Source organism: Rhinolophus sinicus, linkage group LG01 (assembly GCF_036562045.2).
Source record: "Rhinolophus sinicus isolate RSC01 linkage group LG01, ASM3656204v1, whole genome shotgun sequence".
Classification (NCBI taxonomy): domain Eukaryota; kingdom Metazoa; phylum Chordata; class Mammalia; order Chiroptera; family Rhinolophidae; genus Rhinolophus; species Rhinolophus sinicus.
In genome coordinates, this window is record NC_133751.1 from 193,988,524 (window position 1) to 194,060,612 (window position 72,089).

The window sequence follows — 72,089 nt, forward strand, 5'->3', positions numbered from 1 at the left end:
CCAGATCTCCAAAATGGAGCTATAATCTCAACATAGAAAGGCAAAAATTTGGGTTCCTGTGACGTTCACAAATGGATCCATGTTCATATTCCAAGCGTTTGTGCTTGTGTGAATATTGCCTTACCCTCCCTGGCTATTTGGATTGAAAGCATGTCACAGGGTGCCGCTTGGGCCTCTCTTTTTGGTGATTTCGCCCAAAGGACAGTTGCGTGTTCCACAAGTGAATGCCAGTAGAATTGAAGTAAACCTTTCCTAGCTGTGTCTTAGTGGAGATGCCTCTCAATCCATCCACTTCTCTCCCTCCGCATTGCTACAACTTGCCCAAACCCTGTTTTTTCTCTCCCGGATTATAGCTAGAGCCTCCTAAGGATCTCCCTACATTAATTTCTGCCCGTTTTAAACACAAATTGTTGAAAGTTTTCCAACAGCTTCCCATTGCACATTTAATAAAACCCAGGCATGTTATCGTGGCCTTAGAGGCCCTATAAAATCTGGCCCCTGCCTACTTCTCCAGGGTCATCTTGTATCTCTCTTCTCCCCAACTCTATGCTCCATCCACATTGGCCACCTTTCTTTTGTTTGTTTGTTTATTTATTTATTTATAAAAATTTATTGGGGTGACAATTGTTAGTAAAATTACATAGATTTCAGGTGTACAATTCTGTATTACATCATCTATAAATCCCATTGTGTGTTCACCACACAGAGTCAGTTCTCCTTCCATCACCATATATTTGATCCCCCTTACCCTCATCTCCCACCCCCTTACCCTCTGGTAACCACTAAACTATTGTCTGTGTCTATGAGTTTCTGTTTCTCATTTGTTTGTCTTGTTCTTTTGTTGTTTTTGGTTTATATACCACATATCAGTGAAATCACATGGTTCTCTGCTTTTTCTGTCTGACTTATTTCGCTCAGCATTACGCTCTCAAGATCCATCCATGTTGTCACAAATGTTCCTATATCATCTTTTCTTACCGCCAAATAGTATTCCATTGTGTACATATACTACAACTTCTTTATCCATTCATCTATCGAAGGACATTTTGATTGTTTCCATGTCTTGGCCACCGTAAACAAAGCTGCAATGAACATTGGAGCACACGTGTCTTTATGTATAAATGTTTTCAGATTTTTTGGGTAGATACCCAGGAGAGGGATTGCTGGGTCATATGGTAATTCTATTCGTAATTTTTTGAGGACCCTCCACACTGCCTTCCATAGCGGCTGCACCAGTCTACTGGCCACCTTTCAATGCCTTGGACACACTGGCTTTTTTCTCCCACCCTGAGCTTTTACATGTGGTTCCCTCTGCCTTGCTCTGCCTGGCTGGCCCCTTTCCATCTTTAGACCTTAAATATTACATATTACATCCATGGAGAGGCCCTCCCTTATCTCAGAGTTCCTATTATCGTTGTCCGACCCTGCACTATGTACTTTCTAGAACTGATCACAGCTTATAATGACATATTTGTTTATTTTCTGTCATCCCTTGCCTCCCTGATCTCCCCCATCTCCTCTTGCCTCCTTCTACCTCCTGATCCTCTATCAGGCTGTGTCTTCTCTGCTCTCCAGTGCACCCCCAGCCCAGACTCAGCTCCTAGTACCTAAGGCTGATTCAACATATACTTGTTGAATGAATGAATAACCGAATGGATGAATGACTGCAGTGGTGTAATTATCTCCACCTATCCATCAACCAGAATACATTACAAGATTCATTCTTGAGTTATAAACTTTAAGTTTTAGGAGAAACTTTAAAGATAGAGTAGTCTTGCTGAAGTAAGCATGCTTTTTGCTTTCTTTACTTTCCATGTCCCAAAAAGATGGAGTTTTTCCAGAATCTCATCACAATGTAAATGCAGGCCAGACTGTCCTGGTTGAATTATGGATCTTCCACTTAGATTTATGTTGCTTTTATTTTCAACAGGCCGAGAATATTTTTTAAAATAGTCTTCCCTTGAATGTTTTAGTGCCCATCTAGGTGAAAAAAGGAAAAAGAATTTGAAGTTTTGAGCACCATTCCTCACAACAAAGAATTCAGATGTCTTTTTTCTTTTTTTGTATATTTAATTTCCCTGCAACCCCACTGAAAATCACAGAATGGAGAGTGCTAACACTAATCAACTTGATGCTTTCAGGTATAATCTCTGAACTGGAAAATTTGTATTCATTTCCTAGGGCTGATGTAACCACGTACCACAAACTAGGTGGCTTAAAACAACAGAAATGTATTCTTTCACAGTTCTGGAGGCTAGAAGTCTGAAATCAAGGTGTCAGCAGTGTTGGTTCCTTCTGGAGACTGTGAGGGAGAGTCTGTTCCATGCCTCCCTCCTAACTTCTGGAGGCTGCTGGCAATCCTTGGTATTTCAGTCTCTGCCTGTCTTCATGTGGCCTTCTTTCCTCTGTGTCTCTGTGTCCATTTCTCCAATCTCTCTTTCCTTTCTCTTAGAAGGATGCTAGTCATTGGATTTAAGTCCCATCCTAATTCCAGGAGGATCTCATCCTGAGATCCTTAACTTAATTATATCTACAAAGACCCTATTTCCATCAGGTCACATTCATAGGTACCAGGGATCGGGATTTGAATATATCTTTTTGGGAGAAACAAGACTGGGGGCAGTGAGATTCATAGAGGCAAAGTGACTTGCCAAGTTCACACAGTGACTTCTTGATAAAATCAGAACTACAACTCAATCTTTAGGTCCTAGGCAAATGCTCTTTCACTTCATTATATTGTCTCTCAAAAGAATACACTCTTGGCTTCTAAGGCATTGGTTATATATGTCTTTAGTTTTTGCATTAGAGCCTCTTTATGAGCTGGAAATTGTGTAAGCTATTGCAGCCCAAACCACATTAACCAATCTAGTCCAAATAATAATCCCACTGATTTCTGCAGGTGATGTCCTAAGTTTGGAAAAGAAGGTAAAGGATCACAAAACATATTTTTTTGCTGAGTTGGTTATAACTTTCTGGTATAATTGTATTTGTTGATGGTTTCATGGGAGCCATTCAAACTTTGTAAGTTAAAATGATAATTTCCCAACTTTGTCTTTGACTGCTTGGGCTAGAAGCATTGGGATCTTCTAGCTAGAGCCCAATGAATAGCAGTCAAGTTCAGGATGGTCAATTGATCAATTGACCATAGGCCAGGGCAGTGGTCCTGTTACAGTCTATCCCGGCACACACCTTAGATGATGGTCATATACCAGATACATGCTAATGAGTCCACCTAACTTTTCACAGAATCCATTTTACAGGAAAATAAAGAAATAGCACCACAATCACTTCATTTTTCTCATTTTTCTTTCTTCTTTTTTTGGGGGGAGGGTGTGGGGTATGAGGGAACTTGATATTCACAAAAGCATTTTACAAGCATGTGAGTAATAAAATCTATCTTTTAAAGATGTAATACATTTTACAGGCTTTCTTAATCTGTCTTTGCCTTCCTTCTTATAAAAAATTTAGCAATGATTAAATTAAAAAGAAAATGGAGGTCATAATAAAATGAAACCTCAAAAGTACCACAGTAATTTATAATTGCCACAAGCATTAACAGTACACTCTTCCCCTTCCCCTTCTTCTGCCTCCCCCTCCCCACTCTGGTGCAAGCCGTTGTTTCTCAGTCTAGTTGTGTAGGGTACAGCTCCCTGGCCCATGCTGGTATTATGAGCTTTGCACTCCCCCAGCTTATGGCAGCTCTCACCGGCCGCTCATGGTGGCTCACAGCAGCCTACACCAACCTCCGGCTGCTCACAGCATGCTCCAACTGCTTGAGCCACTGGGCCAACCCCCTAATGGTACATTCCTAACTGGCATTTGCTACTTCTGTGGCTTATTAGGACAGGATATGAGTATCTGAAAATTCCTTTTATCTAGTGGTGATACCATTTCTTCCTCTCTACTCAAGAGAGCATGTAGAAGGCAAGTGACTAGATAGATACCTATAAATAATCCATTCTTCAACAGTAAAGCTAAACTCATCATTACATGGCCATATAATAGAAAATTAACTTGAAATTCCTTTAATTTCAAGAATTCACCAAACTTCGCATATTAACAGCCTCAGACCAGCATACCTCATGGTTATAAGACAGCTGCTGTAGCTCCAAGCATGGGATGGATATCTAAGTATGGGACATCCAAGCAGGAGGATATCCAGCAGGGGTATCTTTTTTTCCTTAAAGCAATACATTTTTTCTAGAAGCTGCCAGCAGACCTCGCCTCTCATTTAAGTGGTAGATTTGGGTCACATTTGTACTCTAGACCTCCCCCTGGTGAGGACAATGGGACTCTCGCCAATAGTTTAGCTAACCACATAGTCTATGTAAGGGTATAGATAACCCAAAGCAGATTGGGATTCTGTTTTAAAGGAACATGGGGTTATATTAGGACAATTTTGTGTACAAGTGTCAGGACATCTAAATAAAAATAGCCTAAACAATAATGAAAATGTTCTTATCTCACATAACGAGGTAGTTCCAGAGTGAGTGGATTCAGAAGCTCAGGGACGTCAGGCTGCTATTGGCGTCTCCACAATTCTCCTGGTTTTATCGATGTGATTGGTTTCACTGTGGCTCCCACAGCTCAAAACACTGTCCACATTCAAAAGCAGGAAGCGGGCAAAGTCCCTGGCTTGCGTCCTTTTGTTAGAATACTGGAAACTTTCCCAGTGACCCACAGCAGTCTTGTTTTTATATCTTATGGGCCAGGGTTGCACCCTGTGCCTGGGCCTAAATCTATCCCTGGAATGTGAATGGAATCAACAGGATTGGCTTAATCGAATCAACATTTCACATTTATTCCAGGATGCAAGAGGATTGTTCTTGGCTGAAGACACAGGAGAGGAAAGGAGGGTTGCTACAAACATCTGGAGAATATGCAGGCATCTGCCAGCGGAAAGAAGGGGTTAGAAAGACTCTTGGGTAGCCCACCACGTGAGAGTCTTTATCTCTCTAGTTGGAAGAGTTAAACTCTGTACCTAATATAAATGAGGAGTGTTCACGTTTGATTAGAAAGATCTAAGAAAGATAAGGAATATTTTAGTCATGTCTAACTCTTGGGGGCAGCAAACAGCAATGCTGTTTTCAGGAGTTTTTCTTTGGGCAAGTGGCAGGGAGGAGTGAGAATCCTTTAGGAAATCCGAGTTACTGAGATGGCTGCTCAGCAGAACTCCTCTGGTGGAACTCTGGGAGGGGCAGACTCCCACCTCTCGCCCAGCTCCCTGGTGTACAGCCAAGAAGAAAGGGAGATTCATCTCCGACACCCCAATGCCGCCATTACAAGGGACTTTCTCATTCACTCCGAGTTGTCCAGAATGCCTCTGGGACCTACAGGTCTTCTTCCTCCTTCACTCTTCGATAAGACACGGCTGAAAAGTAGCCAAAGCAAGCAGGAGGATTGTAGATGCTATCTTTTCATCGGGATACGAGAGACTGTGCACTTTCTCACTTCCTGGGGCCCAAATCTTGAAAGCATCCGCTTCTCTCAAGTCTCATCTCTCTCACCTCTCATTTCTTATCTAACTTAGCCTTCTAGCTTTGCTACTGGCTGAACTGCATACAGAAGGGGGGTGAAACCCTGCCACTGAGGAGTGGTAAGGCCCTGAAGAAGTCTTCTGATAGTTATGAGGCCTTGGTTCTTCATCTCTAAAATCAGGATAAATTATGCTCTCCTTGAAAGAGCAATGCACACTGTACAATGAGAGGCATTTGTGCTGTGCTACAGTCTCCTTTCCTTGTCCCTCCTCTGCTGCTCAGCTGTCTCTCATGAGTGTTTTTTAATCTGCTTGTTTGCTTGGTTGTTTACTTCTTTATTATGGCAGTGAAAGCTGGGCCCCTTTACCTGATTGGGGTATGGGGGCATTCAAAATCTCCTTCAGACTCATCCTTCATTAATATTCACCCAGTGCCTTGCAAAGGGCTCTGGAGGCTTCTTGCAGGATGCTTTAAAGTGGCAGTTGTGAGAGCAGCGCAGACTAAGCTCGATTAGCATAACAATGAAGCTTTGGCTGCAGTGTTCTCATCCTCAAAGGAAATAACTGGAGTGGTCACAGAGCCTTTAACAAGTACTGCGTTAGGATAAAAAAGGACAGGGTGAGAAACCGATAGATGGCAAATGTGTACCACGGGAGGGGGATCATAGGGGTGGGAACTAGCAGGGGAAGTGGGGAGGAGCTGGTCTGCAGTCCTCTGCCTTGCTCCCAGGAAGTGTCCTCTGTAACTACAGAACTTCCTTTGGTAGTGGCCCTTTAGAAATTCATCACTATCTGCGTTTCCAGAAAAATTTCTGTGGCTGAGCCACACTTACTCCCATTTTTTTCTCTCAGCAGAGAGATCGTAACATGAATATGGAGTCTGCCTCTACAGAGCCATTTAATTGGCCATTGGCCCAATGTGGGCCAGTGTAATAACTTTAATTTGCACCTATAAGCTATTGGCTCTTCTGCTGGATTTTTTTTAGAACCAGGGCTCAGCTGTTCCCTCATTACACAGACATGGAAAACAGCAGGAAAGCTGATGCACACCTAGGCTTTTCTCTAGCCATATAAAATCAAGCACTAAGTGGAAGTAACAATCTGGATAATTCAAGAAAATCCCAACCTTTGCCTCTTCCCCCCTTTCCAGCACATGCACATGGAGCAGGAAGCAAGAAAAACTCTACTGAAAACAATAACCAACTGTAGCTCCTTTGTTGTACTAGGCCAGTGGCATAGTTCACATTAGGGGAGATGTATCTTTGTTTAGAAGACTACCCGAATGGCCTCGTTGGGTGTGAAAAATGAAGCCTCTCCGTCTCCCCCAAAAGATGATTTGAAAAGGTGGTGAGACAAAGGGAGATCAGAATTACTTTGCCTACTAAAGGTTAGAGAACAAATAAAAGTGAATGAGAGGAGGGAAAGCGATGCACAGAGGCTGTTGGAGGGGATGGGGGCTGAGATGCTGAGGAAGACAGTTGTCCAGTTCGGGAAATTGGAGGCTGGGGGGCGGGGTGGGGGCGGTGGTGGAAATGGCCCAGGAGCTCGATTTTTAAGTTGTTTGTGATACTGTGATATGTAGACGAAAAAGGGACCACATACTAAATCTGACAAGGTCAGAGGAGGCCAGCATGGCAGGTCCTACAAACAGAGACTGAAATTAACCACATAGGAGGGTCTGAACATAAAAATCCCTAACTAAAAGCTGGTTGTGGTGGGAAGTCACATCCTTGGCGTGCAGCTTCCTTAACAAAGGTCAATCTTTACCTTAAGTGGGCTTGTCTGTTGTCTTTTTGCATCTAAGGTAACATACCCTTGGAATGTCAGCGTAATCCCTTTTTCCAGACCCCTCAGGGCACAACCCACCCCACCAGCGCAGGAGATCACAGAACCTCTCATTGTTATTTTGTTCCCTGCATACCATCTTTACGTGCTGTAAAATATTAATTGTTAACTATCCTGTGCTCATCAATGTAAAAGAAGTATGTGTGTCTCCATTTTACTTTTTATCCAATCCCAGAGACTTTAGGACTTACCTGCTTTGTTTTCTCCCAACCCCTTAATCTACCACCAATGGACTTCATGTAACCCTCCTTACATCTCCTCCTTTTATTCTAAAGTATAAAATAAGCTGCAAAACTGCCATTCTTTGGAGCATTTTCTTAATCCATTGATATTTTGCTTCCATGCAATGGTTGTCAGTTTGGCTCAAATAAACTCATTAAACTTCTCTATAGGTTTGGACATTTCTCACGTCGGCAGATATAATTCCCTCCGGAATCCCCAACCTTCAGTAAAAAGTCTGTTTGCTATATGCGACAGCTTTAGTATAGGGGATGATTTAGAGATTTCACATGAAAAGGGCTACCTCTCACACTGAGCTTGTTACAGAACAGAAAGAAGAGTGATCACTGATGGGACCATGTGACAATCTGAGAGATCACCAAGAACAGGAAATATCAGTGAGGGGTGATCGCATAGACCCCTGGGAATCAACTAAAAATCTTTCAATATGTAGGATGGGGCTTGACTCAGATTCCCTCCCAGATTTAAAAGAAAAGGGACCCCAGAGGTTTACCTAGACAGAATATTTGCTTCCATTCTCTTGAAATTTTAATGGAAGTCTGAACGATCGATTCAGCAATTGTGATTGTTGCTTTAGACCTCTACACTTTTTTTGCAGTTTTCTGTCCACAATCAACTTCCAGAGATATTACATTCATATAGCATTTTACAGTTTATAAGCACTTTGCATCATTTCACTTAATCTTCATAACCATTTAGGGAGGGAAGCTGAAAACCCAAATCACCCTGGGAGCATTAATCTATTGTCATTAGCTTATAGTTTGCTCTAATGAAATGACTCAACTCATTGTTTATGCAAAACAATACTCAACCCAATGTCTATATAAGGAAGAACATCCTAGCATTGCAAGGCTCTTGATTGATGGAGGTGAGGGGAAGAGGTAGAGTTTACAGTTATAGAGCAATTTCTCTTCCAGATGCTTTTAAAGTTTTAAGTACAAGCTAAGCAGGATTGCCACATGCAAATCCTATTGAAGCTGTGATCACATGTGGTCCAGTCTCAAAGCCATAGTCAAAGCAATAACCCAGGCACCAAAAGGCAACTTTATAATATCTATACTTCTAGTAATTTTTCAAACATCATGAGTTGGATACAAAGTTTACAGCACTACTTACAAAATTTTCTTTTCTACTTGATTAATTCTCTCTCATTTCCTTGATTTTCCAGAGTGGGTATCTTCTACATTGAAAAATCACTCCCTTTAGGTCTAGCCTCTACCCCTTGCTGTCCCCTCACACCCCACCCCCAGACTTCCCAGTTCTGTGAGACTGAGTTAGGGAAGTTAGAATATGCTTTTGTAGTTGTGGGAAAAGAAAGACTAAGAATACATTTACATAAACAGCGTTGTAATGAATGCTAAAATTTAATCTGGAAATATGCAGGATTATTGTTTTGTTGTGTATTAATTAGGCAATAAATGGTGATGGTTTATGCAAATGATAGTGCTTATTATTTATTTTTAAGGAAGAAACTGTTTTTGGAATTGTTCTCTTCTGGCTTTGCAAGTTCTTTAGTGTTTTAAAATAATGGCCGTCTTTTGACTCTGCCTGACACAACATAGTTTAATTCTCATTGGAGGGATGCAAAACCAGACATTACTCACTGATACAGACTTGTCAAAAGACAAATATTTAAATCTGATTTCTTAGAAATGTTGGGTCCAATAATTGTTCTACTAACCTTTTATGACTTAGGGCTGTAGATTCTTGAGAAAACATTTTTTCTTCTATAATAAAATATCTTAAAATCGTTAAAGCTGGCTTGCTTTCATGATCAGCCTTGTGGTGACTTGCAAGTGAGGTGATTTTGGGGGCAAAAGGAAGTTCATCCTGTCTCTTGAGTTGCCGTCTCCTACTTGCTGAAATTCACTATTTGCTAAAATTATTTCACTATTCTGAGCATTCCATTTTCTGAGCTCAAGGAACAATAACACTTTGATTGAAGTCAGTCTCCCATCTCCAAGGAAAACCTGAGTGGGGAGGCATTTTAGGTGCTAAAAGGGTTTAGAAGGACACTCGTGCCTGGCTTTCTAAGAACTGAGAATCCAGGCTTTGCTGGCTTCATAGGTATGAAAGGAACTGACTGCCACATTGGGTTGTGTAGGTGGTGAGATCAAGGTGGTGGGAGGTGAAGGGGAGCAGAATATGCCACCCCAAAATATGCTTCTTTGGCAAAAGGATTAGCTTGAGCTGGTTATTTTTAAGAAACAGCAGACTCAGTAGAAGCTCTGAAAACTGAGTAAAAGTTACCCTTCTGTAAGAGATATTTGCATTCATAAGGGAAATCTCCAATTGTAGGTGTGCCTCCCTGTCTGTATCAGGAAGAGGAAGATGACTAAATCTCTAGAAACTCTAGTTAACGCAAAAGGCATGAACTTAAACCTGCATAACAACCATCCCGTTGTTTACTGTGTTTTGCTTGATCACCTCCCATAACTGCCGAATCCCTGAACGTCTTCTTTTGTCTTTAGTTGGAGATGGTATTTAAAGTGGTGGCTTGGGCAATTTTGGGGAGTTACTCAATTTTCCTGGGTATCTCCCATGTGTACAGGAGGTATACACGTTAATAACCTTCTGTGTTTTTCTCCTGTTAATCTGTCTTTTTAGTACAGGGTCTCAGCCAAGAACCTAGAAGGGTAGAGGTAAAATTATTTTTCTTTCCTTACAGCAGGTAAGGGAGTGGAATTCGGGTGGTGTTTTCTATAGCTTGTAAGAGAGACTTCTGCCAAGGCATTCAGAAACTGACTATGGGTGTCTTGAGGCCTTGGTGACTGTACTTTTCCTGAGCGGTAGTCAGGGGAACTTGTAGTCCTCTTCCAGGTAAGAGTTGTTATCCATTTACCATGATATTTTGGGGGCTTTGAGTCCCATAATTTTCCATTACCTGAAAACCAAAGAGAAGGAAAAACAGTTGAATGTCTTACTCAAGGCCCAAGTCTGGTTGTGATTTTTCTTCTTTTCTCTTCTGTCTTTAGCTCTTCTTTCTTTTTTGTGGGTGATCCGAGGTTGACTTTTCTCCCCCAAAGTCTTCCTCTCCCAAGTGGCTATTTAAAGTCCCAGGGCTTCTGAATGCCTCCTCTCTGCTTCTGAGCTGCAGGGATCAGAGGGCAAGTGCTCACTGTCTTTCTTCTTGACAAGGTAGGGCAGGTTCTCTCCTCCAAAGCCTCAGAACCAGAGCTAATAAGCAGCTATGCCAACTGCTTTCTGCCAGAATGGCCCCTCATCCTCCCTGGAAGGAAACACCTGCACTTTGGTGGCAGCCAACAAAGGAGGCAAGGGAGGGGGTGACTGCTGGAATTTGTACTAGTCCATTAATTAACCAAGGGGAGAAGGCGTTCTTGAACTTGACATGCAAACTTATGCAAAATCATATGTAGATTATCCTGGGTTCAGAATGAAGAGTTCTGGAGGTCTTGAATTTTCACTAAATAGGAGTTCAGTACTGCTAAACCACATAGAGAACAGAAAGCAGAAATATTTTGAGATAAACAGTTACGTTTTTTTATAATTCGCATCCATAATAGTCCCTATTTTGATGAGGAACAACAAAGCCCAATGTTAGCCCACAGTTTTTAACAGTCACCGCTTACAATTTGGTGACTCTAGCTAAGGCTCACTCCACCTACCTGTTCAGCTGTATCACTCTGTTCTCCAGAAATTTTGGTCTTGAGGACTCCAACTGACCTCTCACTCACGTTGGACCAGTATATTCAGTGCACTCGGGCCACTATGCATTTCTGTCTCAGTTTTGCTTAAAACTTTATAAGGTATCCAACAGAAATGCAATGTGTTATAAGAGTGTGGCTTTCAGAGCTAGACTTGAGTTCGAATCCTAATCCTGAGAAAAGTTACTTAACCTTAAGAAAGTTTTGCCCCCCTTTCTGCAAAACAGGGACAATAGTATCAACCCTAGCATGGCTTTTGGAGACTACTAATGAGATATTTAAATCACATAGCATGTTGCACACAGTAAGGGCTGATTATTATCCAAATCTGATACAAACTTGAAGGCTCAGCTTGAGTCCTACCTCCTTCAGGAAAGTTTTCATTTCTGCCACAGCTGGAAGTCATCTCTGTGTACTCCTGAGGTGTTTCTTGGCTCTGTAGTTCATATGGAAATTAAAAATGCATTGCTTCATGACTGGTCCTTTGCTGTTGTCTTATTAATTACCCTGTGTTGTTATTTAATTAGCTCTTCACATCTTTGTTTCTTGTCTTCCCAACTTGACTTTAAGCTGTTTGAGGACAGAAACTATGTCTTATGTTTTATATCCTCCCAAGATATTAGAATAGTGCATTGCCACAAATGCTTGGTCAAGTTCCTCTCCATAGATTAAGATCCAGGACCAAAACATATCACTAAGCACTCCTAAGGAGTCACCTAGACCATGGAATAAGTTTCTTCCTACCAGGAGCTTATACTCTAACAAGGTAACTGCTCCCCCCCCCCCCCCCGCCTGTGCTTGTACAAATGTTTTTCATCTTGAATAGTCCCTATTTTGACGAGGAACAACAAAGCCCAATATTAGCCCACAGTTTTTAGCAGATGTTAATAGCAGTAGGCATAAGACACTTGGAAAAACAGATGAAGGGGTTCTAAAAAATTATATATCCTTTTTTGGAATATGGCTAGTGCGGTAGATTGCATTACTGACCCCAATTCTTCACTCTTTCTTCTATCCACACCTTTTGTCATGTGACTTTGGAGTTCTTCCCCTAGACTTTGGGTTCAGCCATGTGTCTTGCTTTGGCCAAATGATTGAGGCAGATATGATAGTGCCTAAGCGTTAAGGAGTTTTATCCATTTCAACATGCATTCTTGTGTTCGGTCATTGCTATTGGAAAAATATTCCTGGATAATCTGCTGGTCCAAGGTGAATGGGAAACACATATAACGAACCCAAAGAACGGGTGCACGAAACAGCCTCTCTAGCTATTGTAGCCTAGATAAGCTGACCCAGAGACGTGTACAAAAGCCCAACTGAGATCAGCAGAGACACACCAACCCCTATCTAGATAAGATCCCCTTGTTATTCTCCATGTGAGTGAACAAAACAAATTGTTGAATGTCAAAAAACAAAACAAAACAAACAAAAAAACAACCCAAAAAAACCCAAAACAACAAAAAACAATAACAAAAAACGAGACAGATGAAGGGGTGGACAATCTCCTTAATTCGATTGTGCTTGTTGAAGAGTGGCATCGGGAATGGACTTAGCACAATTTACACCTCTTCCCCTGATCTCAACTCTTCAGAGAACCAACAAGCTGTGACGTCACTCACTATAGCCACATTCTGAGCTCCAGGTCCCCAGGTCTCAGGGTTGGAGCACTGTCATTGCAGAATTTCTGCTTTCCCCTGGACTAAACCAGATCCGGAAGTAATTTACCTAGTGAAGTAACTCAATGTGTTGCTTAGAGCTCTGGAGAAATCTTAGGGAGCAGATGAGAAGGTTTATGCACAATTGTTCAGGGTTTTAAAACACACAATTACAGACACACAGATACACACAAATTTTCCCTCTAACTGCACTATGATAAACAGGGTTATCTTGTGGTTAAATTGATACACTCTCTATTTGGGGTCATGTTTATTGGACAAGGCCTCTTATTTTCCATGTAAGTTTCAGCATGAGATCAGAAAATGTAAACAATTAGAAGAGTTTCATTATTTCTCTCAGGGTCATTGTGGGGATGAATGAAATCTTCCAGAACCTTAGTTTTGTAAACTCGGTTAAAAAACAAAACAAAACAAAACAAAAACACTGAATGCAAAAACGGGTTCAGAAAACCCTGAATTTTTCTTTTGGATGGTATTGTTAGGTACTAAATACTCCATGTGCATTTGTGATATTTGCATATAAATATGGGTTTGTCCAAGGATGTGGGTGTGCACAAGAATTCAGGTCAAGTCCCAAAGTCATGTTGATAAACCTGGTGTCTTCTGTACCTTGCCCTTGGATGGGCTACATCCGTTCCTCTCCTTCTGGACAGGTGGTTGGCACCAGGTCTCAGACCCAGTGGATTCATTTTCTCTTTTTGCTCTCCTTCTCCTTTTATGGTTCTTCTCTTGCTTCTCTTTTTCTATTTCACCATTCACCTTCCACCTCTCCCTACCCCACCTATTTTTATGCCTTTTCCTCTCTTCACTTTGACCTTGACTTTTTTTTTTTTTTTAGTAAAACACCATTCAGTTATGTATTAAGTAAGTGGTAACTGCCAGGCTCCTTATTACTAAGAATTACTCTCTGGATATAAATAAACAGGCTTCAAACAGAACAGAGTTCTTTTAACAGAAAAAAGAAAGTGAGAGCAACCTTGACATCTAGAAACAAACTGTACACACATTTCTCCTTCAGTGCAATTAGGGAAAGGAGTATTTTTGGTGATTAGTGCAGTGGGCAGTGTCAGACTTTCATACAGAGCAGGTGGGGAAGGAACTGATGTAGTTTTTCACCCTTTTCTGATGGCTGAACTCAGAGGAGAGCTGGGGAAGAGGAGCCATTGGTCCTGGGTCCAAGAGGAGACCCCAAAGATCCACTGGTGTCTTTTTTGTTGTGTAAAAAGGAATTGTTCAGATTTTTTGATCTTAGTGGGAATGTTGGTCTGAAACAACCCAGTTTGTCATTGCCAGAAATGGAACCCTAATAGGCATACATTGTTATCTCAGTTATTTCCCACAACTCTATAAGGAAAGTATTATTATTATCTTCTTTTTATAGGTGAGGACAATGCTCAGAGCGGGGTAGGTAATTGCTAAGATCACCTGATTAGGAAGGGGTCAGGCTGGGAATGGAACCTGGCTGGTATGACTCGAGAGCCCCTTCTTTACCTGTTTAAAACATACTGCCTCTGGACCCGGTAATTAACAAAGTTTGCACTTATTTTAACTGCTTTATTTTACATTTTACTTTTTTGCTTCATCAGTATCAATATTATTTGTCTTATCCATGGTGTCTAATTTATGTATATCCTTCAGGACTAAACTGATGCCAGATACGATTTTTCAGTGATCAGAATTCTCTCTTTTTCTTTGACTTTTTAATCTTGTTCTTCCCTTCCTCCCTCCATCCCTCCTTCTCTCCCTTCCTCCCTCCTTTCCTCCCTCCTTCCCAAGTCCTGTAGAAATCTGGAGCTCTACTCAGCAGTTCTCTAAATTCCCAAAGGGCTATTAAAAACAAGACAACAGGCCAAAAATGGAGTCACTAATGCTAAGCCCCATGTCACCTAACTGAGACTTAATGACAGTTTCGGCTCTCCCAGAAATGGAATTTTAAACCAGTCAATCAGGCATCACTTGATCAGCACTAGTTACTAGGTAACCTGCCTGACAGACCCCTGCCATCCCTAAAGGAAAGTAACCTGGCAATAACCAATCTGTTTTTTGCCTGGTATCACTTCCTTGCCCCTGCTTCCTTCTGCCTATAAAGGTCTTTCATTTTGTATGGTTCCTCGGAGTTCCATTCTTTCTGCTAGATTGGATGCTGCCCAATTTGAATTGACTTTTGCTCAAATAAACTCTTAAAAATGTTAATATGCCTCAGTTTAGCTTATAACAGGGCTTATGTTCTTGTGGTTGCCTGTCACTCTGATTTCCTGTTCCTGTTGGAATTCTTGCTCTCGTTCATGTCTTGCCTCCTTTATCTCTTTTTTTCTGTCCTACGTCATCTTGAAAATAGCATGCAGCCCCCACTCCTTTTTACAAAGTTCCTCCAACCCAAGACTCTTGCATATAGCAGATATTACCAAAGGTTTGGAATACATTCCAGAATGACAGATATTTAGTTGACCGTTACATACCATTGTCCCAAAATTTCTTGATCCTTTCCACCATGGCACTTTCTCTCTAACCTGGTAAGTCCCCAGACTCTCTCATTTAATTGGCACCCCCTTCACTTTTTTCTCCTTTTCATGTCCCCCAAATCTCTTCCTTCAGTTACCAGTAAGCAGCCACCAAAAACTTCCCTAATTCCTATTCCTTATCTAACCAAAACAATTTATCTTCTCTTTGTCTAAACATTTTCTGGAGCTCTATCTTCCATAATCAAATATTTTGATATATAACCAAAAGAAAAATTTTCTAAGAGAAATTCTTTCTCCTAAGTTTCCTGGCTCAAAAGGCACTCCACCTATAAAAGCAGCAATTTTCTTCTTTCTTCTTACATCATCTACACCATATCCATGCTATATTTTTATTTTATTTTCTGTTGGCCTCTAAAAAAATCAGATGACTTGATAGTATAAACTTCTTATTTTTCTTCAATTGGTATTTAACCCCGATTTGTGCATTATTGTGTTTTTCTTTTAAAAATCAAATGACAGTTCTACCTTTAAAAGGTTAAGTACATACAATCACTTTTCTCTTAATACGAGGTTGAAATCCACACTGTTTGCCTTAAAGATAGCTCCAAGATGAAACTCTGAACTCAAAGAATCATGTTTCGTAGCCCCTTTTAGTCATTTGCAGCCCTAAATTATGTTTCCCCAAATGTGGAAGAGATTGCAGCGGAAACTAAAACAATGATATCTGATTATGACCCACATGGAGCCCAGAACATGGGGTACAACATCTCTTTGCTTTCCTCATCAGTTGGGTTTCAGTTCATATGGATTTATCTTGGGTGAGCATATGGAGTCTCTTCTCTCGTGTCTTCCTGCTTTTCTCTGTATTTCTCTCATGTCCACCCCCACTCCAGGATCTTGGTGCCGTCCTGGTTTACCAGGCAAGGTTAAGGCCCTTGGGATGATGCTCCTGGCTCCATGCTGGTAGCTATGGCTCCCTAGAGTCCACCAGGCTGAGGAAGGGAAAGAACAAAGTCAGTGAATGGGAGAGGAAACCTCCTCCAGGCCTGCATTCTTTCATGAATGATGTCAATTTATAGGTAGGTTGTGGTAGGCGCTGGGAAGAGGTGATAAGAAAGCCAACATCTGGCTTTCTAAGGGCTTTGTCCACAGCAGGAGCTCAGAGTCTGGAAAGTATTGAGAACATTTATTTTGGAACACTGTGGAGTAGTGCTCTTGTGCATTTATCGGAGTGTTTGTAGTCATCAAACTCTCCAATTTTTGCAACATCCTAACACATTTCCTCTCTCTGCTGGTAATTACTGTGTAGGATCCTAATTTTGCTTGGTGTCCAGACTCCCCTTGGGCAGTATCTATGTTTGCTGTAATTGGATGATGCCACACAACCCACTGCCGTTGCCAGATTTCATTATTACTTGGCGTCTTCTGTATTAATTTCCCCACTTTGGGGCTGTTTTGAAGCAAGTGAGGCCAATTTCCTTTTCAATAGCACAAATCTGGAGGCCCAATTTGAGCTGTGAGCTAAGTGGGTGCATTTGTGCAGCTCTGATTGACAGTGCACTCTTTGTTTGATTTGATTTTTCTTTTTTAAATGAGAGCTTGATCCTGAGAGGCAGCTGGCATTCACTGGAAGGCAGAGGACCCATCCTTGAAAGCCAAAGAATACATTTGGGCAGCTGGTTTTATTCAGAATTATTTCTTGTTGGGAAATGACAGCCCAGGCCTGCAGTGCTCAGAGTAAGAGCTGCTCCACTGTTGCCCTGACCCTAGCTGACCCAGGAGACCCTCACTGTCTGGTCACTGGAAGAATTTGGAGGGAAAATGATGTAGAGTGATAGGAATAGATTTGCCAGATAAAGGACAAGATGCCCAGTTAAATTTGAATTCCACATAAGCAAATAATTTCTAGTATAAGTATGTTCCTTGTAATTTCTGGAAAATATTGTATGGGACACACTTCTACTAAAATAGCATTCATTGTTTATCTGAAATTCAAATTTAACTGGGAGTCCTGTATTTTTATTTGCTAAATCTGGCAAATATATATATGTGTATATATATATTTGTAAGTGTGTTTTGATTCCTGTAAAAAGTCAAGAAGATGAAGGAATTAAATCCAAAGACAAGGGGGAGGGAGGGCAAAATGGATCATTTGAAAAAGAGGAATTCACCAATGGAAAACTTGTTTAATTGACACAAAAAGAAAATTAGAAAACATATCTTTTGAGAACGCTTTTTGCTATTTTAGGCTCCCTAGCAACAGGAAAATGGGGAACATTAGTTTCTAAGACTCATAGCCTCCATTTGACATTGGTGATAGTGTGATTAAAAGCAGATTAAGCATTTCTGATTTGGCAGCGTGTAGATCAATGGATTTCAAACTTGAGCTCGTGTCAGACTCACCTGGAAGGCTTGTTAAAACACAAAGTACTAGACTGCACCTTGAGTTTCTGACTCAGCAGGTCTGGGGTAGAGCCTGAAATTGTGCATTGATAACAAGTTCCAGTGATGCTTACACTCTGGTCTGGGGACCACACTTTGGGAATCAGTAGTTTAAATCTGAGCTATCTAATATGGTGGCTACTAGCACCTGAACTATGGGTAGTCTCAATTGAGATGTGTTTCAAGTATAAATACACATCAGATTTTGAAGACTTAGTATCAAAAAAGAATGTACGATATCTCATTAGTCATTTAAAAATATTGATTACATGTCAAAATCACAGTACTCTGGATATATTGGGTTAAATAAAATATATTATTAAAATTAATTGCACCTGTTTCTCCTTTTTTAAACTATGGCTACTAGAAAATATACAATTATATCTGTGACTCATATTTGTGGCTTGTATTATATTTCTGTTGCATAGCCTGTTTTAAGCCATCATTTGGGGTCTGAATTTGGGCATCCATGAATTGATGTGAGAGAGAGATAGGGAAAAATCCCTTAGATTTTTGTGATCTCTTCTTGAGTTTAGCAGCTCTTCCAAAATTTACTAAGTTCTCTTACTTGGTTGTGCCTTTTGGAATTTAAAAGGGTTCCAATGACCTGGTACTTGATGCAAGTAGGATCTGGAGTGTGTCCTACTAACAGTAGGGCAGTCTGTGAAAGCAAAGGCTTCTCCTGGGGAGGTGCAAGAGATAATAAGGCCGTCACACTTTTGTTCAGGAGGCCTTCTGCTCTATCTGTAAAAGGGAAATGCTCACAATCAGAATGGTGACCACTCTTCTTCCTACAGTTGTCTCCTTGCCTTACTGAATTGGAAAGAAAACCGGTGATAGTGGAAACTAAAAATAACCCTGGGATGTACAGGCCCTAAGGGAGCCCCCTTTCTTCCCTATTTTCTCTGTAGTCAAAGCTCAGCGAGAAGCCTGGGACCAGGCCTGGGTTCTGCAGCTAATAAGGCCATGTAGAATTTGGACAAGGTTAGATGGAAAGCCCCAGAGAAGGTTAAGGCTTCAGAAATTGAATTTCTGAAAGAAGGCCAACCTAACTTAGACTGTGTCCTCTGTAGAAGAAAATCCTTCAAGTATCTGAAAGGTTACTCTACAGGAGGCTGTGGATAATTGTTCTTTCTCCATGAAGAATAAAACTGGTGGAAAAACATTTAAACTGCTACATGGGGGATTTGATTTTCAGAGAAAGAAGAATTTCCTGACATTGAAAATAGTTTATCATTGGAGGAGTTTCTGTTAATGTCTGTCCAGCCTTTTCACTTACCTTTCTTGCCTACACGGCAATAGCATTCCTAGTGAGGGAATCAGGAACTGTGCCCTGAGATGTGGGGGAAAGGCTTAGCATCATTTTGGTCAGAGACAAGAGGCCGGAAGTCATACCTATGATGCCAAACTACCGGTTTTTGCCCAATTCCTGATTTCTAACCTGTGTAATCTTTCCTCTTGCCATTGACTTTAGTTGCTCAGGTGTTTACTTGAAACCATTAAATTAGCTTAAGCAGGAAAGGAATTTATTAAAAGGACTTAAGTAGTGGTGAGCTAGAGTCAGTTCATAACGATTCCTGAGAGCCAATTGTTAAATTTTCAGGAACTTTGTGAACTGGACAATGTAACATTGGATTCTTGAAATCAGACATGGTAGGAGTAGTTACACCATGGAAATTGGCAAACAGTCTGATTTAGGGCCCCCTGCTCCACCTTTCCCCTGAAGAGCCGGTTGTTAAACAGTTAGCAGTACCTGGCTGGATGCTAAGTAGCATCACAAATGCTTTCTGTGTTCGTGTTTCATCTCCTTGGACCACTTCAGATTTCAGCAATGGCTGTAGTGGTTGGTTTCACTGCATACAGATTACATCTCACCTCAAGTGTCTTCTGTCTCTATCATCTTTTCTTGTTCAGGGTTTCTCTTGAAGCTACGAAATTCACCCAAGTCTTACGGAGTGAAGTATGGGGGAGTCAATGCTTCCGGAGCAAATGTAAACAAATAGGGACCAGAAGACAGAGGATAGATGCTTCAGACTTTCATCCTGTTGGAGAGAGAGAGAGAGAGAATTTTACGTCACATTCTGCATGACTCGTCAGTCGGTCCCCAGTAGGAATGAGCCCAGTTACTCAAACTTATTGACTTTTCCTCCTTATCTGTTACCTCTCCTTCTGTCCTGATTTTGGGATCCTCTCCCAAATAAACAAATTCCATCCATATCCCTGCCTTAGGCTTTGCTTTTGAGGGAACTTGAACTAAGCCAAGTAGCTCAGAGAGTCCCTAGAAGAGCCACAAAACTGGGCTGGGAGGCCACGGAGACAGAAAGGGTGCTCCAGGTCATCCACAGAGCTGGTTCACTTGGTAATACCAGTGCTATCTCCACTGGGTCACAGACCTGTCACTGCTGATCCTGGGCACTGGACATTGCCACCGGAAGCTCTGCCACTGCCTCTTGGAAACCTGACGTAGTTGCCTCTACTCTCGACAGAATGTTTCTTCAAGCTGCTAACTTCTGACCAAAGCCTGGAGGGAGGGAGTGTGTGTGTGTGTGTGTGTGTGTGTGTGTGTGTGTGTGTGTGATTGGTGGACTCTAGAACCCATATTTTTTTTCTAGGTGTAGGACTGTTAATAAGTAAATGTTTCAGTTACTTATTGCTGTGTAACAAACTACCCCAAAATTTAGTGGCTTAAGAAAACTAGTTTATTTGCTCATGATTATAGCAGATTGTGCTGGACTGAGCCGAATAGTTGTTGTTGCTGTTGTTTTTTAACTTGTCTGTGGTCACTCATGTGGCTGGACCATCTAGACACTCAGTTCAGTCTGGATGGTCTGTGATGACCTCACATTACTGAGAGTTGGTCCTGCTGGCTAGGCATCTCTTAGTTTTCTGCATGGTTGTTCATCCACAGGGATGCTAGCCTAGGGTTCTTCACATGGCACCACATGTTCCAAGAGGATGCTAGTAGAAGTCACAGCATATCTTGAGATGCAGGCTCCAAAGTGCCAGACTATCACTTACGCCCAGACTCCAGGGATAGGGAAGTAGATTGCAATTCATGGTGGGAGGAACAGCAAAGTCACATTGCAAAGGGATGGGCAAGCTGGGATAAGAGGATTATTGTGGCCATTTTGCTAACAACCTGAGTCAGGAAGGGTGATTTCTACAGTGGGAGATGTATCATAAGATAGGGAATTCCTCACAGCTGAAGATCCGTTCAAAGGTGTTAGATGGCGCAAAAGAGTGACAAACACTCACTCTAACTGGCTTGTTCCTGAGTTGGGTGATTACATCTCCCTTTCTCATTCCACAGGCCCCTGCTGGGCTACTGACCTTCTAGGAGGACCCCTTCCTGGTTCTAGTCCCTTACGTGGATGTCCAGGAGGGGACTGGGCCTGGCTTTGTGACCAGTATAATCTGAATGGAGGCACCACAGATGCTGGACAGGACTGAAGTCTGAGGCTGGATTTAATTATTGAATAATTGAAGTGAAAGTTCTTAATAAGGCACTGTTTTGAAGACATGCACAGATTTGTATAAACATGCATTGTTTATCAAGGTTCACTAATTCAACAGAATTTTGAGTTCTATGTGATTTTAGAATGTGATGGAGGCCTGAACCAGGAATAAAGCTTGCCTTAATTATTAAGTTTCCTCACAGGATAGTATGAGGATTAGACAGGAAGAAGAAAGGAAATGAGGAAGAGGGAAGCTACTGTTTATTGAGGGCCAATGTTGTGGTGGGCACTAGACCACTTAGCACGTTTGCACTTGCTCTATCCTTGCCTCAGCCTTTGAGATGGGGAAGCTGGGGCTCAGGAAGTTGACATAACTGGATCGAGGTCACACAACTAACAAAGCTAAATGACAAAGTAGCTACAGATTCAAGTTTGACTCCAAAATCTATGATGTCTGCCCCTATTCACATATAAGATTTAAGGATCTGCTAAAATTTCCTCTAATACGGTGGTATATTCTGGTGTGCTTGCTATTCAAAGGCTCGGGCTTGAAGTCAGAACAGAACTGGACTTTCGAATCCTGATTCTGCTACTTGGAAACTCTGATCATAACAAAGTCATTTAACTTCTTAGATCCTCAGTTTTCTGATCTGTAAAATGGGGAAAATACTAGTAACTACACTGCTGTTCAGCATTTAGCATGGTGCCTATAGCTAGTAAATTAAGTAATACCAACTGTTATTGTTAATAACTATCTGTTATTGGTTTTTATTATAGAATATGTTTTATGTTCTGTCTATATTGTTCAGTCTAACTGAAAAAATGCCGTAGATTTACTTTTTGGGGTAATTATAAGTACTGCCTATGGTACAATGGATGGAATAGATAGTCTAATTTGGTTACTAGGTGCTTAGATTCTCATTGAAATAAATTGTGGAGAAAACCTGAAAGCTCTGTTTCAGCTGTTTAATGATATGTTTAGTAGAGATGTGATAATGACTGAATTGGATTAATTATGGGGTCCTTCAATGGATTGTTTAGTGGTAAATTTGCAGATATCTTGTCACATAAGCCCATGTGTTAGATGAATGGTTTGAATTCAAGTTTACCTGTAGCAGCATGAGCGATAGAACAGGTCATTTCTGAAAAAGGATTTGTAAAAACAAATGTCTTGGGTCTTCCAGGGCATGGAAGTTGGCATTATTAAAACTGCAAAGAAAGGAGGAGGGAGGGGTTGTGCATCAGTGATTTACATTTATTTCTGTGTTTGCAAAACTCACACAGGTTCTGTGTGAAACTGTTGGGTGTAATCATAAAAGCCAACATCTATTTAATGCTTACTGGTTTCTAGGCACCATGCTAAGTACGTTACATGCATTTTCTTATTTATTCCTATATTAAACCTCTACCAGTAGATACTGTTAGTTTACCCGTTTCTACACACAAGGAAATGAGGCTCAGAAAGGCTAAATAACTTGTGCAAAGACAAACAGCTAGAAAAGTGATAGGATTGATGTAAACCCAGCAGAGTGATTGCAGAGCCGGCACTCTTAGCCTAACCAAAATTTGTGAATGAAAGCCCTTGTTGGCAAGAAGATTCCTGTTGGCTCTAGAGTAGGGAAAAGTATTCAATGTGTATCAATCATAGTTTAATGTCTGCGCTTAAAAGTGGCCCCTTGCTTCCTTGCTCTTAAGAGGCCATACTCTCCTGCTGGATATGAACAAGGAGGCATGTAGCTTGATTGTTGGCAGCCATCCCACAAAGTGGAGGAGAGCTGGCCTGAGACTGAAGCCAATGCTATGAGTAGTGGAGTGGAGAGATGGGTATTCCTGGGTCTTTGACGACATCTCTGGATTGACCCACCAGCCTGCTCTGCTTCTGGACTTCGGCTAATGTAATGGATTTCCTGTTGATTGTGGCAGAAACAGCTAGCTGCTTCTCCAATATCATGCTTTCCTCTTTCCCTACTGACCAAACCTCAGTTTTGCTTAGGGTGGCCATTGCCAGTTAAAAAGCATACTTTTCCGTCTCCTTTGTATGGGGTGGTCAAATAGTGTAGTTCTAGCCAATGAGATACAAACAGACGTCTGCTGGGGAGTTCTAGGAAAGTTTTGCTTTCTGGGATAAAGGTATCATCCCATCTCCCTTTCTGATGCCTGGAGTGCTGGTGGCTGGAGCTGGAACAGATATCTTGGTTGCATGAGAGAAAGACCAAGAGATTTGCAGAGACCTGGCTCTGAGCTGCCAAAGTAATGCTGGGAAGCCTTACCTTCTTGTTATGTGAGAGAGAATAAGACCCTCATATGCTAAACCAGTGTTTCCCAGTCTTCGTTATTTGCATACAAATGGAATTTCTAACTCAGAAATTGAAATCTTTCATTTATACGGATCCTTTCTTGGTGTTCTGGTTATTTTTTGCTGCATTACAAACCATCCCCAAACTGAGTGACTTACAACTGTTTTATTATTTTTCATGTATCTGTGAATCAGAAATTCAGATAGGGCATTTAGAGCTTTCCTTGCAACCACTGAGCTGCAAGGGATAATCTGTGCTTCTAAGAGAGAGGTTCTGCTGCCAGGCCTCAAATCCTTTTGTTGATTGTGTATTTTGGTCATGTTGAGACATGAGGCTGACAGATAGCTTCAAAACAAAACAGAGGAGATGGCTGCTGCTGTTTGGGTCATGAGATGATTCTGAGGCAGTCTATGCCAGTTTCTGTCTTGGTACCAGGCTGCAGAGAGGTTCAGGGAAAGTCAGAAGATGATCTAGGGGAGGGCTCCTTGCTTTCTCTGCATGGAGTGGGGTAACTCATTGCTTACTTCCCTGAGCCTGAAAGAGGCAAATAGATTCAATTTCAGAAAGATAGTCTAGGACCAGCATTGGCCCAGGGGTCACATAACTGTGGGCGGTGGAGAGGAGGGGACAAGGGATATCTGCCCTCCAAAAGTATCAACCCAACTGCCTCTCTTTCCACCATCAGAGATGCATTTCTTCAGTGTTCTACTGAAAAGCAACAACCTTAGGCAAAGTTCATGTCTGAAATCTGTGCCTCTCCAGTTGCCACGTGCAGTTATATCACCAGGGATGGAGAAGCCCACAGGATAAACGATGCATAGAACCTGCCCCAGAAAAACTTGCCATTTACCGGGTAAGAAATACACAATATTCTTTTCATATTGAAATGAACACAGATGTTGTATGACAGGGCACACAAATTTGCATGAGTGCTTCAGATCCATCTTTGAAGAAATCAGAATGCCAGGAATCGGGTCAGCATCCTCAGTGGTGAAGGGTATGCATTGTTAGACTTATGTTATTAGGAGCTATTACATTTGCAATTAGTTCTCTACTGATAGCAGGCTTTGTGGAGCCTTCCACAGACCCTGCTGGCAGTGGGAGTGTTAGACGCAGTGTTGCCTGAGTGGGAGGAGGCGAGGGAATATGTCTTCCTTTCCTTTCTTTTGTCATCTGTGGTCAATTTCACTGGCTTTCTTAGGGCTGGTCCTAGGATCATGTGTTGGTTTTCAAAAACCCAATTACCTGGTATTAACTATTTGAATACATCTATGGACAATTTGCCTTTCGTTGGCTCATTCATTACCTTCCTTTCTGTCTTCCCTCTTTAGAATTTCAGAATCCATTGTCTGACCAGAAGCTTCCCTTTTGCGAGTTTCTTTTTGTGTATTTGGACTGTGTGGCCATTACCTGGGTGGCTGACCTGGGCTCATTAATTCTGCTATTTTGACACCTCATTGGTGCTGATTATGCTAATTGTTGGTACCGAGACAGGCTTGGCTCTGTTTGTTCCGTTTTGCTTTTTGAGCTGAAACCTCATGGGGACTGGTTTAGTCTTGTTGCTCATTTCCATTTTTCATTGCTTTTCATTATTTCCGTGGTAGACACAGTGGCAGGCTGAAAAAAACATGGATTGCTGTTTGTAACAGGATATGGGAAAATGCAGAAGAAGTAAGCATAATTTTCACCGAAACCTCTATTGTTCTTTACTTTTCCTCTGGTATTTGTTTATTTTTATTTCATGTTTTAAATAAGGCCTTTGGAGAAACATTTAAAAGCAAAACATCACAAAACTAAATAAAAATGCCGCACCTGCTCAAATATTCTCAAGCAAATGGTGTGAACAAAACAAAGTGAAGCAATCATTCACTCCAACAGATTTCCACACCTTCCTGGATACGGTAAGTACTTGGCTACAAATATGACGTAGGGGAAAGAGAGGCCTTGGGGTTCTTGGGTTAAAAAACAACAATAAACAATCTGAAACAACTTGACTGGTTGACAAGGTAGAAGATAGATGATTCTAGAACAGAAGTTGGAGGCTATGCTGTAATAGGGCAGAACCATAATGGGCAGTGGCTCCCAACTTTATGAGTTTTCAAGCTACTCTTTTGTCTTGTTAAGTAATGTGAATATGGTAATCTGCTGACATCCAGAGAGAGTAACCAGAGGTGTTGGTGTGAAGGTGCTAAGGCGTGGATAGCAGGGGGTGTGGCAGATGTACTGAGTATTTTGTGTGTGGGGGTCTCACCTGGCTTTTGGAATGAATGGACATGGTTGACCATGATATGGGAAAGGGAGGTTGGGGTCAGACGAGGAAAGGCCTCGAGTGCCATACCAACTTTGCAATGGCTCCCACGTTCTGGTGACACTCATGTCAGTTAGGGTCTCAGCACACTCATATTAGGATTAATTGTGGAGAGTTTAATAACAGGATTATTTATAGAGAGGTGAGCAGTACAGAGAAACCACTGGGGGTTAGCGCGGTCCCCTGGGCTTAGTAAGAGAGGGCTGGGTTATCACCTGCAGGCCTGACAGTGAGAGGGGAGTGTGTGGTTGCCCTACCCAGAGATGGCTAGGGCTGCGTTGTGACAGCACCTGTCAGGAGTGAAATAAAGACCCTTTCTCCCTCTAATTTCCTACCATTGCTGCCTACATTATTCAGGGCTCTCCAGAGAAAAACAACCAACAGGATATATAAATTCATACATACATACATACATACATACACATGTATACGGAGAGAGAAAGATTTTAAGGCATTGGCTCACATGATTTGTAGAGGCTTGACCAGTTCAAGATCTATAGGATAGGCCAAGATCTATAGGCTAGGTCTCTCTATAGGAGAGACCCAAGGAAGAGTTGCAGTTCAAATCCACAGGTAGTCTGCTGGCAGAATTCCTCCTTGCTTGGGGAGGTCAGTCTTTGTTCTATTCAGGTCTTCAACTGATTGGATCAGGTCCACCCACATTATTATTATTAGAGTAAACTACTTGACTCAAAGTCCACTGATTTAAATGTTAATCTTCCAAAAAAAACACCGTCATAGAACCATGTAGAATATGGTTTGACCAAATATCTGGGTACCATGGCCAGCGAAACTGACAGATAAAATTAACCACCACATTGCCCATTGATCGATCTTACTCAGAGGCCAGGGAGAGCAGGGCAGCACACAGCCTCTCGATGCTGTGTGCGTGGGGCAGCCTCCCAGGCACAGAGTCTGGTGGAGGCTGGACCTGGAGGGGGCAAACTTTTAACCTCAATGTGCTATGGAAGAAAATAAGGTCAGCATTTTGCTTTTACACCCTCACTACTCTGTCTGGAAGCTTGGATTGAGGTTGCAGGTCTTTCTGAACTTTAAGTGTTTCCAGAGAACCTGTATAATATACCTCCTCCTGCCTCCCAGCAAATGGATACAAGCATCAAGTAGAAATGAAATCTCTTAAAATGTTGCTGGTTTTCCTTTATGCTTTTATTTAATTTTTCCCCCTTAAACTACAAGAATAACAGTATAAGCCACGTGTGAGTTCAAAAAGCAAGCACCTGGACAGTCTGGAGAATCAGAAAGCTTTAATATTGAGATCTGTGTACGTATTTCATTATAATACTTGTCTCCCTGCACACCAGCTGTCTACATTTCCAGGGGATGGCACAGGAGGACTCAAGCTCTCTCAAGAGAGATTTAAGTTAGCTCCGATAAGGGGCTTCATGACTAAGGTTGTGAAATACCAGGCTTGTATCGAATTTTGGACTTTATCAAAAAGTAAATAGACCAGGGTCAAATTTACATCAAAACAACACATGTAAAATGGAGGCGATGAATTCTTTAGCTATTCAAGTCAGAAATGGATTATATACGACCCTCATATGAAATGAAGTTTTCCACTTCATTTTATATGAGGCAGTGTGTCTGTTAAGTCCTGAAATGGTGCTCTGCAGGAAGTGACAAAAATCAAAAGCTGTTATCACCGACAAACAGAAGACAAAGTGCTGTACTGGAGATACCAACAGGTCTGAATTCAGGTGACCTAAGGGATGGCTTCTAGAAGCAGAAAAGCCATGACCATGGGCGCAGCCTGGGGAGGGCGATGGAGACAAGTACAGTCCTGGTTGTGGGGAAAGTAACTGGCTACTTTGCTTGGGTGAGTCTCTTTCCCTTTCTGGGCTATTCCTCCCTGAAAATGAGAGATCAGCCATGTCTTAGCACTGGAGTGGCAGCTATGAGCACACATAACCTCTGTCAGATAACATAGCACAGACCACTTCTTTCCTGAATCGCATATGTAGCTCAGGTCATAGGTCTGCGAGAAAACAACTTTGATTCTAGCTACAGATGGGCAGATGTGCTGAGCCACAGGCAGCCATGTCTGGATTGGACCCCAGGTTTGTTGGAGCAGTCTGAGCTACCTGGTGGGGAGTCTGCCTCATCAAGGCTTTCAGTTCCCTGGTGGAAATCTGATGGAATCAAATTGTCTTCTCTTCAAAGTGAATGCTAAGAAATCTGGCAGGTCACTTGAACTTGGTACCATTCGAAGATGCTGAGTGATGGATCCGAGTCTCCATGAGGTTGCTGTATGTCTCAGAACTCATATGCAAAGTTGATCATGCAACTTCCTGTGACACCCCATTTTCCCATGTAGCCTTTTGATAAATCCCCATTACGCCAAATGATCTGAGTGTCTCTCCCTTGTCAGCTTAACTAGTTTGACTGACTTAACCAGTACAATCCCATCGAGCTCTAACAGTGTCAGATTCCACTTCTACTATGATGCCAAGTAGTACCAGGGAGGCAGGGTGGTTCAGGGGCTAAGCAGATGGGCTTGGGGGTCAGATGCCTGGATTCAATTTGAGCTCTGCCATTGTTAGGTAAGGTATGGCTTCGATTTCTGTAACAGACACAAACTAACAGCCTTCAACAAGCAAGATGAAAGTTTATTTCACATTCCCATAGTAGTGTGGGTGGAACTGGTTCAGGACTGGTAAGGCAACCCTTTTATTTCAGCGATCCAGACGCCTCTGATCTTGTTGCTTCCAGCCAGTATGAAGCAGCACAGCTCTGATTTCTATAGTGCGAAGACCGAAGAAGAATGAGAAAAAGGTGCTGGGGTTAACTAATGGTCTCTGCCACAGTCACTTGCTAAACATGCCATCTTGATGAGTTATTTAATTTCCTTGTGCTTCTCCTATAAAACAGGGGGAAAATAGTACCTTACTCCTGGGGTTGTTGCAAGGCTAAATTAGATTGCATGTAGAACAGCGCCCAACACATATTAAAATGCTCACTGATGGCTAACAGTTCTTTTTCTTCTTATTAATACTTCTTATTATTCAAAATCAGAGGAAAAACCTCAAGAGCTGTCAAAAAAATGTAGCCATATCTTTAATGACTAATGAGTGAAGGAGGACTCATGGAAGTCTTTCCAGTTTTGACCTTTTATAGACAACTGCTAGGACAAAGCGAAACCAGCAGAATATTCCCAGCACCTCAAGCTCACCACTGCAAAACAAATGACATCACGAGGTACAGATGCCCCTAGGTGACATAACCTTCTGCAAGAAGAGCTGTGATGGCAAAACCTTAAACCTGATGTATGTTTTTCCAGGGGAACCAGTTGTATGAGTTCTACGAACTCAAAAGTTAATTGTGGCCAGTACGGATATGAAGTATGTGCTTGCATGTGTGTGGTGCGCGCGCGTGTGTGTGTGACATGAGCCACATATTGATTAAACTTTCCTCTATGCCGAAGGGATGGGATGGTTTTGAGAGGCATTGGAGGAAACAAGACAATGGACTTACCATGTTGCTTGACTCAACGAGCTCTGGGATTTAGACACTACCTCTGAGCCATTAGTGCATGGCTTTACTTTTTTAATAGGAAAACATTCCACATCGGTGGAGCAGTGTTCGTGCTAGGGTGGTTTAACACTTTCATATGCTTCTGAGGTACCTAACACAGAGTGTTCCTTGAGTAACACACAATACAAACAATTATTTCAGACATTTCAAAAATGAAGTGCTACCAGCTTCATTGTGTTCCTCTGCTCTGGCGAGTAATGAAAGACATATTCTTAATGTGAAACAAAAGAGGATTGTGAATATTAAAAAAGCAGCCCAGCCAGCTAGAGTTAAACCGTTGGGGTAAGATATTAACTTAAACCACATGTGAAGTGCAGCTGTTTCTGTTGAAGCTTTCATCAGGCTCAAGTGGAAAGATTGGTGGGTTTTAATATGTGGTTTCCAGCCAAGCCAATAGGAATCTGGGGAAAATGTGTGTGAAATCAGGGCTCTGCCAGGGGGGTCCTGGGCTCTGGGTTGGCTTTTCTTTCTGTTAACGTAAACAAGGGTAACCCAACACTGAGGGCAAGCCTGCTCCATCCAAAGGTCCAGCTGGAAGGCTCTGGAGTGACCAGATGTCTGTGGAGTTTGGGAACTCTTCATGCTCCTTTTCAAGAGAAATGCATAAGTTCTGTGGTGTCACGGGTAGGGGTGAAGGAGTCATCTTGTGTCTGTTTGCTGCTAATTCCTCTCAGAAACATCTAGAATTTCTAATAACCTTCTAATAACCTATAGCATCGAGAGGAATAACTTCCTAATATGCCCATTGGGTTCAACCTCTGAGGATTAAAACTGGCTAAGAAAAGTGGTGATACATACGACGAGGGGCATATTGGTTACAGGAACATGAAAACATTAGAAATTAATAAAAGAATATCAAAGGCATGAGGTGAGTGCAAAAGTAAGGATTAATTGCACAGTATTTCTTTACAAGGACTGAATGAGTTAACTGGCTTCAAGGTTGGTTGGGGTGCTGCCTGATTTTGTCCAGCCTGCTCTTGAGGTCTTAGATTATTGCAGAGATCTTAGATGATTGCTCTGGACTGACGACCAGGTGACATCGGCCCTCTACCATGTAACCAGCATCACAATATTGGTTTCAGCTTCAGAGGTGTGTAACAGAAATAATCTGTATGGGCCCACAAATTCAGGAGCTGAGGGATGAAAATAAAAATATCCAAACTGAGTTCAGTGATCTTATTGGAAATACTACCATGCATTGATCCATGTGTTCAGCAAACATTTATTAGGCAGCTACAAGTTTCAAAGGACTTTGCAAGGTGCTCTGGGGGATACAAAGGAGGAAAGGAATTGACATTTATTGAGCATATACTATGTGCTAGGCATCACGTAGGCCCTATAATGACATTTTCTCATTTAATGCCCAAAACTTTGAAAGGGAGAAATTATAAGACATGATCCTTGCTCTCAAGAGCCTTCAAGTCTGGGGTTAAGTAGTGAATAAAATATATGTCTAAATACCCATGAAATAATGTAATTATAATCATATGCCAAAAGAGCGGTTTCAATGAGAGCTAAGAGACTGAAGTGATTACTTGGGGAATGAAAGAAAGTTAACTGGAGACCACATTTAAATTGAACATTGAAGGTTGGGTAGCATTTAGATTCTTAGAGAGGTGGGACAAGGGATGATCCAGGTAAAGACGAGGATGAACAGGGGAGGGAAGAGGGGATATAATACGTATGAGTCACCCACTACTCAGGGGTTAAGCAGAAATCACTTACAATCAAATTACCCTTATTGCCTCTTGGGTCCAGCATAAGGTACGGCAGGTGGTTTGACTTTAGGGCAAGGCTGCATGAAGAATGCACATCTTTAAACACTGTGTGTGCATCCAGCATGATGAAATGTTTGAACTGTCCGAGGCCTGTTCAAATTAAGACCTCATGAGGGAAGTGCAGGTTTTCCTTTCCAGTGGCATGCCCAAGTGCATAGAGCGGGATGGCTGCTGAAGTGGCTAGCACTTTTAACTTGTGGTTATCTCTCTGCCTAGTTATGCGGCGCTATGTCGTTGAATTTCAAACTCCACATAGCATTTGACTCTGAAGACTGAGAGGGACCACAACACAGAATCAAGTCCAATTTAATTTGCTGTAGATGAGTGTGTGTGTGTGTGTGTGTGTGTGTGTGTGTGTGTGGTGGTGATAGTGGTGGTGGTGGCGGTGGCGGTGGTGGTGGAAGGTAAGGGTAGGGCTAAGCCAGCCTGGCAGGGACAGAGAGCCACGGGCAGGTATTTGGACTGCATTTGCTATAGGTTAGGTGACAGTAGGGTGTAAGGGAAGGATTTAGGTAAGCAAGTTTCACTAAGTTGGAGCTATTGAATTAGAAGGTTGTATTCTCTGAAAAATAGTCACCCAAGTTCTACTTTGTTACATTGCTAGAACTTATTGAATTGAGGAGAAAGCAAGTGCCCTTTTAAAGCAGCCCCTGTTCCTGATGAAATGTCGAGAGTCACCATACGTGAGGTTAAATCAATCAAGACTCTTGGCAGGAGGTGCTAGAGTGAATACAAAGATGTTTGGGAGACACTTCCTATCATCAGGCAGTTCACAGGCCAGTGATATGCTCACGAGAAGGTGACCAATAGCCCATGGTGAGCCAGGTCTGTATAAACCAATGAATAGCCTGAGAAGTTACACTACTTTCCTAGGGCTGAGAACAAAGTACCACAAACTGGGTGACTTAAAACAACAGAAATAAATTTTCTCACAGTTCTGGAGTTAGAAGTCCAAAATCAAAGTGTCAGCAGGGTCATGCTCTGACTGAAGGCTCTAGGGAAGAATCCTTCCTTGCCTCTTCCAGCTTCTGGTGGTTCCTGGCAGTCTTCGGTTTGTGCCAGCGTAACTCCTGTCTCTGCCTCTGTTATTTCCCAAATAAGGTCACAGTCACAGGTACCAGGAGTTAGGACTTCAGCATATCTTTTGGGGGGACACAATTCAACCCACAGCAGATATCAGTGTATAGGCTGGTTGGAGGAAGGAGAGAAAGACTGGATTGGGGCAGTCAGAGAAGACATCTTGGCAATGGTGGGACTTGAGCACTTTCTCAAGGATGTACTTGGATGGAGAAGTGGAGGGTTGGGCTTCAAGTGGGTAGAGGGGAAATAGGAAAGAATGATGTGGCTGGAGTCACAGAGGTTGGCATGTATGAAGCATATCAGAGAATGGCAAGGAAACCAGCCTGGCAGGAGCAGAAGTGTCCTGTGGGGAGTGGTGCAGCTTGAAACTAGAGAGAGAAACTGGGGCCTGTCTGTGGAGCCACTCATGCATCACAGAAAAGTTGATGGCTGGGCTTGACCATCTTTCCTTATTCTAGAAAATTGCTCCACAGCTTCAAATACATTCAGAAGACAGAGAGAATCATGCAGAGAGGTATTATGCCCAAATCTTCTTCTGAGGTGTATCTTATTTCAAAAATGCTTATGGTGCATCCCATGATGTACGTGCTGTGGGTTTAGACTGAAGACCATATTCCTACTCTGGAAAGGGCACCATGAACTGAGCCGATACGTCATCAGCAGAGCAATAAGCAAAAGCCTGGGGTCTTGACCTTTCTTTTCTTTGGGCTGCAGTTTCTCACCTGTAAAGCAATGGCTTTGGCGTGATACACTGCAGTTCCCTGACTCTGCATAATACAGTGGTGTAACTTATATTTGAATAGATTTAAACTCTGAATATTGTTCAGAATATTGTTTATATTCATGTGTGTAGATGAATTTGTAAGTTCATCTACAAATATTGCTTCATGTGATATAGCATCTGTATAAGGTGGATATAATAGAGGTACTTTTATACCCCATTTTGATAAATGAGGATGTACTCAGAGAAAATTCCTTGATTTGGAGCAACACTCAGCTGGTTAATGTCAGAGCCAGAACTTGAACACAGGTCTTCAGATCCCTAGCCCAGTGTTTTCTATTGCACATCAATGTTTCCTATATAATCAGAATCTCTCCATTGGTTCACCTGTCCGTCTGTCCATCCATTCTCCCATCCATTTATCCATCCATCCATCCATTGATCCATCCAACAAGCAAGTATGTTTTGAGGATCCACCATGTGTCAGGTACTTGGCTGGGCCCTAGAGATATGTGGATAATTTAGGCAGGGTCCCTGCTCTCAAGAAGTTCATGGTCTGCTGGTTAAACTTGAGGTTTTTTTCATAATGGGGAGGCAGAGACTAGAATCCAGGTTGGGTGTTCTCCTTCTACCAAGCCAAGTTCACCATAAGAGCAAAGGTCTACTGGGCAACAATCTTGGAGCAGTTGGTTCTTTTTTTCGTTGCACTTTATAAACATGAAGCCGTTACTGAAGTCACATCTGGCTTCTTATTTAGTCCGTATCTATTATCAGCAACAGTATTAGATAGAGGATTGTCAAAAGAGAAGCTCTGATATTGAGTTAGCTATACTATTGAAATAGGGGCTATTAATAATAATAAAAAAAAACAAACAAAAAAAACAAAACAATCTTTCAGGCTATGACCCTTTGAATTGCATTGCATTGCTTTGCATTTCCAGTTGATAAAACCCTTTAATATGTGATTGGCACTTGGCCAAGTGTCACAATCTTAGGAAGCATCTATTTTACGTAGACCTTAGACCTCCGGGTGAGTGACCTTCGCAATTGCTCAGTACAGCTAAACCTCTGTTTCCTCATTTGCAAAACAGGGAGGAATGTGAATGGCACCAACTTCATGGGGTTCCTATGTAAGAAGCTATGTATAAGGTACCTGCAGCTCAGCAGGACCTCAGGAAATGGGAACTCTTCCCCATGCATCTCATTGAAGTAGCCTAGTGCCCTTGGCTGGCAAGCTTTGCTCTGCATGTGTTTTATACTCTGTGCTGGCCTAGGAGAAAAGAACATGTGGCTTTCATGACTCCCATCTCTGCTAAGATTTTCACATTGTCATCTATGTAGTAACCATAAGTGACCAAATGAGTGAGGTGTAACTTGGGAGACCACTGATGGATTCTGTGTTTTCAGTTGCTTTTAATTGAGTCAAATTAGTGTCTGAATGCATAAAATGGTATGCCCAAGGTCACAGTCACTGATCTTGTGACTTCTGACCCAGGGCTCTTCCCATTAAGCTGCCATTCCAAGATAAAGGCCTCAGAGGTGGGGACATCCTCAGCGTGTATGAGAAAGGAGATTGTTGGGTACCCAGACTCAGGTGCTACCCTTTCTCGAAGAACAGCCTGGGGGTGTGGAATGAAACACAGGGCTTTGTTTTACTGCTAATATTTTAACTTAATTTATTCCGTTTAGCTTGTCTGGATTTCAGGTTGCTGATGAGTAAGGATGATCACTTGTGGGCTGGTCCCATCTACCAGTGATCCAGAAATATGTGGGAACACTGGGAGAATTTAGATAGATTCCTTAAAATAGGAACTTCACCAAATTGCGTCATTAGGATTGGAGTGCCGTGAGCATAAAAATAAAACCTAGGCAAAGAACAGTTAAAGTCTAAGAAATTATAAGCAACAGAAGCAGAAATTATTCATTGTTACCAATCCTGGCGCTGTGTCCAGTGTTTGCTCTCCATCTCATACGTCTCTTCAGAAAAGAAACAACTAGAATTTGCCCTGGGACGCAGGCATTCTTGCCTGCATTGGAGCCAATGGAGCTGTTGGAAACTCTATAAATCTCGATTCCTGTACTGTGACCTTCAGCTCTTTAGGGACAGCACTCACTTTATGTTCATCCTGCAAAACACTGTAGATGAAACTTGCAGCAAGACCCCAGGGCTCTGTATCTGGCATCTTTGCCAGGTGAACAAAGGGAAAGGAGCTGCGGAGGGCTGAGCTGTTGTTAGGAGTTGGGCTTGGTATTCCCAGCCAGAAATCAAGCTCCCATTTCAGCCACCAGAGAACAGCAAAGCTCTAACTGAGGTCACCGTGCTCAGAAGGGGAAAGCAATTACGCGCCTTTCCTCCCGCACTTACCACTCTCAGTACTTCATAGGGATGCGTGTAGCATCCTTTCTGTCTGCCCTCTTACCAAGCTTTGTCCATGACAATAAAATTGGGCGCAGAAAGAAGCTGAATTTGGAAGAGGGAGTCTCACGTTTTATTGGCTAGAAGGTAAATACCTTTTGATTTTATTTTCAATTTAATACAAGGTGTGCCTTGAGAAATGCTTATGTTAATTTAAAACAGGAGTGCAAACAGTGTCAGGCCCTCGTGTGGCAAGGCCCAGTGTGTCTGATTCCCACAGGCACCTGGTCTATAAATCCAGGCCCTAGACCTGATACTGGCTCCCGGGGTGAGAGGAACCAGAGAGATGCTGGGAGATGTCTGGGTTCATGGGACCAGCCTCCATTGCTTTTCCACCAGGCGGTGTCTGAGAATCTGAGACAGGCGATACGGAGGGAGACATTGCAAAGCGATTTGTAGCAGAAACAACAGTCGTCTTGTCGTCAGATGAGGAACAGTGTTGAAGGAGCTCAGAGGGGGCTCTGTTTAAAATTCTGAACTGTGTTACACAGTTCTGGGCGCCGCTCAATCCCCACCTTGTTCATGATATCTTCCCAGCAGCCATTGGGGCTTCCTCTTCCCTCAGAGCCTCTGACACGCTCAGAGTCACTGTCGCGCACGTAACTATCTTTAACTATTGCCCGTTTGTTTTATTGTTTCCTCAGTGAGCAGATCCCTTGCGGGCCCCATGGAAGATTCTGGCTCATCTCTCTCTCTGACTTTAAGCAGACTCCGACAGGACACGTAGGTCCCCCACCTCACTCCTCCCCAGCTGCTTGTGCTGACTCTTCGCTAATGTCTCCACGTTCTGAGGCTAAGAGGACAGAAGCGTGGCACGAGGCATACAGGGGAAAGCTCATCCTTTCTGCTCATTCCGCCCTCCGGCAGGAGTGGAATGCCTGAAACAGAGAAGCTTTGTGCCTCTGACTTCACAAGGGCCTGGCTGGGCTCCTCGGAGAGAGTGTGAGCAGTGGCTGTCTACGTATCTCAGTGGGTATCTTTACATGGCTGCCCGCTCTATCCTTGCCTTCTGGGGGTTACCTTCCTGCCATGAGGCACCATTGTCAGTGGATACCCGGGCTAGCCATGGCAAACTGGCTCTCTGATCTGGAGCATGACTCAGTTGCTTACCTGTCCAAATGAAGTGATAGCTCCTACCTTCCAAGCCTCTCGTAGTTGATAAGGGGATTGGGAGATAGGAAGACACAGAACGGACAGTGTTGCACCTATGGGAAGTATTAGGTTGGTGCAAAAGTAATTGCAGTTTAAAAGGTTAAAAATAATTGCAAAAACTGCGATTACTTTTGCACCCACCTAATAGTATAGTACAATGGTTAGTGCAACACATGCACAGGATCCGGCCACCCAGTCGGGAATCCTGACTCTACCATTTACAGATGGTGTAACCCCAGCAAGTGAGTACAGTCTCTGAGCCTAAGTTTTCTGATCTGTCAAACGAGCCTAATACTGGTGCCTTCCTCCGAGGGTTGTGGTGGAAATGAAGTGATGCATGGCCAGGGGTGCTTGTTGTACTTACTGTAAGCACACAAGTGTTAGGTGCTTCTTAAGGAAGGTGCTGGGGTCCTGGGATGGATCTTTACTCCTCTTCCTAGCATTGCTGTGTAGCACACATCACATTTTGTCAAAGCCTCCTGCCTACTTCACTCTTTCCTTTGCTAAGCTCTGACTCCCTCTGGGGAAGAAACCATGTCTTATTCATCTTTGTGTCCCCCAGAGTCCTGACAATGGTGCCTGGCATAGAGAAGATGCTTGGGGTGGAAAAATATTAGTGGGGAAGATGGATATCTATGGGGAGAGTGGTGCAGACAAAACTTGGCAGGGCGGCAGCCATATTTGTATCCTAGTTACCGAGAACACTGGCTCTGGAGCCAGACTGCCTGGCTCTGTTCCACTCTCTGAGTCAGTTACTTAGCCATCTCTCTCCCCAATCTCCTTATCTGTAAAAATGGGGAAAATAATGGAATTTAAGGCATAGAGTTGTGGTAAGGATTAAATGAGATGATACATATAAAGCATCTAATGAGTAGGTTGGCTTATCTAAAGCTCTCAATAAATGTTAACTATTATTATCGCTACTATGACAGGTCCTATGCTAAACATAATGTATTTTAAGTGGTCTAATTCTCAGGACAGTCCAAGTTAGATATTGTTACCCCATCTCACAGATGAAGAAACTGAGAGGGAGTGGAGTAAAGCTGTGTATCTAGTATGTGAATGAGCCAAGATCCAATGCCACATCTGCTGATTGTGAGGCCACGTTCTTCTCCTGCTCTGAGCTAGGAGGGTCTGAGAGTGCAGCTTCTAGCATCTGCTTCTCTTGGGGGCGCAGAATAAGGCTGGCAGGTGATACCCCTGAAACCATCGACAGATCCACTCACTCACTGGCTTATCCAGGCTGCTTTGTTCAGCTCACTGGTGAGTAGCCAGTGTGAGATGGGACAGAAGCCAGTACAAGAGAGGACAGATGGACAGATCTGAGGGCTCACTTCTCCTCAATGTCCAGTAACCAGGGTCTGACCAGCCTCTGAGGAGCCTCAGTTAGATTTCTAGAAACCTTCCCTGGGGACCATACTATTCTGTGGTGATATGCTTTTGGGCCTCTGCAAATTGTTTTGAGTGAAGGTTTTCCCCAGTATTTTCCTAAGCATAGCAAGCAGACTCACTTTCCTGTAATTTGTAGGGTTCGTGTGCACACACACACACACACACACACATACAAATTAAAAACAAGCTCAGGCCTACTGCTGGCTGTTTCTCAGCTTTGCCTTCTTTATCACCACTGTCCTAATACTTGAGAGCAATAGCTCTTTCAGTATTCTAGAAGCTTCTGAAACATCTTAGGGTGCAGTTTTAGTAGACATGGTATAGCTGTCCAGCTTCTACTCCATCTTGATTTCCCTCCTCCCTTATATCTGTTGGCTGTTCTGATTTCTAATTTAATAATTTTGAGGTGGAGTGCGGGGAGCTGGGGGTCAGCGAATTTGCATCAAAACAATATTGAAATATTTGTCTCTGCGGTCACCTGATACTTGCTTTCTCTCAGCAATCGATAAAAGGACAACAATTTCTTGGGTTAGTGTCCTCTATCTGATATGTTTGGTGAGGGTATAGTGGAAGGATTTTGAAGTCTGTGAAATTTGGGTTTGAATCCCTCTTCTGCCATTTATAGGCTATGGAATCTTGGAAAAGTTCTCGTAGTCTGAGCCTGCCTGTGTCATCTTAAGATGGAAGTGGCAGTGTCATTCCTTTGTGGTTGTAGTAAGTAAGGATCAGAGAGGCCTATCAGAGACATACAGTAAATGTGAGGTCCCCTGTCTTTAAGATTTTAGCAAGGTGAATCTAGATTTCCCTCTTCATTCTCCTAAACTTAGCAATATATCATTTCTATTTTTCAGAATGTAACCTTCACTTTCTGTGAGTTTTCTAGTAATTGGAGATTCTGTAAGAGAGGAGAGGAACTTTTCATGATGAAGGAGGCTGTAGGACATTGCCAGCAGCCCCAAGGCTTGTGGGGTTCTCATTGTGCTGAGGAGAATAGAGTTCTTATATGTTGTTGTTTTCATTAGTATTTTTTTCCAGTAATTCAGATAGAATGACAATAAAATACAGTCTAGTGCTTATTAGGTGCTTCAAACCATCTATTCACTGCTGTGATCTTCATAGACTGTGAAATCTCCATTTCATAGATAAGAAAATTAAGGCTCAGAGAAGTTAAGTAACTTGCCCAAGGTAACCCAGCCCATCATAGTGAAGCCAGGATTTGAATCCTGGTGGATTTATTTCTTATTTTAGGAGCCTTTCCTTTGAGCTCTTCCATTGTTTTAACTCTTCTAATATGAAGTTCTACTTTCACCAGTGGAAAGGAAAATGGTAGGATTGGGTACCCACTGATTAGAGAAAACCCCACAAAGAAATGGAAACCCACCATCCAAATGGAAACCTCTGTCATTCAAGAAAAGCAGCACAAGATGGATGCTCGTAAGACGGGTCTCTGTGGCAGAAGGGTAAAGGGGAACAAAGTTGGAGGGATCAAAGATTGTTCTCTGTGGCCACCCACTGAGCTCATCCTGAACATTACAAGGAATTAAGGAATGCTTCTGAGTCTTAGGGCTTTGGCTTTGTGAGCTCCGCCTTGGGCCTCTGGAGATGAATTTGACTTTTCTTTGTCATTCATCATGGAGACCAACTCCACTTGGTTGCGTTTGTTCAGCTACTGAGCCAGAAAAGTGGAACCAAAGTTGGCTCCCTGGTCAGTGGCTGAATAATAAGCACCTGAAGGTCTCACCCCCAAGTAATGGTGACAGTACTGTGTGGAGGACAAAGGGGAATTTGTGTATGAAGCCTCTTTGTAAGCTATGATCGAATAAGCAACTCTAAAGCCTTATTATTACACGTGTACTGTGTGTTGGAGATTGGAGTGTTTGGAGATTTAAAATGAAGGAGAACTGTTTGTGTTCTCCATTAGAAAGAAAGATTAGGGAACTAACTAGATAGAAACCCTTGTAAGCAGGCAATGTTTAGAGGCATTGCTCCAAATTGGAAATTGTGCAGCTATGAGTCCAACTCTGGGTGGGTGTGATGCTTGGGAAAGACATAAAAGCCTGAATTATTGGAGGACTTTAGGGAAGGGAGGATAGAAAAGCACCTGAACATTGTGTTACAATAGAAGTACAGTAAGGATGCGTGGGGCGAGATCAAGGGGAAGAGAGTTCTTGGCACAGATCACTTCTGTAATGTATCCCAGACTCTTTAATTCCTGACCACGACCCTGGGGAGGAGATTATCACCTTCCCCAGCCAGCACAATTGGCTGGTAAGGAGGTTGTTAACTTGAGAAAATCACCAAAGATAGTACTGGGCAACTTCAAAAGTCCACTGTCTTTTTCAATGAACTTGTTGTGCAAGGCCTTAAAGAGAATACTAATAACAGCTAAAGATCAAGCTCCAGGTGGCTGTCTAATTCCAATGAAAATAATTCCCTTCTCCCCCGCCCCCACCCAGTCTTAGTGGATAAAAGAGGGCAGAATTAAAAAGGGAATGGAGAGTGATTTTTGGCACGGGCACCAAGTCTGTAGTGGAGGAAGACTATTGGTGTTGGCAGTGTGCAGCTAGGTTTTTTTCCCAGCAACAAATTTCCCTCTCTCCTTGAGGGCTTCGAAGGTCTGTACGTAGAGGTCTTTGTGTTAGTTGTACACAGCTGTACATGCCGTGTAGTATTTGCCTTAGTTAACAGTATGGAGGAAGGAGCGTTCGTTGTTGGTTTTTTTTTAAAAAACGGACTTCTTATAAACAAATATGTTGCCCCCTTTCCTAGAAGCTTCCATGCCGACTTGAAAATACTCTGTTTGAAGATTAGACTTGAGGTCTTCAGGCCCTCTTTGTGGAATTTTGTGTTTAATCAATGTTCTATCAGTTTCTGAGATTGAGTTCCTCAATAAGAATGTTACGTGAATAGAAGTTTCGGTAGTTAAATAAGACTGCCAAATGTGAGTTTAAACAAAATTTAATAAGTATCTTTACTGCAGAACTTTCCGGAAACTTTAATATGTAAATTTGTTTGGAAACACCTAGAATGGGATAGACTTTCACTCCCCAAATTATCTGACCCTTTTTTCACAGACGCATCTTGGGAAATAAGTTCTGCCTTTTCTAAAAGAGCAGGAGTGGTTGCCATTAGATGCAGGTTGAGCAGACATTTCCCTAGTTGTTCCTGGAGAGGAGGCCTGAGTCAGGTGTCATATGCAACATGTGGCAGCACATGGTGTGTGTGTGTGTGTGTGTGTGTGTGTGTGTGTGTGTGTGTCTGGATGGTGGTTGTAATGGGTACAGTAGAAAAGAGAAGGTGGAAGAAGAGAGGAGAATCTGCCTTCTCCCTTTGGGAACACCGAGGCTTATGGATTTCCTCAAGAAGTCTTTCTTCCTAAGTGCAATAGTCATGGGTAGAATTATAAACCTATTTCCAGTGGCTCAGTATTTATAGCTTGTCATTGACATATGCAGATCTCTGTGGCTGAAAATAGTGACATCCAGTCATTTGGGCCAATTTCTGAATTTTCCTCAGGGATTTGTGTTCAGGGAAGTAATTTTATGGCAAGAGCAAAGTTGCTGGAAATGGTTGTTTCCCTGAGAAGTTTTGTCCTTTTATTTACCCTTATAAAGGAGACAGGCCCTTTCAGATGGCTCCAGTCCAGGCACCTCTAACACTATATAGTGGGTGAATAACCCTCCCTGGCTTTGTGAATTCTGGTGGGGTCGATCATTTTGTCAGTTCTCTTTCTTTGTTGTCTAAAAGGATTTGCACTCCGGAGGGTTTGGGGGTCTGTGAAGCCTTCCACATTTTCCATCTATACCGTTTTTGTCTCACTGGGCTGCAGGGGAAAACCACACCAAAAGGCCTCTCTATTTCTCTCAGACAGTTTGGGCAAACCCAGAGAATGTAAAGAATGGCAAAGCCAGGAAAGCCATACGGATACACATTTTGAAAAACAATCTGGAAGCAGGGCTTAAAAGTTTTTTCTAAGCCCTGGCCATACCAAGTGGATTTTCTTTGAGTAATTTAGAAATTAAAGACGGAAACCTACCCCCCAAAGAACTGAAGTCAGCATCTATATGCAGTCGAAGGACTTCGGGAAGAGAACAGGCTTGTTTATTAGTCTTATAGTATCTCTTTTCCAATAAAACCCCAATTGTCTGCCTTGTACATGTTGCCATTACAGTCAAACCAGGTCTGTTGGTTATTTATTTATTTAAGATGTTTGGCCTGTTTGGAAATTAAACACTTTCTTGGATTTCATTTCCTTGGGCCAATGGCGGACTGGCTGGGGGTGATCCTAAGAGGATACATTGATAAAAGCCTTAATAGGGTAGCACAACGGGAAAAAGCCAGAATGAATTAGCTTGCTGTGACATGGCTAACATCATTGCGTTTATATATGTTTCATTAAGCGGGGGCTTGACAGCTTTATGAGGAAACAGTGGGGTTTGCAATGGAGGAAGGCCCTGTAACATTGCCAAAGCTGATCGTGGCCTGTGCCATGCATGCTCTTTAATAGAATAATATTTGCGCAATGAAAATGTCATTTTAAATGACTGGTTTGATAATCCCTTAAGCTTTTAAATGATCTGCAAAGTCTGGAAACTCTACCCCAGTGTTTAAAATTGACAGGAACATTAATGAATGCAAACATTAAAGGATGGTCCCCAGCTTTGTTTCCTGAGTCAGACATTACTTACTGGGGTTTCTTTCCTTTTGTCTCTTGCACACTTTGGGCAACTCAAGTGTGTTCACGGAGCAGTTGTAGCAGGCTTTCACTGTGGGGATGTTTTTGGAGAGGTTTCTCAGCCTGTAGTGGGAACCGGAGTTACTGGGGTTGATGCTAACAGAAGTTCCTTCATGCAGAGAAGAAAAGGCACCCCTTCTGGGAGGGAGTTTGCAGAAAGGGCCCCTCTGGGCAGAGCAATTAGCAAAGGGCTTCCTTCTCACCAGCTGGTGCATCGTGAACCAGGGTCTTAGGGTGCAGGGAGGAGGAGGGATTCAGGCCCCTGGAGCCCCCTCAGGCCATGTCCTACACAACTATATGCAGCATTTTTGGTGATATCTACCTTGTTTTGTTCAAATCCCCTTTGAACCAGGAGAAAAGTGTCCCTCTCCCAGACAAATATTCTGTGTTATATGAGATTCTAAGAGGGGACTTACCTGGGACAAAAAAGCCCCACTTACTCCTTTCTGGAGTGATTCTGGAAAATTCCAGAAATAAATTCCCTTTAATGACTCTGGAATAGCATAGGAAGGCTGATGGAGAGATTACCTTCTCATGGATTGAGGAATAGGATGCAAATCTTGGCAAACTATAGACCCAGGGTGTGTGTGTGTGTGTGTGTGTGTGTGTGTGCGCGCGCACGCATATCTGGCCTGCTGTCTGTTTTTATAAATAAAGTTTTATTAGAACACAGTCATGCCCCTTTGTTTATGGTCTGCTACTGCTTTCCTGCTATAATAGCAGAGTGGTATGGTGGTGATGGAGACTGTCTGGTCCACAAAGCTTAAAATATTTGCTACCTGGCCCTTTACAGAAGAAGTGTGTGGACTCTTGCCCCAGAACACTGGGCCAAATGAGGTAGAATCCCTGGCTTGAATCCTGGCTCTGCCAAATCCTATGTGTCGTTAGGCAAGTTACTCAATATCTCCATACCTCAGTCTCCTCGTAAGTAAAATGGGGATAGTAGTTGTGGTCTGCCCACTTCATGCAGCTGTTGTGAGGAGTCAATGATTGAGCATGAGGGAAAATGTGTGAGAGATTATCCATCTGAGGTCTGCCTGGGGCTAGCTATTGGACCTTGAGGAAAGCTCCTGGATTTCTTTAGAGCTGTTTCCTCATCTGTAAAATGAGAGGCATGCTCAAGATGAGCACTTTCCAAGCTTTAATGCGCACAAGGTCATCTGGGGGGAGTCTGGTAAAAGGCAGATTCTGATTCCATGGGTGTGGCGTGGAGGCTGAGACCCTGCGTTTCTAACTAGCTCCCAGCTGCTCCTGAACTGGGAACACACACTGAGTGGCACGGGGCCAGCCAGTTCTGCTGACCTTCAGGTGGTGTGATCAATGAGCTGTCTTGCAAATGCTATTGTAACCACACCAAGGAGTTGCTTTCCAGGCACCCCTCTCCCACCACATACCTTGGCAGAGGGGTCCTGCACTTATTCCAGTTTGTGACTTAACTCTGTGTGTGTTGCAGGGCACTGGTCAGATGCCATGGTTTTTTCCTACTTCTTGAGGGCTCTGGCCAAACCCTTCTTCTGATAGCCAGGTGGCTTGCCAGAAGCATCTGGTGGGTGGTTGGACATTTCTGACTGGCCTCAGGTCAGCCTCAGTGCAGCTGGACGCTGGAAGGATGAAACAACTGGAGGCTGCTCTATGTCCCTGCTTTCTGCCCCAGACAACAAAACTACAGTAGTGCCCCATCATCTGTGGTTTTGCTTTCTGTAATTTCAGTTACTCATGGTCATCCATGGTCTGAAAATATTAAATAGAAAATTCCAGAAATAAACAATTCACAAGTTCTAAATTCGAGGCATCCTGAGGAATGTGATAAAATCTCACTGTGTCCTACCCTGGACGTGAATCATCCCTTTGTCCAGTGTCTCCATGCTGTATATACTCCCCGACCATTAGTCATTTAGCAGCTGTCTTGGTTATCAGATCCACTGTCGCAATATGGCAATGCTTGTGTTCAAGTGACCCTTATTTTACTTAGTAATGGCCCTATAGCACAAGAGCAGTGAGGCTGGCAATTTGGACATGCCAAAGAGAGACTGTAAAGTGCTTCCTTTAACTGAGAGGTGAAAGTTCTTGACTTAATAAGAAGAGAAAAAAAATGTATGCTGAAGTTGCTAAGAGTAAGAACGAATCTTCTGTCTGTGAAATTCTGAAGAAAGAACAAGAAATTTGTGCTAGTTTTGCTGTTGCATCTCAAACTGCAAAAGTTACAGCCACAGTGTGTTGTAAATGTTCAGTGAAGATGGAAAAAGCATTGAATTTGTGGGTAGAAGACACGGGCAGAAAACATTGTTGTGCCAGAAAGCGTTGAGCCCGTAAGAAAACTTCAGCAAGGGATCCCCTGAACTGAGTGACCCTGAGCCATTTACTGCAAGCAAAAAGTGGTTACACAGATTCAGGAATTGGTTTGGATTGAAAAATATAAAAAGTACTGGAGAGGTTGCGTCTCCTGATGAAGGAGCCGCTGCCACATTTCCAGCAGAGTTGAACTTGATTAGGGCTCAGTACTATTCGTGATTTCAGGCATCCGCTAGGGGTCTTGGAACGTATCCCATGGATAAGGGGGGACAACTGCAGTCGGTTAGACTTAGCACATGGATGTTGCAGAAGGCTAATTCTTTTTATTTATTTATTTATTTATTTATTTATTTATTTATTTATTTATTTAGTTTCAGGTGCACAAGACAAAGCAAAACTTAGACGTTTATCATTTATATCCCTCACACTGTGTGAACCCCCCTCCCCCCATCCACTATCCCTCTGTATGTTCCCAAAACAGAAGGCTAATTCTTCTTCACGGAAGTGAAATGCCTCCTGTGCTCTGATAGGTTGTCAGTGCTGCAGAGGAATTCTCTCTTTTTTCTTCCTGACCACATTTTCCACAGGCCTGGGGTGGCCTCAGGCTGTTCATTCCAACTGCCACCTGAAGCCACTTTCTGGACTTTTTAGGAGGGATTGTCCTGCAGCTGGAGCCAGAGCCAGGGGTCCCACCCCTGTAGGGTAGGGCAGGTAGGAGAGGAGGGAGCGGGGAGTATGCGACTTAACCTCAGGGGGATTGTCCATCCACAATTACCCATCAGGTCAGGGTCCTTGGTTAAACCCAGATACATTGGGGCAGTAGCAGGGTTATGATGTAAAAGCACATATTGTTAGATTCAGACAACACTGGATTCAAATCCCACCTTCACCTCTTTTAGCAATGTGCTTGGGCAAGGCTCTTTACCTCTTCGAACTTCTGTTTCCTCGTAGACTTGTTGTGACAAAGGAAATGATACATGTTTCCCTGTTTAGATCCCCTTGGGCTCCCTGTAGGCGTCTCATCAGCTCTGCACACCCTCTGACTGGATCTTGATTCCTACTTAGCACAGTCACTGGTGCTAATTGAAATTCAGCAAAAATTCAGTCAACAAAAATTGGTCCATGAAGACTCTACACACAATATTAAGTTTTACAAAGGAAAGTAAAGAGACTGAAACACTTGTTGGATCAATTCACAACCATTTAATCCTACTCATTAGATGTGGAACTTCCAGTGAGTTCCAGCGAGTTCCTTAGTTTATACATCTATGATAGGAAGACAACAATCGGGCTTGTGTGGTGGGATTGCTTGGAGGATGAGATAGATAATAGAGCCAAAGTTTTAGTGCATCCCTGGCACACAATGAACACTCACTAGCTCTTAGCTCTTCTTAGTGTTATTATTAAAAAAAAAAACACCCAGGTGTGGGGACAGAGCCAGGAGAGCAGTTTCCAGGCTCTTGACCTCATGTGCAAAGGTGCTGGCTCGGGTAGTAGATGGCCATCAGCTGTGACTAGCTGGCCACCGGCTGTTACTGGTTAGCAATTAGCCACTAATACAACTGCTGTGGCTAAGCTAGCAAGTGCAGATTGCAGCTAGAAGTGGGGATTGGTTGATTGGCAGAGAAGCAGATGGCAGATTGCGGCTAGCAAGTGCACTTAGCAAGTGCGGATGGCAGATTGTGGATCGTGTGGATCCTACTTCCTGTGTCTCACCTGGCTGCCAGCGAGACTGGGGTGCAGGAAGACCCCTCGTTGGGGTACTGGCAGATGTTTACTTCCTATGTCTTGACCAGCTGCCGTCGAAAATATGTAAGCATCTTGGCTGTGAGTCACTGTTGTTCCAGCACGGTGCCCTGAGAACCCTGGCTGAGCCCAGAAAGTAGGTGGACATCGAGGAACACGCCCTGGGACATTATTGAACTGGACTGGAACTTCTCGTAAGCTGGGTTCCTGACACAGGGCCCCTCACAGAAGACACTTGTCACGGAGATTGTGAGGTGAGACCCTGTTGGGGTGGAGTATGGGGACAGAGTCCCAGAGAGCAGTTTCCAGGCTCTTGACCTCATGTAGAAAGATGCTGGCTCATGTAGTAGATGGCTATCAGCTGTGACTAGTTAGCCATTAGCCACTAATAACTACCGTGGATTGCAGCTAGCATGTGGAGGTTTGTTGGTTGGCAGAGAAGCAGACGGCGGATTGCGGCTAGCAAGTGCGCTTAGCAAATGCGGATGGCGGATTGTGAATTGTGTTGATCCGACTTCCTGTGTCTCACTTGGCCACCAGCGAGACTGGGGTGCAGGAAAACCCCTCGTTGGGGTACCGGTGGATGCTTGTTTTTGTGTCATAACCAGCCGCCATTGAGAATATAGCGGTATGACTCCCCTATCTATGGCTCCGTTGTTGTTCCTTTTTGGCCTCAACATGTCCTGCCTTCTTGTGTGGGGAGCAGGAGCTGAGACCCCGCATTACACTAGGCATGCACAATTATGGTTTTAAAAAATGCTGCAAAACAGTGGTTATGAATTCCCGGTACAAAATGGTCCTTAAAGTGTTTTAAAAACTGGCTGCGGGATCAGGAAAAATGCCCTGGGGTGTGTTGCTCCCCAAAACCTTGGTGGAGAAAAACTCAACACAGATCTGAGCCATTCTGTTCAAGTGTAATGGGCTCTGGACCCTTGTTTTTAACTCTTCTCTTTTTGCTCAGCACACGCTCCACGATGGCAGCTTGAAGCTTAATGGCTTGTGTCTTGAAGTCATCTTTTTTTTGTTTTTATTAAAGATTTTTTGGGGGAAGGGGAACAGGACTTTATTGGGGAACAGTGTGTACTTCCAGGACTGTTTTTCTTTTTTTCCCCAAGTCAAGTTGTTGTCCTTTCAATCTTAGTTGTGGAGGGTGCAGCTCAGCTCCAGGTCCAGTTGCCATTGCTAGTTGCAGGGGGCGCAGCCCACCATTCCTTGCGGGAGTCGAACCGGCAACCTTGTGGTTGAGAGGATGCACTCCAACCCACTGAGCCATCTGGGAGCTCAGCGGCAGCTCAGCTCAAGGTGCCATGTTCAATCTTAGTTGCAGGGGGCACTGCCCACCATCCCTTGCGGGACTTGAGGAATTGAACTGGCAACCTTGTGGTTGAGAGCCCACTGGCCCATGTGGGAATCGAACTGGCAGCCTTCGGAGTTAGGAGCACGGAGCTCCAACCTCCTGAGCCACCAGGCCGGCCCTTGAAGTCATCTTTGATGCTCTCTTTTTTACCCCATGTATTTAGTCTCGCATCAGGACCCTTGATTTTTCCTCCACCACGGTCCTCAGCTAGTCCTCCCTGTTTCTATCTGTCCCAGCTTGCTTTGGCCTTCTCCACCACCCCCTCCCCCCACCCCAAAGGCACATCTGGCCTGCTGCAAAGCTTGAGGCCAGCAGGTTTCAAACCTGACCATACCAAAGTCACCTGGAGAAGCTTTAAAAAGCAAACACGATCCTAAAGCCCTAAGCCCTAAGATTCTGATTCAGCTAGTCAGGGATGGAACCTCACACATCTGTGTTTTAAAATCTCCCCAGGTGATTCCAATTTGCAGTCTGGGTTAAGAACCCTGTTAGAGGCTTTCCTGCATTCAGCTGCAAAATCAGGAGCCTAACAGCTTTTATAACTTTCCTTCGCTCACCTGCAGAGAGGAAAGCCCTTCCATCCAGCCAGGCCCAATGCAGTTGGATCAGATGCTTCAGCTCCAGCTCAAATGCCTCTACTTTTATTAAAAAATAAACAACTATTTCCTTCTATAATCATATGTTGCCTTTCATTGTATTTATTTGAGCATGTATCATATATTCTTTATTCGACAGGAAACTTCTTGGGAAAGGATCAACGGCTTGCTTAACTTTGTACTTCCCATAATATTTAGTACGGGGCTTCTCACATAGTAAATATTCAATATATAATCACTAGATTGATTTATAGTTGTTTTGTGTGCCCCATGGGGTCTAGAATAGTTCTGAGAGCATAGTAAACACTCAATAAACATTTCTTGATTGATTGATGAATATATCTACTCAAAACCTATAGAGGAAAGGGAGGACACAGAACAGTTCCTGAATCTATAATCACTGAATGGCCATAGGTGAGTAATTTACTCTGCGTGCCTTTGCCTCTGGTGTGGGTGCATACAAGAGCCTGTGGACACACACACACACACACACACACACACACACACACACTGATTAGATGATGCTCTCACTGACACTGTCACCTGGTGAAATTTTAAATGAGAACAATGTTAGGTTTAGTTTCATCATGCTCAATGTAATAAGATAATTTCATATAAAATGACTGAAAAATACCACTGTGGGGCCAGAGTCCCAGAGAGCAGTTTCCAGGGTCTCGGCCTCATGTGGAAAGGTGCTGGCTTGGGTAGTAGATGGCCATCAGCTGTGACTAGTTAGCCATCAGCTGTGACCGGTTAGCCTTTAGCCTCTGATATAACTGCTGTGACTACGCTGGGGTTGGTCGGTTGGTTGGCAGAGAAGCGGACGGCGGATTGTGGATCATGTTGATCCTACTTCCTGTGTCTCCCACCCAGCCACCAGCGAGACTATAGTGGTATGAACCCCCATCCATGGCTCCGTGGGTGTTCCTTTTTGGCCTCGCCATATCCTGCGTTCTTTCGCGGGAAGTGTGACCAGAGACCCCACATGACACCACCCACATGCAAGTTAGAACAAACATGTTGGGAGCAAGGATACCCGGGTCCTGGTCTCAGAGTTGCCTCTGACCTGTTAGACAACATTAGCCATGTCCCTTAACTTTCCTGAACTTTGGTTTCCTCTTCTGGAAAACCAAGTTTTGGATTAAATCAGCAATTCTTATTTCCTGAAGAACACGCCAAGGAACATTGGTTTTCAGAATATGTAAGATGTTAATAGGTGTTCAAAACCAAGCAACCCACCCACAGACACTTGGAGGAACAAACGATAGTTGTTTGGGAAATTCTGGTTCAGCCAAATGAAGTAACGTTCAAGACTGTGACTCACGGAGAGAATCAGGACAGGTTCCCCCCAAACCATTTGGCTCAGAAACACATTTCCCCCCACAGAATCTTTATTAACAAGTTGAGGAATGTGCAAACTGATCCTCAGTAGTGGCGGCTGAGTGTGCTCTGGTATCTTGCCAGGACATCCATTCCATAGGTTGCCTTCAAGCACCAACTCACTGTGCAGAAAATCTTGCCTGTGGTGCTTTTACCTTGGTTTCCCTGGCATCTAACTTTTTTATCATTCATTAACTCACCTCTTCCAGGAAGACTTCCCACCTTGCACCATTCCATAGTGATATCTTTTGGCTTTGAACCTATTAAGGCAACAGAGTAAGAAGAGGAAGCACTTCGCTGTCAGATGGTAGGGGTTGAATCCTGGCTCCACCAGTTGTGTGAGTACCTGGGCAAGTGACTTAGCCTCTCTGAGTCTCATTGTGCTTATCTGAAATATTTAGCTAAGACTCTGTGGACATTTGTGGTTTGTCTTACATAGCATCCATTTGTCCTACTAGTAAGACATTAAATGAAATTTCCCCCTGGGGTTCATGCCAGCCACACTCCCAGCCCAGGGGTGGATTTGTGTCCAGACCCAAAGCAATCAGGACATCACGTTCTCCTGGCCACAACAATGGACATGTGACCCAATCAGGATTAATGGGACACAGTATAACTTTGTTGGTATTTCTAGAAAAGACCTTCTTGCTCTTTTTCACTAGATTTGGAGCTTAGGGAAGATAAGGCCAGAGGATGTTGCAGCCATTTTACAACTGTGAGGGGAGAGCCTTTCTGAGTCCCAAACCAACAGAATAGAATGTAGACTTAATGGTTAGAATTTCAGCAGCCATCTTGGGCCAGGAGGTGACCTTGGGAAAGGGACCTACAGAAGATGCGTGGGTCCCTGCCACCCTGGACCACCATTCCAATTTTGGACTACTTATCTTTTTGAAAGTGAAAAATAAACTTCTATTACATTTAAGCCAATGTGATTTTTTTCTGTTATTCACAACTGAACTTAATCCTAACTCATAGTTTGAGTCAGATCTTCTGTTTTCTTTGTTTGTTCTTTAACCGCAGAGTCTTATTTAACATATTCTCCCATCTCCATGGTAGGATTATTTCATGGACTGAATTGTGATCCCCTGTCCCCATTCATATGTTGAAGTTCTAACCCCCAGCACCTCAGAATGTAACCGTATTTAGAGATAGGTCTTTTAAGTTAAAATGAGGTCTTTAGTATGGGCCCTAATCCAATATGAGAAGAGGAAATTTGGACACAGATATGAGTGTGCACAGAGGAAAGACCATATGAAAACAGGGAAAAGATGGCCACCTATAAACCAAGAAGAGAGGCCTCAGAACAAAACCAACTGCCGACACCTCGATCTTAGATTTCTAGTCTCCAGAACTGTGAGGAAATACGTTTCTGTTGCGTAAGCCACCAGGTTTGTGGTCCTTTGTTATGGTAGCCCTAGCAAATGAATACGGATTAAGCAGAATAATAATGTATATAGGGCATCTAGCAGTGTTTGTACCCAGGAGGCCCTCAGCAATGTTACATCCTTTTCCCCATGTACTGACTCATACCCTCTAGGAGGCAATGTGCTCCGTTTTCCTAACTAGGTCCTTGAAGGCTCCACAGCACCTGACTGGGGACTATTATGCATATTGGAACACGCAATAAATGCTTATTGATTAATTAGAACTCCCTAGGCCATGCTCTGCAGGCAGAGATGGATTGAGTTGTTTAATAAAGCCTGTCCTAATGCACCAAAATCCTCTGGCAGGCTTTTTCTTTAAAGGGAGAAAAGAAGTCAGATTTTACAGCTGGTTGAAATATAGTGGAAGAAGCTGTCAGGGGAAATAGTCATGGAGATGAAATTGACAGAGTGATGGCCAGGCAGCCTTTTGCTATTAGTTTCAAACTACCAGTTATGTCTGTTTTAATCTGGAGAATGCTTTGGTAATGAAGTAAGTGTGTGAATCTTAATCATACAAAGTTAATGTTGTCACTGGCATTTGTGGCCATCGTTACTTTACTTTTGTCTAACAAGGAGGTTTTTGTTTTTTTCCTTTTTTTTTTTTTTAATCCTTCTTCAGAGCTGTAATAGGATGGAAATATTCTTGCTCACTGTTATTTTTGAGAACTGTAAGTGAATGTTGGCCCTTCTGCCCCTTAAATCCATAGCAACAAACCTATTCCTTTAAAAACCTAATTTCAAAACGGTGGCGAGACCTAGAAATCTATCCTTTTAAGCTCATCTGTGGCATGGCAGAGGTTATCTCTTCACTCCTGTAATTTTCCTCTGGGGAACGACTAGACCTTCGCAAACAAAGTATTGGTTAAATTTCACCTACTGGGAAAAAGAAAACTGACAAAAGTGTGTCACATTGCCTGGGTTCGGGGCTGCAGAATATTTTTCCCCCTAGCAGCTGGTGAAGCCATGAAGATATTACTTGATCCTTTCCCTTTCCTTGAGTAGAGGGGTGGAGAGTGCATTTGACTGGATGAAAAAGTCAATGTGAAAAACCAAAGCAAATGCAAACAAACAAAGAAACATATATTTTTTTCAGGGCTCTTTGAAGATTTTCTTGAGATAAGAAGGAAAAGAAAAGGTGAGACGGAATTATTCAGATAATTGCCTCAATTTTCTAGTTCACTTTGTGCAGGTGGGTGGTCTCAACTCCAGAGGTCTAGCCTTTTGTTGGGGTTGGGTCTATTCACACTGTTATCAGAATATGCTTTTGGAGAGTATCACCTGTAAAACCATGATGCAGGTGTCTTCCAAATGATGCCACGTAGGGTCTATTAGATTAGTAAGTCCTAGTAAGTGTATTATAGGAATGTACTTGAACCATCAGGGCTCCTGGCTGGCCTGATACTTCTTAATTTTTTAAAAAAGATATCCTCGCATCTGATTCTGTCAAAAGAAATATTCTTTTAAACAAATATGTTGATTATAAGCATTCCGTTAAATGTTTTCTAGCTGAATGATTTTTCCTTACCAATTACCATCAGAAGGCGTTGGAGGTCAAGGTCCTATTTCAAAAGAAACTCTTGGAAAAATTTACCATCATTTCTACATTTTGACCTTGAATACTGTGAGGAGAATCTCACAGTTAAATGTTAGTTTTTGGATGGTTAGCTTACTTTTGTCTGTCTATAGTTTACAAAGAGAGTGTACACAGATATGGGTGTGTGTGTATGTGTTTGAATATGTGTGTAGAAGAGGAAAAGTCCATTCTTGACTCTTAGAGATACCTGTTGGTCTTTTAATTTACCTGTGGTCAGCAAGCCCTGATGGTCAGAGAGAGGTAAAGATTCCTGTCCTCTCTGCCCAGGATCCGCAGAGCGTCCCTGGGCCTGACATGCAGGACTGCTGCTGGTGTCAGCTCTCAGGCTGACCCAAGTTCCTTCCTTCTTCAGTAAGAATTACCCTCTCTCCTATATCTCCAGTGGCTGAAAGTCAGATTGGGCGTTGGGGGTGTGGAAGGAGTTATTAGCATGGAGGCAGCAACCACGGGCAGGTGATGGGGGTTTCTTCCAAGGGAGTTGATGGGCACCATAACTCTGAGTAGATAATATGCGTCATATAAATGGACCAAAGAAGGCCTCTGTGTACTGGCCCCTAGGTTGTTTATTTGTTTACTGTAGGCTGAGACCCATTAGCTCAAAAGCCTGCCTGTGCCAAACTCAAAATGTTACATATCCAGTTATTTTAAAAATAGACCAAACAAGCATATTTTCAGTCATTTAGGGCCTGCCTGCTTTGCATACCATGTGAAACCTCCCCCAACATCTGCTGGCCATTGGTAAGATAGAACTCAAGCTTCCAGGGCCCTTTGGAGCTTTCTGACCTAGCATTCTGCTGAGTCTCTAGACATTACCTAGACATAGAAGCCCCTTCTCTCCCAGGAGCCCTTCTCCCCTTCTGAGTTGCAGACCCTATGGACAGTATTATGCTGTGAAGGACATTCCCCAGTCCAAATGCCCACCAATAAAGCAGTTACTGCCTTGCATGGTCATATATTTTTCTTTGATCAGTGCCCCAATTTCTTGAATCTTCTACAATATTTTGCAATCAAGACCCTGTTGTTGTTGGCTATCAGTCCATACTCTGTCTCTGAACCAAAGCGCTGCCTACAGAAAACATGTGTTTGCGTTTTTTGTTTTTTTTTCCATCTTTTCCCCCCTCTATTTGGAAGGATGCTCATTCTTGCAAAACTTGTCCTTTCTGAAACACTCACAGAAACAAATGATCCTACCTAAGAGGCAACCATTGATTGGTAATGCTTTTATTGCTTATGTAGAATGGAAAGTATATAGATACTTATTTTATTATTGTTCTATAAACTTACAGTTGTATTTCAGCCTTTGTAGATGATATATATAATAATGAATGTTAAAAAACGTCAACTTTTTTTTTTTTTTGGTAATAGAAAAGACAAGGGAAAGAGATGGGTTTGTGGTAGAGGAAGACAAGAAGTAGAAATAAAATTAGTATCTGATTGTTTTATGTCTTTTGCCAATCTTCTTTCTATCAACTAGATTACAAACTTTTTGAGAGCCTGGATAAATGTCTTATTCTTTTATCATTAGTGTCCTAGTACAATATTGGATTAATATTTGTTCTCAATGAGTATTGTTGATGAATAAAAAGATAGAGGAGAGGAAGATGACTGGGACAGAGAAGGGGCAGAAGGAAATAAGAGGACAAAGGCTTAGATAGGAACAGAGAAAATTATAAAAGGCAACAACCATGTAGCCTTACACATGTCTTTGCACTTCACATTTCCAACCTGTAGGAAGGTGATAAGATGGCAGTTGTGATAGAATATGGAAAGTCCTGTGGAAATGGAAGGACTTTTATTGGAGCAGAGGTACATTTGTGTATTTCATCTTCTCTGACAAAAACCCATGAAGGTAGTCCTCAGAAGAGTGGGTCATACACGGGGACCTGGAATCACTTGGAAAGTCTCAGAGATTTAGGAGGAATGTCCCTGGAGCCCACCTGAGAGGATAAAAGAGCAGCTTTTGTGTTTGGGGGAAATATTGTCTAATTAGTTTCTTTGTATTTTTAGGGTTCAGAAGGCCAAGTCCAGACCTCTGGGCATGGATCCAAGGGGAGGAAAGGGGCCCCAGGGCTCTGTGTTGGCAGGTCCTTGTTCCCCCTTCACCTCTCTGGGCCCAGGTGGTAACCGATGTGACCAAATTAAGATAAGCAAAGCATTGAGAACTAAATCTTGGGGACCCAGCACGAATGTTCCCTCAGAGGAGCTGAGTTCTGAGGGACTGGGTGATGCTCCTAGGAAAACCTGTGATGCTTCTAGGAATTTCCATCTTGGAGGAACATTCTCAGCTAGTTTGGATTATCAAAGGGTGAGAGGTGTCTCAAAAGAGAGACATTAGACTTCCCGCTAATAAGGCACGTGGGGATGTGAGGGACTGGTTAGAAAAAACAACACAGTGGAATTTGCACTTGATATTGGTAGAGTAATTCTGTTCTCTTATGATTACACATGCCTCCCACGGATGATGAACCAAATATGTATTCCAGGGCAAGATGAGAACAACTATGAAAAGATTTAGGAAGAGGTCAAGGTTACTGGTTGGAAACAGTCATTTTTATGAATTATGTGGCATTGTTTGGGCGTTTTTCCCCTGGTGAAATCATATTACAGACTATCACTTTCATACTGGTTTCTACTGCATGTGGGCAAAGCCAGAGGGTTAAAAAGTCTTTAGAGTTGCAAATCTTGCATGGAATTCCATGCAACCGGTTTCAAAAAGTCAGGAAAAAAATAAAAATAAAAAAGGGAACTTGAAAACTTTTCACAACTGTTCTAGATTTCAGTGCTCCCCACCACCATTTGCTGCACATTTAGAAGACGCAGAAGTTTCTGGAACATTGTGGGGACTCTTTCAAGGTAATTATGTCACCTTGGCCTGAATGAAAGGTACATCCACCTATGGAACCCATCCTGTTTAGCAGTATTTAATCAGAATTCTTCACTCCAGGCACCAACACACATTATATCTTTTTCTAGGTCTCTTTCCTTAAAAAAAACAAACAAAACTCTTTTGATATTGGTATGAGAAACTTGGACAAACTATTTTTTATTTTTTAAACAAAGTCCCTCCCCTCCCCCATTACAGAAAATTGAAGTGGTGAAAAGTAGAACGAATCAAAGTCTCCCATAATTCTACCATTCTGAGACAATCAACTTACATTTGGCATATGTACATACATATATGTATATGCATATATACATATATATGCATATATATATATGTTTATATATAAATATATATGTGAAATTGTTTACATAATTGAGATCATGTGGAACAGAACAGACGAATACTTTCTTGCTTTTTGGCTTAATATTTGACATAAGCATTTCCCCGTATTGCCAAAAACTCTTCATAAACATTTAAAATAAGTGAATAACATTTTCTTTTAAATGCACCATAATTTGCTTATTCTGAAGCATTTCAGTTGTCTCCAATTTCTTTGTTATTATAAATAGTACCGCATTCAGCATCTTTCTGCATGGTTCTTTTTTTCCTGTTTTTAGGCTGGATGGTTTGACTGATAAGAATATTTTTGAGCTTTTCTTATGCATTGACAAAACACTTTTCAGAAAGATTATACCACTTACAGTTCACCATCAGTTAGTTTCGTTTTCACTCTACCTCATTAGCACTGGGTAATCTTGTTTTTAAGAAAATGACTAATTTTAGAGCTAGATTGCTGCATTTTATTACTTAAATTGGTGCCTATTTTTCTTTGCTTGCCATTCTATTTTTGTTTGTGATTTTTCCATGTACTTTTTCCACTTATCTGTTGATCTATTACCAAACTCATTTATATATAAGATATTCATAATTTTTATATAGTATTTACGATATTTCCTGTTCTGTATCCTGCTTATTTTTAAATGCATAAATTGTAAATTTATTGATTGTTTCCTTTTACTTTTTTTCATTTCTTTTAGATACTTAGAGATTAGGTACTATACCTATGTGATCTTATAGATTTTTTTTCTAAATTTTATTTTTTTATATTACCAGTAGCTTCAGATGTACAAAACAACATGATTATAGTTTTGTTTTAATCATTGAACTTTTTATATTTAAAGTTTTAATCTGTCTAGAATTCACTACTTGGAAATATTTCTGAGATGTTTTTAAATGGACTTTTCCCCCTTAAATGGCTGATTATCACAGCTTTATTGACTGAAGAGATCTTCATTTCTCTACTGATTTGTGATGACTCTTTTATTAGGTGCTGAAATTTTACATATATTAGTATTTGACTTAAAGCTAATATGTGTGTTATTCTATTAATTGTATTAAAACATGGTGGAGGTAGGCCCCCTCATTACTTTTGTTTTTAAAAAATGTTTCTGATTATTCTCAGATGTTTATCCTTAAAGATGAGCATTAGAATTATTTTGCCAACATTTAAGTAAAAAGTCTTGTTGGAATTTTGGTAGATATTCATATATGGAAATAGACAAAAAACCACCCAAATGAGAAGCAAAGGTTATTTATTCAGAGTTTGCTATAGCAAGGGAATCAGCCACCATCACTTGCATTTTGGCAGAGACTCAAAAGCAGGCAGACATGGGGGGAGCTTTATAGTAGATAAAAGGGAAAGCCTGGTGTGCTCTGCTTGGAGGCTGTTGTCTTGGGGAAGCTGGAAGTGGGGGAAATGGAAGAGGGGCATCTTATGTGATTGGGTAAGGGTTATATTTGGCTTTCTCTGGTTTGCCCTACGTTGTAAGTGGGGACAAATATTAGGAAAGCTGTCAGTTACTAATCAAGTCCTGGCCATTTGGGGCTGATTTTTTATAGAAGTTGTTGTTTAACTCCATGGATTGTTAATAAGAGTGATAAAGTACTGACTTCCTATAAGTCTGACTTACAGCTGGCTGGCTTCCTGGGCTGTTTATTGTAGATACAGGGTGAATTTCCTGGGCAGGTGGCTGTAGGTTGTGGGTTAAAGTTCTGTTTTTATATAGGGTTTGGCTATTTTTTGTTTGTAGATCCAGTCTCTCATATTAAGTCTATAAATTAACTCAAATGTTTATAGCTTAATGGTATAGTATTCAGTATTTTCAAACAAGAAATAGCTCAATTTATTCATATATTCAAGAGAGTTTTGAATTTACTTCTTAGGGTTCATTTATATTACTCTTAAAAGTTACTTTTAGATATCGTGTAGTTTTTGTAACTTTTTGCATGGGCTATTTAATTGTTCTTTATTTTACATTATTGAGAAATGGTACAAAGTAAAGCTAATGACTTCTTAAAATATTTTCCTGATATTCAGATAGTTTGCCAAACTCTTTAAATTTTCCTTTTTAAAATACTAGAATCTCTTATTTTTGGTTCAGATTTTATTGCATTACGAGGTATTTTTAAGACAATGTTAATTATAGTGGTCATGATGGGAATTCTAATTTTGGTCTCAATTTTAAGCAGGGATGGCTTTAAGAACTATATTTTTATTACTCAGTTTGATGAAGATGAAGGTTTGAGCATCTTCATCATATTAAGGATAAAGGAAACTATAAATAAACCTTTTATTTTCAGTTTTAAATAATCTTTTGGATTTAATATTAAATTTTATTGAATGTCCTTTCAGCCTTTTTTGATAAGATCATATGTTTTAAAACTTATTGCATTGATATGAGCTAACGTACTACCAGATTGTTTTCCTTTATATTATTAGATTTTGAATACTTATAGTACTAAACTAAAACTTGGCTTTGGAAAATTATTATTTTAATGTTGACTAGTATCTTAGTTAGAATTTTAATATGTATATGTAAGAGCTATTGTTTATTGTGTCGACCATCCTCAGGTTTGCTAATTTGCAAGAACTCACGACTCAGCACATGCGCATGCTATGGTTTATTACAGTGAAATAATGCAGGGTAAAATCAGCAAAGGGAAAAGTGCATGGGGAGAAGTGTGGGGGGAAACCAGGCACAAGCTTCTCCTAGTGGAGTCACACGGGATGCCCTTAATTCCCCCAGCAGTGAGTGTCACAACACGTCTGAAATGCTGTCCACCAGGGAAGCCCATTAGAAGCTCAGTGTCCAGGGTTTTTCCTGGAGGTTGACCATGTAGGCAGCCTCTGCTAGGCATGTACCCCAATTTCAGACTGCCAGAGGGAAAGCTGGTGTTCAATGTCAAACATATTGTTTGCATAAACAGTTTAGGCACGATGAGCCACTCTTATCAATTAGGGGGTTGGGAACCCTCCTGAATTTCTAGTTCCCAGACACCAGCCTTCCTGTCAACAGGAAGACCTGGTATGTTAACACTTTTCTGCTGCACACCCATATTTGTGTGTGTGTGTGTGTGTGTGTTCATATGCCCTTTTATCAGCTTTTGGTATCACAATTAAGATGATTTTAGAAAATAAATTGGGCGAAATCCTTCTTTTGTATAATAAAAGTTTATACAGAATGGGGATTTTCTGCTCTTTAACGTATTATAAGAGCTTACCTATAAAATTACATGGCTCCAGAATTTTTGTGGGGATATAAAAACTAACTAACTACTTTGTGAGTCAATTTGTTATTCCTCACCCATTCCTGCCCCTGCCAGAATTATTCATTTCATTGAGATTTGCTAATCTATTTACACACCTGGTGAATTTTTCACTTATATTTCAAAAATCTCTGCATCTATTCCTCTATCATCTTTCATTCCTAAATGTATTTATTTATGATTTTATTTTCTGTTTTTATTGATTGGCTTATCCAGAGATTTGTTTGTTTTATTGAATTTTCAAAGAACCAGTTCTTGGGATCATCTATCAATTTTGCTTTTCTATTTTTAATTCATTTATGTATTTATTTATCTTCATTATCTTCTTCCCATGCTTGTTACATTTTGTCATTTTTTTCTTACTTTCTTGAGTTGAAGAAACTTTATCTTATTTTCTTTTAAAATATACCAAATATTTGAAGCTACATATTACAGAAAAGTATAACTTTAGGCATATGCTGTACGTTTATATGTATACGTGTATTATTGTCTGCTGCTGTACTTTTTATTTCTACTTGGCCTTGTCATTATTTAGGAGAGATATTTTTCCTTTTAATTCCCAATGGTATTGGAAAGACTTCCTTGTAGTTTATTTAAGTACTTGTTATTAACGTCTAGTTTTACTGTGTTGTATTCAGAGAATGTGGCCTAAATAATTTCTAATTTTTAGTATGTATTAAGGTTTTTTTCAACACAATGTTTGAAAAGACGTGTTCTCTGTAAGGTAGAGTATATATACACACACACACAAATATGTATATGCCAATTTAACCATATAAATTCAAAGAATCTTTTTTCTACTGTTTGTTGATCAGTTGATGTGTCATAGATTGTAATGGTGTGATAGAGTCTTCCACTCTGTGTGTCGGAGGCAGCATGATGTATTAAGAATTTGGAATCATAAGGATCCACTTTCAAATCTCAGATCTGTAACTCACTAGCAATGTGACTGTCTTAGATTGAGTTTCCCAGAAGCACAGCCTGAGACTAGAATTTGAGTACAAGTAGATTATTTGGGAGGTGTTGAGAATACTGTTATGGGAGCAAAGAAATGAATCAGGGAAGGGACGACAGCAATCGTTTAGTAAATGTAGGTTCCTGTAGCACTTGCTAGCTATTCATCTTTTTGCTTGTTTGTTTATTTTCCCCATTTTAAACTGAGGTGTAACATATATACTGCGAAAACCATGGATCTTAAATGTAGAGTTTAATGAATTTTTAGAAATGTAATTTGCACCCCTATTAAGGTATAGAACATTTCTATCACCCCAAAAAACTTCTTCCCAGTCAATTTCACCCTCCTCCAGAGGCGGTCATTGTTCGGACTTCTATCCCCATAGATTTGTTTCACCCATCCTATAACTTTACATAAAAGGAATCCTACAGGGTATATACCCTTTTATGTCCAACTTCTTTCACAGCATGTCACTGAGATGCATCCACGGTTTTGCATGTACCAATAATTCCTTTTTATTGCTGAGTAGTATTCTGCTGTATGAATATACTATCATGTTTTATTCATTCTTCTGTGGATGGCCACTTGAGTTATTTCCTGGAGTATGTAAATAGAGCTGCTGTGAACATTTTGCATACTTTTGTTGGATGTATGTCTTTATTTGTCCTGGGGAAATATTTGGGATACAACTGCTGGATCGTAGAGCAGATGTCTATTTCACTTTATAAGAAACTGTCAAATAGGTTTCCAAAATGGCTGTACCATGTTACACTCTTACCAGCAATGTGTGAAAGTTCTGGTTGCTCCACGTTCTTGACAACATTTGGTGGTGTTAGTGTTTTTAATTCCAGCTATTTGAGTGGATGTGAAATGAGATCTCATTGTGGTTTTCAATTTGCCTTTCCTTGATGGTTAATGGAGTTGAACAGTGTTCATGAGCTAATGGGCCATTTTTACATCTTCCTTTGTAAAATGTTTATTCAAGTCCTGGGTTGTAAACCTTTTTACTATTAAGTTCAAGGAGTTCTTTATATATTTTGTATAAACTATTGCTTTGGGATTACCAGCAATATTTGTTAAAATGTATATTCCTGGGCTGTACCTCAGACCTCCTGTACAAGACCTTTGGTCAGGGTGCATTCTGGGAATTGGCGTTTTATGCCAGCACTCCTAATGATCCTGAAGCACAGTCAGGTTTAGAAACTCCCAGCATGGAAGGAGCACTGGATTGGACATTGAATGACTCAGGGATGACCCCCATTCGTTCAGTAACTCAGCTTTTCCCTCTGGTTCTCAGTGTCCCCATCTGTACAATGAGCTAACAGGTGGCAGCTCAAGCCCCTTTTGGGTTTGAGGCACTGTATTTGGTATTATCTGCACTAAGATTTTCCAACTTGGCAAGCTGAAGACAGGTTGGCATGTATGGTAGCAGCCAGGACATACGGACTTCCCCACACACCATATCTGGCAATCAAGTTGAGGCAAGAGAACTGAAAACAGACATTGCTGCTCCAGCATGGAAGCAATCTCGGAAGGACCCGATGGAACAGCCTGGAAGTTGTCGAGTAGCAGCTGGTGGGGTCTATGAGCTTCTTGCAGCTGTTTGTGATATGTCAAATGAATTTTTGTTTTTATGTGTTAATGTACTCTGAGCTATTTTACAGTGTGTTTGACATTTTACAGTATAGTAAAGTGTGTATATGCCTAATTAAAACAGATGTGCATTTTATAAAATAATTACTGGATACGCTGAAGAAAAATAGCTAATTATATATACAGCATAAACACCTAAACATACGCTATAAATCTGTACTTGAAAAGTGCTGGAAAGTAGGTATAATTGGCTGGATTCTCTGGCCCAGACTCAGAGTCATTCCGTAGATTTTCCTGGATTTGGGATCCATTGGCATTAAAATTTTCTGTCTATAATTTTTTCTCCCTCCTCCCACCTGCCACCCTCCTTCTCATCCTTTTTTCCTTTCCTGGAATGAAGATGAGGAGAAATTCTTTCTTCACTGAAAAGAGATGGAGTTAATATAACAAAAACATAAAAAGTGACAATTGTATTACTACGTGCCGGCACTGTGCTTGACACTTAACAATATATTTCCTAATTTAATCTTCATACTAGCGCCATGAGGCAGTTGCTATTGTTCTTCCCCTTCTACAAATGGGGAAACTGAGGCTCAGAGAGGTTAGCAACTTTTTCAAGATCTCTAAGCTTCGCAATGCAAGATCCAAGATTCACACTGAGGCCAGATTATAGAGGCCACTCTCTTTAACCACTGTGCTCTACTGCCCCTATAAGAATGTCTTTCTCCCCAGCTACTTCTGTGCTCCCAGATGTGGAATATTGCTGGTACGGGCAACCCACCTGAAATGGCTCTGCCATCACTCTCTACATTTCAGAACAGCCCACACCAGACTTCTTTGACAGAAAGTCTTTATGCCCTCTTCCTGTAGGTATATTGGATAAGGTTGATGGACAAGTGAGCGGTAAGTCAGTTTATTGGCAGCAACTTGATGGAAGAGCTGACTAGAATGGCATGGTCACAACCCTAGTGGTGAGGGGAGCCGGGGAGGGGGAAGGCAGCCATTGGCACATGTGGGCTGGAGAATTCTAAGGTGCTCACCCACTCTCCGAGTGCCCGAGGTTGTGGCCCTTCTTAAGTTCTGCATCTGCAACTCTCCAGGTGGCATGAATCTCAGTGCACGGAGATGGGGTGGAACGGAATTTCTCCCCACCATGTTATACCCAGAGGTGGATTTCATGTTAAACAGAATAGCCATGCTTTGGACCTATTAAAAAAAAAAAAGATTGGAAAAACATTACTAATCACATGATATAAATAAATACCATGTATTAGAAATTTTTTTTTTTTAAAAGACAAGATTGGTGCCTCTGCTTATCAAGATGGTGCTATGAACTTCAGGAATGTGGTTTTCGGATCCCCTCATCCCCTCTGCTGCTCATTGCAGTGTGAATTTGCCTTCAGGTAGACCAAGACTTTTAATCACATCGAGTCACACCTACAGAAATGGACTGGACTTTGTTTCTCTTCTTCCTTTGGCTGCAGAGATGAAGGGAGAAAAGGTTGACTAGCAAATGGTGTGGGGACTGGGGCTTGGAGTATATTGGGGAGTGGCGGTGGGGACAAGTATTTGGGAGTTAAAAGATCGTGGGCCTGGGTGTTGAGGTAGATTATGGCAAATGACTTCCACGAGAAAATAGAGGCGGGTACACACCATAATGTGTTTATCACTTTTTCTGAGTTTTGCAACTGCTTAGATGACTTTGACTTTCACAAAAGGACTCATTGATACATGTCATGCAAAATGTCTTTGGGGGCTCAATTCCAGTTGGAATAATTAACATGTAAGTGTGTAAAATACCATGATGTTCTCACTTGATACTCAGTCTGTTTCTTGGCCGAATCACAGGCATTTAAATTTGTATTTGTATTTAAAGTGGCATATTTTATATTGAAAAATATGCTTGTCAAACAAATAAGTCAAGTATTGAATATCTATGAAAACGGAATATTCTCCTTATCCTAAAGATGGAAATTAAACCTAGTTTGATACAGATGTAATTACCATTACCTAGGGATCTAGCCAGTGTCCCTAAAAGAAAGGCTCATTCATTTCATCATGGTCATAGCGCTATAACCACAGAGTCAAAATGTGGGCTGGCCGACTCAACCCTTAATTTCCAACTGTAAACAAGTACAGATTAAGAGTATAGAAGGACGATGCAAGTTAATGGATGTCAGCTGTAAATAGATTTTTGCCTCCTGTCTTTTTTCCTTTCATTCTTCTTTTCTGATGAAAAAATTAGGTTATTATCTAAATTATTTCTGAAGAGACTTTCTGCTTTTGAAAAAAAAAATCCAATTTATTGGGCTTAGGTCTCCAACTTAAGAGCTGGAAAGTACACGTCTGAGTACACAGTTGGAATGAAGATGGAAAATTGGGAGGAGAGACTCTCAGGGTTTACTCCAATTTCTAGCAGAGTATTTGGAAGGGTTATAGAGAAAATTTCCCTAAGACATTTTTAGGACAGTTAATGATGGAGAATATCATCATGTAGACTGATTCTATTCTTTTCCTAACTAAAAGGTTGACGTTTTTGATGTCCTGAATATGAGTAATTTACTGTATTTTAAGTAGATGGAAAGCTACATCTCATATGAAAAAAAAAAAATCCCTTGACAAGTGATTAGGAGTTGAACACATTTTCTACCAAAACAACGTTCTCGCTCATAAAAAATATATCACTGGTGGGTGTTTCAATCCCACCTAAAAATAATAAGATGAAGAGAAAATTGAATGCTATAAGAGACTAACGACATGTGTGGCGTAGTTTAACATTTGGTTCTTTTGAGAGGCACATTTAGTGTTCTGAAGCCTTCAGATTTCATGTGGCCATCTGATAGCTAGTGATATACTGTGTGGGGGTGTCTGTTAGAGAAGGAACTGTAGTATCGTTTCCAGATCTTTTTATTTGTGAGAGGCGAGTTTTTCTTTTTTCCCTGCGTCTCTCCTCTAAGAAAGAAAGGGCAGATAATTAATTTGGCCTTTAACTATTCAACGTTAGTTTTGAAAGTTTTTTTCTAAACTGTGGATCTTTTTGAGGTATGTGTCTTTTCTAGGTGTGGTCTTATCTTGAGACAGTCATTCCAGTACCTGCATAGCTCTGGATTTACAAGTGGCTATGTAGAGGGAGGAAATGTTTGACTCTTTTGATTCCGTTATTAAAAGTATACCGCACAAAACCAACTGATCAGAATTGATCTGTCAAGCAGGTGAAGAGGTGCTCAATGGCATTAGCCATTAGAGAGACAAATTAAAACTGCACAATGAAATACCACTATCCACCCACCAGAGTGACTGAAACGAGAAAGACCAACCATACCAAGTATTGATGAGGATGTAGAGCAAATGGGATTCTCATACACTGATGGTGGGAATGCACAATGTTATAGCCACTTTGGAAAAAAGTTTGATAGTTTATTATAAAGTCAAATATATCCTTACCATATGACCCAGTAATTCCACCTCTAAATTTACCCACAAGAGCAGAAAACGTATGTCCATACAAAGATTTGTGCTTGCATATCCATAGCTGCTTTATTCACACTGCTGAAAACTGAAGGCAACCCAAATGCCCATCAATCGTGGTACATACATACAATGGAATCCTACTCAATAAAAATTAATAAGCGATTAATAGACACAACAACATGGATAAACCTCAAATATATTATGATAAATGAAAGATGTCAGACACAAAAGACTACCTACCTACTGTATGACTCAATTTATATGAAATTCTAGAAAAGATAAAACAATATGACAGCCAGTGGTTTTCTGGGGCCAGGGAGTAGGGAGATGAAGTTGACTGCAAAAGAGAAAGAAAGAACTTCTGGGTGATGGCAATTTTCTATATTGTGACTGTAGTGGTGGTTACAACGATCATAAACATTTGGTAAAATTTATCTAATTGTACTCTTAAAATTGATGAATTTTATTTAATGTAAATTACAGCTCCATAAAGCTGATTTAATTAAAAAGCGGTTCAATGTGTCACTCTTGTTAGGTGCAGTAGGGTGAAGATTGGGTTCTTGTCAGGAAAGAAGGAGCTTGTGGTCTTATTGAGGGAAAAAGACTTTCCCTCATGTTCCTTTAGGGAGCAAGATTGTATCTGAAAACATAATTTCACACATTCATAAATTAATTTATCCAAAACATGAATCGAGACACTACTAAAGCCAAGTGCTAACGAAAACATAAAGTGATTGCTGAAGATATAATTGGTGCTCAAAAATATTGAATTGAACAGAAAATTTGGGTGTTTCATGAAAATAATATGTAAGAATCTACAAGGCAGATCCTTCTTGAACTCAATGGCTATGTTGGGTTAAAACCACTGGATTCCAGGTTTGTGATAATGAGAAAGCATTAGCACTGACTGAACTCTTGATTTCAGTTGCACTCTTGAGCCAGAGAAATGGAATTCTCCGCTGATTGCATTTCTCTTTCTGGCCTGAGAAGACCATGGGCCCTCCCTGCAGGGGAACCATTTTGATTAGTGAGAGGATGAGGTGGAGGTATTTTCACTCTGTGTATATTCCTAGAACTTTATGGCTGGTTTTTAATGTGATTATATAATCGCCATGCAAATTCCATCTGCCATATTTGGCAAGTATGATAAAATATTTGTGATAGTTTATTCATTTTACTTGAACACAGATTTTGAGAAATAAGGTCTCTCTCTTCCTGAGAACACAACTCTGCAGCGGCTGTGTATGAATTCATCCATGTATGACTGTGATTTCTATTTTTATCCATGGCTTGGGATATAAACTTGGTTTAAATTTTTTGTTTAAGGTTTTGTTTGCCATTTTGAAACCATAAATTTTAAAGTCAACTTTAAGGTTTGCCTGCCTTTCATTTTCTATTTGGTGTGAATTTCTACTGTTCTTTTCAAAGGCCGTTTGCATTTTTAGATGATGTAATGAAGACTAGCTTCCAGACTTGGGTGATCAAAATCTTAAAAACATAACAAAAACAAAGATCAAAACCTATTATTATCTGGTTAAAGAGGAGTTTGCTTTCCTCTGACACAGTGGGTCCCTGATTTATAACCACTCAACTTAAAAACAACACACACACACACACACACACACACACACATACACATATATAAATATATATACACACACACAATTATATATATATATAAAATTGGTCCAATTATACAAAGAGTTGCTGCCTATCCTTATGCCTGTCCTACTTTCTTCTTTCCATTCCTGATTCTTTCTTTTGAGGGAGAAGAACAATAAGCAATAACAACAATCCTGGAATATTCTGGAGAATGCATGAGTTCCCAAGAAGAGGAAGAAATGAACAAATTTAACATGTTAGAGAACAGGATCCGGGAGAGCTACCAGCCAGGCTGATTTCTCCATGTGGTGGATTCTTTAAATAAAAATATTAATTTCTCTACATTTTTCAGAAAATTTTACTTCACTCTCCCCACCCCCACTTATTGTAATTTACTGATCAGTACAATTATGAATTCTAATGACTAATCAAGGTTCTACTTAAGGCTTTTAAATAACTTTGGAGGGGTTGGGAGGTTGTTAGCCCATCAGAGATTAGTGTAAAATAGTTCACTTAGCCTTTTATTTAATTCCTAGCCTTGACCAATGAGTTTTTTTTTTTTTCCAATTTCAACATTCTGTCATGAAAAATATACAGAAAAGTTTCAAATATACAGAAAAGTTGAAAGAACTGTGCAGTGAACAACCATGTATCTGTGTATGAGTTTCCTGTTGCTGCTGTAACAAATGACCACAAGTATGGCTGGAAAGAACAGAAATAAATGTATTATCTAACAATTCTGGAGGTAGCGATCTGAAATGAGTCTTATAATGCTAAAATCAGGTGGTGGCAGGTCGTGTTCCTTCTGGAAGTTCTAGGGGAGGGTGTATTCTTTGCTTTTTCCAGCTTCTAGGGGATTCACATATTACTTGGTTTGTGCCAACATTGCTTTGACTTCTGCTTCTGCAATCAGGTGGCCTTCCTGCCTCCCTCTTTAAGGACCCCATGATTACCCCGGGCCCACTCGGATAATCCAGGATAATCTTCTCCTTCCCAAATTCTTAATCACATCTCCAAAGTCCCTTTTGGCACATAACATATTCAAAGGTTCCTGGAAATAGGATGTGGAGAGGCCATTATTTAGGCTATCACAAACTACCACCTATATTCTAGAACTAGCATTTTGCTTTATCACACATCTATCCACCCATATCACCCTTGATATATTCACCTGGGATACTTCCAATTTTTGGCTATTATGAATGAAGCTGTTGTGAACATTTTTGTGAGATTCCTTCTGTGGATTTATGTTTTTATTTCATTTTTTTTTTGAATAGAAACGTATATCACTTTGCATTTGTGTGTGTGTGTGTGTGTGTGTGTGTGTGTGTGTGTGTGTCTGTGTGTGTGTGTGTGTTCTAGGGATTACAATATATACAACCTATTTATATGGAGTTAAAATTGTACTATTTTGCAAAAAATGTAAGAACCTTGCAGATTTTTGGTGTATTCACATTCACCCTCCAGTTTTATCATTTTGTTATAAACCCCATGATTAATAAGATGCTATAATTTTTTCTTTAGTCATATGTATTTTAAATAATATAAAAGGGAAATATATATATTTTTACCCATACATTTATGTCTTAGGGTACTATTAATTTCTTTCTGAAGATTCAAATTTTAATATGGTGTCATTTCCTTTCCGTCTGAATAATTTCCTTTCACATTATTGTAGTGCAGATATGGTGGCAGTGGATTCTCTTAGTTTTCATATATCTGAAAATGTCTTTACTTTGCCTTCATTTTTGCAGGACATTTTTGTCATATAGATTCTGAGTAGGCATATTTTTCTCTTTCTTCACTTTAATGATGTTGTTTCACTGTCTTTTGGCATCCGTTTGTTCTTATCAGAAGTCAACAGTAATTCATATTATTGTTTTCTTGTATATAATGTATTGTTCTCCTCTGGCTGCACTCAAGATTTTTTCTTTATTTTTGGTTTCAGCAGTTTAATGTGTCCAGGTGTGTTTCTCTTTGTATGTAGCCTGCTTGAGTTCACTGGGCTTCTTGAATATGCAATTTTATGTTTCCCCCCAAATCTGTGAAAATTTTGGCCGTTATAGTTTCAAATCTTTTTTTTCTACCCCATTTTCTTTCTCCTTTCCTTCTAGAACTCCAATTATATCTATGTTAGACATTTAGATATTGGCTATTTTTTCAATCAGTTTTTCACCCTCTGCTTTTCATATTGGATTATTTCTATTGATTTATCTTCAAGTTCACTGGCTTTTTATTCTTTTACCTCCAGTCTTCTGTGAAACCCATCTAGTGAATTTTTTTTATTTCGGGTGTATTTTTTTGTACTAGAATTTCAATTTAGAAAGTTTCTATTTCTCGATTGAAATGACCTATTTGTTCATTTATTATAAACCATTTTTGCTTTCCATCATTAAGCATGGTTATAGAAACTGCTTTAAAGTCCTTACCTACTAATTCTAATATTTGGGTCATCTTGGGGTCAGTAACTATTGACTACCATTTCTTTTCAGTATAGATCACATTTTCATATATTCCGATATGACTAGTAATTTTGGGTTGTATTCTGGAAACATTTTGTAAGTAATCTATTGTAGAGGCTCTGAATTCTGTAATGTTCCTTTGAAGATTATTGATTTTTTTGTGTTAGCAGCATTAGCTGGACTCAAACTCCAAACTCTCTCTCCCCTGATGTGAACAAGAGCTGAAATATCTGTTCAACTTTTCCAGCCTTAGCTGAGCTCCTTGGGGCCTGCCCTGCACACATGCATTTCAGTAGTGAGCCTAACATTTGGGCAAAGCACATAAAACTCAGGGCTCCCTCTTTTCCAGGATTTTCCCCTTTCACTGTCCACCTGCTATGGTCACCTCAAACTCTGTCTAGTCATTCTTCAAGCCAGTAAACTGCCAATTTTCTATCTCAGTTTTAGCAGGCTGGCCTAGCTCTGGCTGGATCCTGAGGCAAAAATCTGTCAAAACACTCAGAGCTCTTCTAAATGAGAGTCTTCCAACACTCCTTAATCTTTCCACTGCTTTGGTTGGTTTCTGAGGCCTTACAGTTTTTATATTTTGTCAAGAGTTTATTGTTATTACCTATGGGAGGTATAGTCTGATAGGAGCTTCTATCTCTATTCCCTTGGAGCTCTGATTTAAGCAGATAAAGGTGAGTTTTTAGCCATTGGTGGGAGGGGCTAGGCCTGAGTGTTAACTTGGGGAGGTCTTGGTAATGCAGTTCAGAATGTGAGGTATAGAAATGTCAAACATAAATGTTTATTATTTCAGGATTTTGTTTCCAGTCAATACATCTGTCTCTTCACCTCTATCTCCTCCTCTTTCTCTGTGTCTACCTTCTTTGCTTCCTCCTTCTCCTGCCTCAGAATCACAAGCCACCTCCATCATCCCAGGACCGAGGTCTTAGCAAAGCTAGAACCTGTACTTCTCTTCAAGTACATTAAGGATTAAATAAACCCTTGTGGGCTGTCTAGGGAATGTAACCATTACCGGTGAAGTCTTGAGTTCTGAACATTTAGAAGTCAGCCTCTGAATGAAAACTGCCCATAGTTTAAAATGCAACTTCTCATAAGTTTTAGCCCAGTGGCAGGGGTTTATTCTGTATTCTATCCCCTTCTTTTACCAGTATGTCCTGAGAGGACTCAGGTTCTGTTAGCGCCTGAGGCTATAACAGCTGTAGTTGGTTGCTAACTTGTAGAATAAATTACTTTTCAGTTTTCTTTGTAAAGGGACATTCTGTTCTAAAGTTCTGTGTCTCTGTCTATTTCTCTGCCTATGGCACAGCCAACTAGACCATTTTCAGCTCAATTAAGGTTTTTTTGGGTGTGTGTTATTAACAGTGGAGCACAGAACAATCAGTTGAGTTCAGGATGGTCCATGCTGTTACTTTCCCCTATCACATCCCTCCCAGCCTCTCAGCGGACAGTCAGCCCATCTGCCAAAATGACAGAAAATTGATTATAGAAAGGCCATTTAGGTAGGAGGGAGAGATGTTGTCTTAAATTTTCTTTGACTGAGACATTCCTCTGAGGGGAAGAAATGACTCAAATTTTGCAACTGGAAAACTGGGAGAAGAAAGAAACTTAAAACTTCTTTATCATTATTATGATGTTAGAGGGTAGAGTTTGGAAGCTTCTTACTCCTACCCAGAATACTTATTTTCTTAAACCTTCTCCGATTTGCACACAGACTCTTTGAAATACGCATTGGAAACAGATTCAGTATACTGTAAGAAAACCAGCTCTGCCATGGCAACACCTAACTCACAAAACAGCTACATTAAGAGCTTAGTGTTCATAGTACTAAAGGGTTATTTGTTTTACAAAAAGGGTCTCTGAAGTGTTCCCTAAAAATACCCAATTCCCTTAGTGCCTTTAAAATGAGAATCACATTACAAAAATCCTATTTAACAGAACATTTTGGGAACATACAAGGTGTGATTGTAAAAGATTATGGTTGATTTTAAGAAAAATTCCAGAACGTACAAATTCAAAGAAGTGGTGTTCCCTTCAAAGTAATCACTGAGTAGGTCTTTACACTTACGTCATCTGAAGTGGGGATGCCAGTGTCTCCCTCACAGTGTTGCTGGGAGGATTAAATGAGATAACTAAGACTCATGCATGAGTGTTGCAGTAAGTGCTCAAGAAATAGTTTTTGTCTCCAGTTCCAAAGAGGAATTACTCAAATCATTCATCACTAAACTCTAATGTGAACACTGTTCTCTAGGCCTCAGCGATGGTTTATCTTTGGTCTTTAGGGTGAATTTGGTGGCAGCCATGGATAGTAAAATGGCTGATAGAGTGTGAGTGTGTGTGTGTGTGTGTGTGTGTGTGCTGTGATTTGTTTACTTACTCTTATGAGCTCCTTAAATTACCAGTCTCACAGAACTCGTGTATGTGTATATGTG

The 72,089-nt window shown here is 41.3% G+C and overlaps 1 long non-coding RNA gene across 2 annotated transcripts; it reads right to left on the reverse strand.

Annotated features, from left to right (window-relative positions):
• Positions 1 to 14,668: 14,668 nt before the first annotated feature.
• LOC109452653 (uncharacterized) lies at positions 14,669 to 20,338 on the reverse strand. Of its 2 annotated transcripts, none has more exons than XR_002138170.2 (3): positions 20,200 to 20,338; positions 19,682 to 19,848; positions 14,669 to 16,356 (listed from the first exon to the last, which is right to left on the reverse strand). It is a non-coding gene; the product is annotated as an uncharacterized LOC109452653 (long non-coding RNA). The 2 variants fall into 2 exon arrangements; XR_012491406.1 differs by having other exon boundaries at positions 19,560 to 19,848.
• Positions 20,339 to 72,089: the final 51,751 nt, after the last annotated feature.